This window comes from Nicotiana sylvestris, chromosome 10 (genome assembly GCF_000393655.2).
Source record: "Nicotiana sylvestris chromosome 10, ASM39365v2, whole genome shotgun sequence".
In the NCBI taxonomy this organism is placed as follows: domain Eukaryota; kingdom Viridiplantae; phylum Streptophyta; class Magnoliopsida; order Solanales; family Solanaceae; genus Nicotiana; species Nicotiana sylvestris.
In genome coordinates, this window is record NC_091066.1 from 7,861,170 (window position 1) to 7,933,258 (window position 72,089).

The window sequence follows — 72,089 nt, forward strand, 5'->3', positions numbered from 1 at the left end:
AACAATAACGCAGAAAATGAAGGCAAATATTATTTTTTAATATCAAAGTTTAGTGATAGTCTTATTTTAACTGAAGCAAGTGGAAATGTATAAAAATTAGACTATTTATGAAAAAACTACTTTTTTATAATATTATATTAGGAAGTATAAGAAGAAAAAAAATCATTTTTCTTTGAGGAGGAACGTTCTAGACTTGGAACAAAGCAAAGCTGAGATCACCTCTTCACCGACATGACAGCTCACCATTTCATATTTGGTGCCACAACAATTTTTATGGCACAGTTGGCATTTCCAATTTTATTTTTTACGCTGCTGACCTGTCCATACTTGTGTTATCGAGAAAGAATTTTTACATTCATATACCATATAGGAAACTATATTACCCTCAATATTTAAGGTTTGATATAATTACATTTAGTATACCTAATTACTAATTCTATACTATAAAGTTTTTTAACTGTACATTAATTGTACCTTATATCACTCCTACATTTATGGTACTGTATATTCTTCCAAATCCCCCCTCCCTCCCCCACGTTTCTCTCTCCCAACCCCACACTCTCACCTAAGTATCACCACACACCCAGAAAAACAATTGAAACCCTATGCTAAATCCAGAAAAACAATTGAAACCCTCTACCATTAACGTCCAAAATCAATGTTTTTTCTTCTACAACCAGTCAAAATTGAAGTCAAATCTTCAAAGTTTCATACACAACAATAACTTTTGATGGTTATGATTTCAGGTTCCTTCAGTAATATAAGAAGAAAGGAAAAGAGAGCAGCAATTCCACTATTGACAGTCATTAAAAAGCTTGAAGCTTTGAATTCAAATTTGGGTTTTCAAAAATCATTATTTGTTTGGATTGGGTGTTGTTTTAAATAACTGAGAATATGGTTTGGAGTTTATATCTCAATTTTGAAGGATTTTGATGAAGATTAGATTTGATTTTGGCTGAATTTCAGATTGAAATTCGAAGAAGAAGAAGAAGACGTATATTGCAAAAATTGTAGAAAAATTGTAGATAAATTGAAGAAAAATTGTAGACTGTTGTTTATTTATTTTTCTTGAAGAAAAATTGCAGAAATATTTTTTTGGATTCCATATTTAGCATAGCAATTTCGTAAGGAGTTGCAAGAGCATATAGGAGAATTACAGAATTGTAGCATAAACAGTATTTTCGACATAATTGCATTTTTTGCAGAAGATTTGTAGAAGTTTTAGTCGTTTTTTATTTATGAAAATAGAAAACAAAGCATCTACAATCAGAATACAAATAATATACAATTTATCGATAAAATATCTACAAACTGGGTACGCTGAATTTTAATATCCTAATTCCCATTCAATTGTAGCATAATTGAGATTTTCGACATAATTGCGTTTTTTGCAGAAGATTTGTAGAAGTTTTAGTTGTTTTTGATTTGTGAAAACAGAAAACAAATCATCTACAATCAGAATACAATAATCTACTATTTATCTACAAAATATCTATAAACTGGGTACATTGAATTTTAATATCTCAATTCCTATTCAATTGTAGCATAATTGGGATTTTTGACATAATTGCGTTTTTCAGAAAATTTGTAGAAGTTTTAGTCATTTTTTTTATTTGTGAAAACAGAAAATAAAGCATCTACAATCAGAATACAAATAATCTAAAATTTATCTACAAAATATCTACAAACTGGGTACATATTTGGACTCGACATACTTCTCCTGAAATGTATGTTTCACATTTTTTATATATATTTTTGTCCAAAACAATACTAAATCATCCACTTCAATATATTTTTTATACAATGTTATTCAACTTTCATACAATAGGTAAATGAATAAAAGAAAAATAAATAAAGAACAGTCTACAATTTTTATTCAATTTATCTACAATTTCTGCAATATACGTCTTCTTCTTCTTCGGCGAGTTTCAATCTGAAATTCAGTCAAAACCAAGTCTAATCTTCACCAAAACCCCTCAAAATTGAGATATAAACTCCAAACCATATTCCCAATTATTTTCAACAATACTCAATCCAAACAAATAATGATTTTTGAAAACCCAAATTTGAATTCAAAGCTTTCAAGCTTTTTAATGGCTGTCAATGGTGGAATTGCTGCTCTCTTTTTCTTTGCTTTGTATTACTGAAATTTGGACATAATTGCGTTTGTTGTAGAAGAATTGTAGAGGATTTAGTCGTTTTTTATTTGTGAATTGTAGAAGAATAATCAATTCGTTTTTTGAATTGTAGAAGAATAATTGTGTTTGATGTAGAGATACTAAATTTGAAACGAAACTGATGAAGAAGATTAATATGCATGATTTGCGTTTGGAAGATCTGGAAGAATATTTAATCCCCCAATTTTAGCGCGCCTAAATAAGGAAGCCTACAGCTACAATGATTTCTTATTTAATGCATGGTCTATATTTTGTAGAAATACTATTAGCATGAAGGGTAATATGCAAACTATGAACATAGTTGGTAATATAGTTTCCTATATGGTATAGAAACGAAAATTTCCCTATTTCTAAATATGGTGCAATAATGAATTTTAAAAATAGCCAGATTTATATGCTAGAAATTCATACACAGGTGCTCCAATCTCCACTATATTATGCTAGAACTTATCGTGTGCTGCAATTCCAGTATAATATGCTGGAAGTTCATACACAGGTGCACCAATCTTCAGTATATTATGCGAGAACTTTTTGTGGTGCAGTAAAATAGTTGTTAGTTATGATTTTACAAACGCTGACTATTTTTTAATTATCAACCCAAAAATTGACTAGGCCGTGCTATTTTCACAAAATATTTCGATCCTTAATTAAAATCTAAGGTTCATGCCATTAAAATAAAGAAAAAGCTTCCTTCGGTAAGATTCTTTTGGTTTCGATTTGACTTGATAAATATCAACCTAAGTCAAATATAGTACTCCCTCCGTTTCAATTTATGTGAACTCATTTGACTGGGTACGAAGTTTAAGAAAAGAGAGAAGACTTTTGAATTTGTGGTGTAAAATGAAGCACATATATTTTGTGTGACTATAAATCATTGCATAAAGGTAAATTGTTTTCAAATAGGGAAAAGGGTCACTCTTTTTGGCACGGACTAAAAAGGAAATAGGTTCACATAAATTGAAACGGAAGGAGTATTTTTTTCCCTCTCAACATCAAATCAAACCAATTACAAATCAATGTTTCTTGTCACTTTTTTAGTCGGTTCGGCTTTTTCTTTTTTCATATTGTTTAAATGCTGTGTAGAAGCATCTAGATTTCGCCAGAGATTACTTGCTAGACCCAAAATATAAGATGCAGAAATGACGTATTAACTTCCTGTCATTTTCTCCAAATTTAACACTAACCAAACTTTTTGTCGTTTCTTTGTAACAAGCCAAAATGCGCTAAGCAATATTTGGATTATCCTAAAAACAAACTGAAAAAGCCAATCCAAGTAAAATGTACTACCAAAAGAGACAACAACAACATACCTGGTGTATAAGCAGATATTATCCTTACCTTTAAGAAGGCGGAGGCTATAACCGGCAGAGGCGGATCCAGAATTTTTAAATTTATGGGTTCCTATATCGACTTTAAATTAATATATTATAATAACCGAACTAAAGAACTGCGTTCCCATCTAAATATTCTTATATATTGAATAATTTTTTAATACAAATACGGGATCTAGCCAAAAGCTACTGGTTCCTGGGAACCCACACTCATACCTTTAGATCTGCCCATGATTTCCGGTAGACCCTCGGCTCCAGAAAAATAAAGGGAAGGGCAATAACAAGCAAATACCTATCTAAAGAATTAATCCAAATAGCCGCTCATCCAACCACTTGAACTAAAAATAGTCGGCGGAGGTATAATATACGCAGAACTTATGTATTATATGCTTATACTTATGTATAATTCATGTATATGATTAAAAAAAAGTAAACAATGAATGTGGCTAGCTATTTGCGTAAAGATCCCAAGAAAATAGTACCTAATTCAAATTGTCAATTTCTGGTTAAGAAGTGTATAAACATCAGCAGATATGTTGTTAAAATAAAAATAGCTTCATTTGTGAAGAAGTGGTTGTTTTTCATCAGGTATTGCTCCATTACTAGCCTGGAAAAAAAAAAGCAGTCCATTATCATTTGAAAATACAACCAAAAAGGTAGCTTCTTGACATATTGATAAATGGACTGTTACCTCCCCATAATTTGTTCCTAATTCTGCAATAATTAAAGAGGATGAATCTCTAGAGCTGAAAACAGCACAATAGGAAAAGAGTTACTGAAACGACTTTTTATTTGGATTTTTAAGCATACAGTAACAATGTGAAGATTTTATCAGCCCGGTGCCCTAAGCTCCCGCTATGCATGGAGTCTGTGCAAAGGGGCGGACTGTAAGGGTCTATTGTATGCAGCCTTACCCTGCATTTCTGCAAGAGATTGTTTCCAGGGGTCGAACTCGTGACCTCCTGGTCACATGGCAGTAACTTTACCAATTACGCCAACGCTGTCCTTCCGGTGACAATGTGAAGATTTTTATATACTGAAATATGTCAAAGATAATACCTATGGCTATCTTGGACATCCGCTAGCTTCGATGTCCCCTGTTGTTCGTCGTCTTTAACTTGTGAAAGAGGTGAAATGTACTAAAGAATAAAACAAAGTTTAAAGTCAACCTGAAGAATACATAAAAAGGCAATAACTGAAGGATTAAATTTCTCTGAATTTCAGTACCAGGTGCATTGAGATGAACACAACAGAAATTCCCAGAATGAAGTTTATCGTCAGCGTTTGACCAAACAACAAAGCAGATGCAATGCCTGTGAATAACGTTGCAATAATCGCGGAATACTTCTACAAAATTGTATCTGATACATATAGAGAAATAATGTAAGTAAATTATACAGTAGAATGTGATGAAGGAAAACAGATCTTGACTTGAACCCGTGACCTCGTGGTCACATGGCAGCAACTTTACCAGTTACGCCAAGGCTCCCTTTCAATTACATAAAGAACTGTGACAAAAAAACCTCACCAGCATATTTGTAGAAAAAAGAGGACAGATTTCCATGAGCTGCGCTAATAAATATCAGAAGCATGGTTTCTTTTGACTGCCCGCAATATATCAAAGCTGCTCGGACCTGAAAATTTCAGAACAAATATTCAAGAAGCTGCTTAAATCTTGTCAAAAAAAGCAACTTAATAATAAATATAGAAAATTGTATAAAACACCTGAGGCATGATCCTATACTAGTAAATTGTCCATCTGAAAAAATATAAGACGTATTTGAACCTTAAATCTCGTATACTGCCACTAATTATTCACCTGTTTACTATTTATCCTTTTTTATTTGCAAAAATGGTTAACTAGAAAGATAAAACTATGATTCAAGAGTCATTGACCTTTGAATATAGCCATCCCTAGAATGGCAAGAAAGTTGAATATAGCACCATATCCATATAAGCATAAGTTCTGCAAATTAAAAACAAACCTGTCAAATGGTCAGGAACAGAATTGAAATCTGTCGAAAAACTTGCATAATCTTTATTGCTATAGAAACAAGATCGATCAAGCATAGTTCAACTTAAATCCAGTTGACATTTTAGTTCAACTGAGGTAAAGTATATAATTTGATAATTGGTGCTGCTATAGTAAAAAAGACCGGTTCAAACCAACTATAGAATAAGGCAAAGGATATAAAAATAGAAAGAGTTAAACTGTCCCATGGAAAAACCAAGACAGCCAACAAATATTCTGATTATAAAGCACACAGAGATATTACAATCAAGCACGATGAAGTTACCTGAAGATAAATGCTTGTGTCGTATTGGCTCTTCAAAGCATATTCATGGTACACTGAGGCCAAAGAAGGCACAATAACCTGCATATATAAGATCCTGGTTTAACCAATAAAAAACAATGGCACATCCAACAACACATTCGCGGGTTGTATAACCAAATACTTTAGGGTCGAACCATATATATATATATATATACACGCACACACACACACACACACACAACAACAACAACAACAACAACAACAACAACAACAAATCTAGCATAATCCCACAAGTGGGATCTGGGGAGGATAGAGAGGTTAGCCCTAGAGGGTAGGAGGAGAGGGAGAAGTAGACCGAAGAGGTATTGGGGCGAGATGATTAGGAAGGACATGGCGCAACTCTAGCTTACCGAGGACATGACCCTTGATAGGAGGGTGTGGAGGTCGAGGATTAGGATAGAAAGATAGTTGGTAGTGGAGCTTATTTCTTTCCCATATTTGTAGTATTAATATTGCTCTTGTATTTTCTTGTGCTTCGTTCTCTTTTGTTACCTGGTGTTTCGGTTTCTCAGTCTTATTCCTACTCTTGTTCCTTTCGCTTCGGATGGTCTACTATCGTGTTATTGTTTACGGCTTGCTGTTATTGCTTTTGCTTTGAATTATTGTGTGTGTGCGCGCAAGCACGTGTGTGATATATATCCAAGAACTCACTCACTCACTCTATTAGTTCACAACTCACTCTGAAACTGCAACTGCTTAAGCACTATCTAGGTGTTTACTAAAGTATCTCAAATTGAAAACATCACAATTGTTGGTAAGAAAGAGGGGCATTGAATTACTCACAGAAATCAGTGTGTAGATATATGCAATTGCTGTAACTGGAAGACCAAAACTAGTGGTACCTTCAGGATGAGATTGAAGTTGATTTATGCTAACTCCAATAAGCAACAAAGCAAGAGCTTCCAACTGTAACATTATCAATACAGTTATAATGATATCAAACTTATATAAACTGTACAGAATCTTTTGCTCCGTCCTGCTCACTATCATTACTTTAACCATCGACTTGAAACTAACCTGAATTATGGAAAATCGACGTCTCATGATAAATTTCAGCAGTACAGCAATAACCAGAACCTGCACTTGGAAAACAGCAAAAAAATATATGCTCAATTAAAGGTCCACTCAGGATAGCATAATATCCACCAGAGGAATACAGCATTTTTTCAAGTCAATAACTTGAAGTGTCAATCACATGACAGGAAAGATCATTGAAGCCAATAAATATGATGATAGCAACATTCAAATTTAGTAGTATACCTTTAGATTGCTCAGCATCTTCACTGTTGCTGGATTGAAATATAACTGCAGAAAAATGTTAAGATCATAATGCATGAGAGGAGAAAATTCTGCGTATCAAGAAGATTTGACGAATAAGAAAATCCCAAGCATGTTGTCAATTAGCTAAGAAACTGTCTTAAATGCTATAAGCTCACTGATATATATGTTAATAGTAATAGAACAGTCAATTAAATAGTAGATGTTATATAGTCACTGTCTTCTAAAATGAAAATCTAGTCAAATTTTGTTTAGTGTTGAGAGGAGAGAGAGAAATCTGCATCACATAGAGGTCCTCCAGCACTAATAGCAAGCACATTGTAAGAATAGGGTAAAAAAAATCTCTTATAAATTGTCGAATCCCCTTAATTGCTGCTAAGAGTATTCATGTGCTGTGTAAGTATTCTTTTAAGGCTCATTGTCAGACTTCCTGGCTCCGCCACGGGCCATAACCAGTGTTATCGAAGGCGCGCTTAAGCGCTGCAGCGAGGCAATATGTTAAGCACTTCGTTTCACTTAACCGGCGCTTCAATATTGTGATCAAGGTTCTAAAGCATACTTTTCCTTGCCAATGAGCATAATCCTGAAGAGGCGACACTATACAATTGACATTTTATTTAATCATAAATTTTCTTCAATTTCTTTGTCCATATATTTGGTATTCATGCTTGTAGATACTAGTTTTGGACTATACATACATATTTGTCATTTTTCTCCATTTGTGCCTTTCTTCGTTAAAGCACACGCTTTATTTGCACTTTGTGCGTAAAGCGCCAACAAACCTTAGAGCTTTTTTGCGCTTTTCGCCTTTGATAACACTGGCCATAACTTTGCTTATGCAAGATTTGTTGTTCTTTATGATGGAATTAGATGAAACTAAGTGCAATTCGAGTTATTAACATAGCAAGTTGCAAGGTATAAAATGCATGAAAAGAATGGAACTATCACTTCGGGCGCTCATAAGTAAAGAAGAATTCAAGAAATATTATTACCTGCATGACAAATTTCATGTAGGTATTGATAGCATAGAGTAATGCAGGTACAGCTAGAAGGACATTGTGTCGCGCACCCTGAAAAAAAATTTAAAATGCTGAAAGTTACCAGTCATTACTTTCCTAATTTGCTTAGCCAGGATATCGATAAAAACATATAGAATATGCTATTTCCCTCTCTATAGGGCCAAGATTTTGGACACTAATAACATTGTCCACAAGAACATTTACCTGTACAAAAGTGGATGCTGAAAGAAGTGGCTTTTCTCCAACTTTTTGATACCTGGACTGCAGAAAGAATGCAACATGAACATATGATTCCGCCAATACCAAATCAATCAATCAATCAACCGTGTCGTCTCAATCCCAAACTAGTTGGAGTCAACTATGTAAATCCTTTATCCATTCCAATTCATTTGGACCATTTCATTCCGCCTCAAGCCACGAGCATCAACAACGAAAATATATCAACTAATCAATCAACTACACCTCAATCACAAATAGTTCAGTTCGCAATATGAATCTTCTATTCTAGTCCTGTCCTTTTTTTTCATTTTGCTATAAAATGAAAAATGTAATGGGCAAACACTAAAAGCAAAGATAAATGTACCTGGAATAAAATAATTACTATTGCAAAGAGAAATCTCGTTGCCTCTGTCAAAAAGTTGACACTTAGGGGATTAAACTTGAATTTTCCATCCACTTTTGACATATAAATCAAAACAGGCTGGAAAACGAAAGAGCATCACTGAGTAAGCCTTTCCCATTGGAAAATCAATCGCAGCAACATAACAGAAAAGACGTAATGACATATAAAAGAAGGAATATAGGTATTAATAACAGTCAGCAATTTGTATAGATATATACTTAAAAGAAACAGTGTGAATTGCTCAGATTGCTGACTCTTCATGTTGCTCTATGGACAAAAGAAGAAGGTTATTGGAATCTAAATTAATAATTTATACATATTAAATAGATTTCTTAAGACGAATACAAAGTCTGAATCAAAGTTGTCGGGTTCGGCTGAACTCGTACTTATATATTGGCTATGCCCCTGTCAATTTTTGACATATTAAAGTAACTAAACTATGTGTGAATTGCTCAGAAAATACAAATGACGGAACAGTCAAATTTCTGGCTCAGAATATACAAATGGCAGAATTTTAAAAAAAAATCTACCGTTAAACATTTTGACTACTGATGATATTTAAAGAACAAAGGATGCTTAAAAAATATTTAAATAAAAAACACAGAAAATTTGACCTTCCAATAATTTGTATCCTTCGAGCATTTATACATTGTTCAGTTACTTTAACACGCATGACACGAAAATAATTTCGTGATTTTACTGTTACAATGGATAAAGTGTTACTTTAATGTGAGAAGATATAGATTTATGATTTTACTATTATAATGGGTAAAATTTAGTAATTATACCTGAAATTAATTCAAATAAGTCAAGCAAACAATATACGTACAGGAAATGACTGCTACTACCTGTAAACCAACGAGGATACAATCACCTACAACCAAAAGGACACTAAGAGCCAGTGGCTTTGACGATTTGTTGCTTCTGTGTTGATCATTTGCACTTGAAATAGTTTCTGTTGTAGAAACAAAATTGGAACAACACGAGCTGCACATTATCATCCCGTTCGTCGTCAAGTTCGTCTTAACAATACAATACTTCAGGAAAAAAATTGCAGAATTTTCCGGCGAGATCCAGAGAACTCCGGCAAGTTGAGCTGAGTCAACGGGCCGGGACTGAAACTTGGACGTAATGAGAGAATTTATAGGATCTTTCTGAAACTTGCGCGCGAGAAATGAATTTATTTACGATGCATGGAACATGCAGAGAAAAAGGAGTTTAATTGAGGAATTTAATCGGGGTTGCTCTGATGGTAAGCAATCTCCACTTCTAACCAAGAGGTTGTGAGTTTGAGTCTTCTCAATAGTAAGGCGGAAATTTTTTGGAGGGAAGGATACCGAGGGTCTATTTGGAAACAACCTATCTACCCCAGTAGGGGTAAGGTCTGCATACATACTACCCTCTCGAGACCCCACTAAGTGGGATTATACTGGGTTGTTGTTGTTGTAATGTTTAATAAGCTAACTTGTGGTACTCTCTCCGAGCAGGGGCACGCAGAGCCAAAATTTGAAGTTTATTTGGTTCATAGTTTTAGCCTTTTTATGTTACTGGATTTTAAAGTACGAATTTGTTTTCACCTTTGTTTAAATCATGGGAGTTTTTGGCAAAAATCATCCTTGAACTACCAAACTTAAAGTACATCCTTGTGATTCCTTAATGAACAAAAAACATCCCTGTACTATTTATACGGTTGCAAAAATCATCCTTCAATTATTTTTTGTCAAAAAAATTAACGGCAGAAATAAACGTGCATACCAAGCACCCCTAAAGTTTCCAAAACTGCCCCTCCTACCAATCATTTTCCACCTTCACCTAAAAAGACAAAGGCTTCAAAAATAAAAGTTATATTAGCGAGTAGATCCAGCTTGGTGCAGATCCAAAGTTATATTACGGGAAGAAGGTCGGCCACGCCAGCTTGGTGCTTGTTGATGAAATCAAGTGTGGAGTGTAATATATTTGTGATGTAGAAGAAACAATCCCAATTAGTTATATGTTCATTGTCAACAATTTCTTTAAATCTTGTGATGAATGATCGTTTTGTGTGATATTTTTAGCTTCAAAATTAATTCTATTTACATTTACTTGAACTATTCCAACAAGTTTCAGACAGGGCAATAATCAATTAATGCTTTTATTAAGATAATACTCACATTCAAAAAAAACTATGTAACAGAATCAAGAGTCAGATAAGAGCATACTCCATAGTTAATTGCTCAAAGCTCACATGTCTAAGGGATGCGGCCAAATGAGCATCTGAAGCACGAATTTGCATCAGTCTTTCTTGCATATTCTGGAATGAAGGACTATTTAACACAACTGGTATTCTATCACCCAGTGATGGGTCCTCTAGAAATTGACAAGAGCTTTTGCAGCATTATCTCTTATTTCCTCTGACTCGTCCTGCAACATATCTACTAATTGCGGAATAGCCCCAGAATTTGCAAGAGCAGCTCTATCTGCTTCATTGTAACTCAACTGGGCGATAGCTCCAGAAACATTCTCCGTCACATCACTGTTTTGGTCTTCCAATAGCTGAACCAGAATCAGAATTTGGAGTAGATCCAAAGTTATAAATTATATATAAGTTTTGTGGAGCTTGGTTGTATTTTAGAGTTTAATCTCCATTTCTGTAGTTTGGTTTTGTGAACTTCTATTTTTGAAGCCTTTGTCTTTTTGGTTGAAGGTGGAAGATGATTGGCAAGAAGGGCAGTTTTGGAAACTTTAGGGGTGTTTGGTATGCACTTTTGTTTCCGCCGTTAATTTTTTTGACAAAAATTAACGGAAGGATGATTTTTGTAACAATTTAAATAGTACAGGGATGTTTTTTGTTCATTAAGGCATCACAGGGATGTACTTTAAGTTTGAGCTATAGTTCAAGGATATTTTTTGCCAAAAACTCAAATCATGGATCCGCCTTTATTTCCGAGCACGTGGGGAAATGCTATTTTTTTTCGCCAATTTGCTTCGATATTCAATGAGTTTAAGTGTGGAAGTTTCTTTGTATATACTCATAATTAAGGAGTGTGAAAAGTTCAAATGGATGAGCGCTAATCCAATCCGTTAATTAGGAGATTGCATTGGATATTTAATGAGAGAGTTGAGAGTTAGAGTTTAATAAATGTTTTGACCAAATTTTACACGTAGTGCAGCAATAAGTAGATATGTCTACGCAAGTGCTAATTTTTTTGTCCCTTATCAGTTCCGACTTTCTCCGATCAGTTTTAATTATTCACATTTGACTTTGTACTCCTTTTAAGAAAAAATAAATGAACAGAGTAAATAGTTAATAATAACGGTAAGATAGGAAAAAATAATTATCTTTTTCTTGATTTGCTAAAATAGATAAGTAAAAATAAAAATATATTTTTTTATAATAGATATGTAAAAGTGACGGAGGGAGTAGTAGTTTTATTATGTACCGTAAAAACTAGCCATTACGTCTAATTTAATATAAACTATTTTATTTGCTTAATAATTTTATGTCGTCAATTTGCTAAAAGGTGTCACATTGTTGGACACGGACAAACAAATTAAAGTGATTTTACTCATTTAACCTCATATGCTAAAAGCAAATTACTCATTTAACTGGGCCAAAATCTTCCTTGGCCATATGAGTTAATTGTTTAACCAAAGAATGAAATTTTAGTTAAAGCTAGAATTTAGAAAAACACGGGTTACTGATAATCAAAAGAGTGTATAAAAGGAAGTGATTTAGATAGCAAGAGAGTAATTAAGAGAAAAACAAGTAACCAAAATTTTATATCAATATTATTTCGTATCCCCACAATTGATCAGATGTCTCCCTTTTATAGATATTTTGGAGATATACGTTTTGCCCAAATCATAATAAGGCTATTATGAGTAATTAAAGACATTTAATGCTACGTTACCTAATCATTATATTCAATACAAATTCTCTAACGTATTCCACATTTAATGCCTATTAAATGCCGTATCTGCACTCTTTTCTATTGTCAGATTCATTCCTTTTGATTCTCAGACATAAATGACGTGGATAGGTACGGGTGCTGAGTTATTTGTATTCCTGCCCGTGCCTCTTCCTCTGCCATTTGTTCGTATCTGTCGCAACTTGTGCCTCTTGGCTAGTTGTAATTCTTTGACCATTTGATCAGTTTACGTGTTTCGACACGAATTCGACACGTCACCTTTATATTTAAATACAATTTTTCTCAATACAGATAGTCCCCCCACTTTCCATTTATTCATCAGTTGAATATTTGGGAAGTGGATTTCATTAAAAGAGAATTTTTGTCACCATTAATGCTATGACAAAATTAACGCTTCAATTGTTGCTTCCATTTAATGCTCCATATACGTGTCTTTTTTCCATTGGCTCTGCAGTTTTGCAGCCCCTTTTCAAGGCTTTTTACGGCTCCACTATTCACGAAGTGCCAGTTATCATTATTATGGTCCTTCCATCACTACACTTTTACCTTTGGCGGTGACGTATTAATATAAATATAACTTCTTTCCTTGTCTTTTACTACATAAAACTTATTGAACACTTAATTCCTCGCATTATTCTTCTTTGCCATGTCTTCACCAAATCCTAACCCTAGGAGAGTTCCCATTGTTGATACTTTCCCTAATGCCCCCATTAGACATAAAAGGGGAGGTAGACTTCGTAGCTTAGGGTCTACTCGAGGTGGCGGTTCGTCTATACCTTCTCCTAGTTCTTGTCCTTCTTCCAGAACCAGAGGTTCCCTTCCTCACAGATCTTCTTCTAGGGATAAAGAACCTTCTGAACCATTACGTGAACCTTTAGTAGAGGAGATAGTCCCTACAGAATTATCTTTTTACCATGATAAGGAATCTCTTAGAAACGAGGTTTCCGCCTTAGATCGTGCTTACGCTTACCCCACTCAAATTACAGAAATTTTGACTCCTGTAGTTCGCAAAGACTGTCATTGGAGTAATGATTTTCCCTATTATTATCTCTAATCCAAATCAGAGAATCACTTCTTACTTGACTGGGTTCTCTTTTGTTTATACATACCCTTTCACTTTAGGATTCAAACCAGCTATTGACCCAATTATTCTTGAATTTTGCTGTTTTTTAATGTCTGTTTGGGTCAAATTGGCCCAATCATATGGAGGGATGTTGCCTGTTTGAGGCATTTAACCAATTTGGCTGACATTTCCTTTACTTTCTCTCACCTGATTCATCTTTATTCCCCTAAACTTTTTCGTAATGGTGTTTTTACCCTAGTAGCCAGGAGTAAGAGGGTTTTAGTGAGCCCTGAAGATGACAAAGACCGTGGTTGGTACGCCCGATTTATTGCTACCCCCACTGTTGGTTTAGTGGGTGAGAATAACATTCCCTCCTTGAGAAGTGGAATTTTGCACGTAAGTCTTTTATCCATCTCGTACCTTTTTCCTTCAAGTTTATCAACTTCTCTAATTTTTGCTTTTTTTTAGCAACCATGGGAGTGGTGGAAAATATTCCCAATTTTCGTGGTTGGGTAGATAAATTGCTGAAGGCCGCACTAATAGATGGTAGGTTTTGGAAAACACTTTCTAACCGTTACGGTTGGAAAGTAAAGACTCATGGTAAGAGTTTTTATTTCATCTTTCACACATGTATATATTTTTCTTTATGGTTCTAACTTCCATCCTTCTTTTTATCAGGATTTGCTATTCGAGGAGTTACTGCTGAAGTAGTTGCGGCCTCTCGTGTCTCTTCGGGAACCCGTATCTCTTTAGAAAGAGCCCGAGAAATAGTCTTGGGTTCTTCTTCTGCAAAAAGGAAAACTGATGAAGAAGAAGACTCTGAAGAAGAGGAAGATGAGGGTTCCCTAGTGACGAGGCCACGAGCTAGGAGACGCATCATCTCTGATGACGAAGCTGAAGTTTCCCCTCGTCTTTCTGTTCCTCTTACCGAACCTGTTGAAACCCCAATAATAATTCCTAACGATTACGTCACTCCCCATGATACCCATGAATCTATTGATCAACTTTTCTTCAGTGGTTTTGGCAGTGGAAGTTTAGGGCCTGTTTTAGATGAAATACTCTTATCTTCTTTCTCAACTCCCGTACCTGTGATTCTTTCCTTACCAGCCCTAGCTGTTTCTGTTCCTTCTTCTACTGTTTTCACTTCCTCTACTGCTCCTCCCTAGACAACTCCCCCTCCTATCGTTCACCATACGGAAGTGGGCTCTTCAAGTAGAAGTGCTGCTATGAGGAGGGTAACCATTGAAGTTCTTGCTGATAGTAGCCTTTTGAGTAAGTCAGGTCAGGCAGATGTATGGCTGGAACCTTTAATCGGTCCAATTGAAAAATCAAAGCTGGAGAGCCATAGTTCCCTGACTCTAATGAATGATATCATGCATGCCACTTTGAAGGTACTTTCCTTCTCTTCCTTTTTTACCTTATAATTTTTTTTTATCTTTGGGATTCTTATATTCTTATTTCCCTTCCCCTTTTTTTAGGCCAATCTTATCGGTACAAAAATGATGAACAAAATCCCTCTCTTGGAGAAGGTAGCACATGATTCTCAGTTGGAGGCGATCAATTGGAAGGAACAATTTGAGAGTGCACAAATTGATATGGAAGATTTACAAGAAGGCAAGAGTACCCTAGAGCAACAGGTGCGTGCTTTAACTTCAGAGTTAGCGATTGCAAAAGCTTCTTCAAGCCAAGCAGAAAAATACAAAGAACGTCTCGAATCTTACTTCTCAGAGCAACTATCTAAGGCCAGTGAAGAAAACAGAGAGTTGAAGGCTTTTTTGAGTCAAAACGAAGTTTACGCTTGGGAGCTCGTGCAAAACTTAACTCAAGCACAAGAAGACCTTCGAGTCTTGGCTGATAAGGTTCGTGCTTTAGAGAGCTCCCATGCCTCTCTTCAAGCTTCTTACAACTCCGCCTTGGCTGAAAACAAAGAGCTAAAGAATGAGATTGTTGATTGGGAAAAGGATTATGAGACCCTTGAAGAAAAATCTGTTGTTGAGGTAAGTTGGGCATTTTTGAATTCACGCCGAGATACCCTAATTGAAGCTGGCCAAGAAAACTTCAACCTGGAGTCAGAGTTAGCTAAGATCAATGAAACCATTGAAAAAGCTCAGCAAACTCTAGACTTCCCTTCTCCCGTGGTTGAAGCTCCCGTGAATGTTGAAGTTGATACGGGTATCCCAACTCTTTCAAGCCCAATCGACCCTGTTGTTACAAGCCAAGTTGAAACCGTATCTGTTGATGCACCTGCCCAAATTGAGCCCGCTGCTATTGATGTTCCTGCTTCAGTTCCACAAGCTTCTCAGTAACCAGTTTTAATCATTTGAATGATTTTGTTCTTGTTTTTATTTTGAAAAATTGTAACCAAACCCTTAGCTTCATTTGAGGGTTGATTTTGGAAATGCAAGTCCCCAAGTATTTTATGGGGCAATCTGTATAAACAATTTCATAGTTCTATGACTAAGTTCGAGCTTAGTTTTAGATTTTTAAAGAAGTTTTTCATGTTATTATCTTAAACTTCTGTTTGCTTTATTCTTGCCTTTATTTTTAAGGACTTACAGAATAATTTGTATTTTTGTTTTTCGAAAATGCTTCTGTTAACCTCATGACTAATTAATTTAAACATGAGTTTTATAAAAGAGGACCCTTTTATACTTTGACACTTAATGAAAAAGATGTCTCAACTTCATAATGGTACTGTCATACGATAAAAGAAATAGGAACACACATGTTTCTTTGAAATAACTTCGACTAGTTTTGAATAGTATTTTACATGTATTTGAATTACATCTATAACTTTCTCGTAACTGTTTTTCTTGTAACAGATTTTTTCAAAAGAAGAATAATAGACACGAGGTTTTTTCTTATAACCCGTTTTAGTACATAGCCTTTACCCTAACTATAGTGAGGTTTTTCTTTGACCTTAGCTCGTGGCTTCATCTCGTGACCTTGTGACTTTTACTCTGCGCTTGACTCTTTTAGGCTTGATTTTTCTTAATCTTTGCCTTCTTTATACACATATCTATATATATTATGTAGTCCCCCAAGTGTTTGAGTGTTGGAGTATGAAGCCTCGAGCACTTGATAGATTCTCTCATTTGGTCCTTTTCCTGAAAAGGAAAAACATACGGGACTCGTAGATGTGATTTTAGATAAAGACTGCTTAACCCGTATGAATTTCTATCAGAATAATTGTAACCCTAGGCCAGGAATTTTAAGTTATTCCATGTGCCTTACAGGTCGTGACTCATCATTTAGTACGGGTTAGCTTTTTGCCTATTATCTAAAATCGTTAGTAAAATTTTAACAATTCAAAAATTAAATTTGAAATAGTGATACCTGACCGTGGGTATTTCTTAGAAATAGTATCTCTTCAAATGAACAACATTCCAATGTGAAGGTAGTATGTTGCCATCCATTGTCTCTAGCTCATATGCTCCCTTGCCTGCAATATCACGAACTCTATAGGGTCCTTCCCATGTTGGACTTAATTTACCCGCGTTAGCTGCTTTTGTGGATTGAAAAACCTTTTTAAGCACGAAGTCCCCCACTTTGAAGAATCTGATGTGCGTTTTTCGGTTGCAATATCGTTCTATGACTTGCTTTTGTGCTGCCATTCTTATTAATGCAGCTTCTCTTCTCCCCTCGAGTAAATCTAGATTGACCCGCATCTCCTCGTCATTAGATTCTTTTATCGCCTGTGTGAACCGCGTACTTGGTTCCCCTATCTCAACTGGAATTAAAGTCTCAGCTCCATAAATCAATGAAAATGGTGTTTCTCCTGTACTTGTTTTTGCAGTTGTGCGATATGCCCATAAAACTCCAGGTAACACTTCAGTCCAGTTACCTTTTGATTCCTCTAATTGTTTCTTTAAATTATTGATAATAACCTTGTTCATTGATTCTGCTTGCCCATTACCTCCGGATGATAAGGTGTTGACGTAATCCTTTTAATTTGCCAACTTTGAAAGAATTCCGTGATTTGAGCTCCGATAAATTGAGGGCCATTATAACACACAATCTCCTTTGGTACACCGAATCGGCATATGATATTCCGCCAAAGAAAATATTTGACTTCCTTTTCTCGCACTTGTTTAAATGCTCCTGCCTCCACCCATTTAGTAAAATAATCAGTGAGTACGAGCAGAAACTTTACCTGTCCTTTTGCTTGTGGTAATGGACCCACAATATCCATTCCCCATTTCATAAATGCCTATGGGGCAATGACCGGGTGTAATAATTCCGTAGGTCTATGCATATTGTTACTGTACCTTTGACATTTATCACATTTGGCCACGAAACTTTCTGTTTCTTTTTCTATTTTAGGCCAGTAATAACCTGCCCTAATTAAGGTTCTTACCAATGACCTTTCTCCTGCGTGATTCCCGCAATGTCCCTCGTGTATTTCTTTCATTACATACTCCATTTGCGAAGGTCCGAGGCATCTTGCTAAGGGACCACCGAACATTTTACGATATAAATTGTCTTGCTTTAAGTAGTACCGAGCAGCCTTCTTTCAAAGCGCATGAGCTTTCTTCTTATCATCAGGGATGGTACCATACTGCAAAAAGCAACAATCTCGTTCCTCCAATCCCAAGTTAAATTATTAAAATTTACCTCATTCTTATCAGGATCGAGAACTGAATGAAACAAATGTATAACTGAGGCGTTTGCATCGCTTGCCACATCAGCTGCATATGCGAGATTAGCTAGGGTGTCCGCTTCAACATTTTCATCCCTTGGTATTTGTATAACTTTTTAGGTTTGAAATTGCTTTATCAATTCCCGTACCTTTTCTAAGTATTGTTGCATCCTTGCTTCCCTAGCTGTATAAGTCCCCAGCATTTGATTAACCTCGAGTTGCGAATCACTCTTAATTATAATCTGATTTATGCCAAGCTCTCGTGCCAATTCTAAACCTGCAATCATAGCCTCATACTCCGCTTCATTGTTAGTTATGGAGTGACATTTAATAGCTTGTCGAATGGTCTCACCCGTAGGTGGAACCAAGACAATCCCTAAACCTGCACCTTTTACATTAGATGAGCCATCAGTGAATAAAGTCCAAATTCTCGGGTTAGCCTCATTGAATACATGTAATTCTTTTTCTGCTTCTAATTACATCTCTTGGCTAAAATCGGCCACGAAATCAGCTAACACTTGTGATTTTATAGCAGTTCTAGGTTGGTATGTGATTTCGTATTCACTTAGCTCTATTGCCCACTTAGCTAACCTACCTGATAGCTCATGCTTATGTAATATATTACATAAAGGGTAGGCAGTTACTACGACGATAGGATGACACTGAAAGTAAGGTCTTAACTTTCTAGATGCCATGATTAATGCAAGTGCAAGTTTTTCTAACTAAGAATATCGCGTCTCTGCATCTAACAAAGATTTACTAACATAGTAGATAGGGGATTGTTTACCTTGTTCTTCTCGGACCAAAACAGCGCTTACCGCAACTTCCGAAACATCAAGGTAAATGATTAGTCTTTCCCCAGCCTTTGGTTTTGCCAGCAAAGGTGGATTTGATAAGTACGTTTTCAAATTCCTGAGTGCCTGTTGACATTCCTCATTCAATTCGAAATGATCATGCTTCTTAAGGGCTGAGAAGAATTTAAAACACTTCTCTAATGATTTAGAAATAAATCTTCCCAAGGCTGCAATTCTCCCTGTTAATCTTTGAACTTCTTTCTTGTTTGAAAGTATATCAAGAATTTCCTCAATGGCCTTGATCTTTGCAGAATTTACTTCAATACCACGATTAGAAACAAGAAAACCCAAAAACTTGCCTGATGCAACGCCAAACGCACATTTTTCGGGATTTAACTTCATATTAAATTTGCGCAAAATTGAAAATGTGTCAGATAAGTGTGATATGTGATCTTTTGAATACTGAGTTTTAACAAGCATATCATCTATATATACCTCCATAGTCTTTCCTAAATGCTCTTGAAACATTTTGGTAACTAACCTCTGATACGTTGCACCTGCATTCTTTAGACCAAAGGGCATTACTTTATAACAGTAAGTCCCCCTATTTGTTATGAATGAAGTTTTTTCTTCATCTCCCGGATCCATTTTAATCTGATTATAACCTGAATATGCATCTAAAAACTTAATAGTTTGTGACATGCAGTTGCATCAATCAATTGATTTATGTGTGGTAGTGAAAAAGAATCTTTAGGGAAGGCTTTATTAAGATCTGTGTAATCTACACAAACCCGCCACTTACCGTTCTTCTTTGGAACTACAACAGTGTTAGCTAACCAGTTAGGATATTTCACCTCACGAATGGAACCATTTTTTTAGCAATTTTTGGACTTCTTCCTGAATCACCTGATTCTTGAAAGTTCCTTGCTTTATTTTCTTTTGCTTGACAGGAGGATATGATAGATCTTCATTTAATTTATGGGTCATCACCTCCGGGGGTATTCCTGTCATGTCAGAATGGGACCAAGCAAAGCAATCTACGTTAGTTTTCAAAAATTCAATTAACTTACCTTTCATACCTTGGCTAAGATTGGCTCCAACATAGACTTTTTTATCAGGCCATTGAGCAAATAACACGACAGGCTCTAATTCTTCTATTGTTGTTTTGATATTTTCACTCTCTTCTGGTTCTTTAATGGTATCAAGCCTTGAATCTACATCTGTTTGCTCTTGTTCAGTTGAGGTTTGTGTTGTGGTGACCTCAACTGCCTTCTGTGATTGCTATTTACCTTTATTTATCGTGCTTGTATCTGCAACAGAGTTGATAGCCCTGGCCGTATGTTAATCTCCACGAATTTGACAGATTCCCCATGGCAATGGAAATTTAATAACTTGATGCAAGGTTGAAGGAACAACATCCATTTCGTGGATCCATGGTCTCCCAAGAATCATGTTGTAAGTCATCTCCATATCTACCACCTGGAACTTTGTATCTTTAACGACTCCTTTAGCGAATGTGGTGAGTGTTACCTCTCCTTTCATGAGGACAATAGAATTATCAAATCCAGATAGAGTATGCGCCTTTGGTATCACTTTATCTTCAGCTTGCATCTCACGTAATACTCTTAGTAAAATAATGTTCACGGAACTACCTGGATCGATCAAAACTCGTTTCACATTAGTATCATATATAATTAAAGATATTACCAATGCGTCGTTATGAGGGGTTAATACGCCATCTGCATCTGCATCATTGAATGTAATGTTGTCTTCCTCTAAAACATGCCGCACCCGTTTCCCTTGGGTAATTGTTACTTTAGAAATTTTGTTAGTTGTAGTATGATATACCCTTGACGTCTTCTCCCCCACTTATAACGTTGACAATTCTTTTGGGAGAAGGTGATTTTGGAGGCTCCTACCTGTTCTTCATGTAAGCTTGCTTGCCTTTCTCACTGAACAACTCAGTAAGGTACCCTTGTTTTAATAAATGATCAGCTTCACTTTGTAAAAATTTGCAATCTGCTGTTTTATGTCCATGGTCATTATGAAACTCACACCAATGGTCAGGGTTGCGCCTGTTTGGGTTCGATCTCATTTCCTTTGGCCATCGAACCTTATCTCCCATGCTTCTCAAAATGGCTACGAGCTTGGAGGTGCTGACGTTGAAGTTGTAACCACCGAATTTCGCTTTTAAATTTTTATCATCATCTCGTGACTCATAGTTATTTCGCTCGTTCCTGAATCTTGATGAAGAACCTGATTCTCTGTTTCTTGATCTGTGATCGTACCTTTGATTATCCTGCTTTGACGGTGAATCTTTTCCCGCAGGTCCCATGTAAGGCTCGTACCTGTTTTTACCGGATCTTCTTTCGGTCTCCGCACGTTTCGAACTTTCCTTTTCTTCTTTTTGAAATTGTGGAACAATATCTTCCTCAATCCTCAGCTTCGTGATGTACCTGTTATAAACATCATTCCACGTTGTGGCTGGGACTTCTCGAAGGCTTTCCTTGAGCCTCCTCGTAGCTTCCGAGCTTTTTTCATTCAAATTACTTGTGAAAGCTATAGCTGCCCAGTTATCAGGTACACGTGGCAATGTCATTCTTTCTTGTTGAAATCTGTCCACGAATTCTCTAAGTAGTTCTGAATCCTCTTTCTTGATTTTGAAATATCCTCCATTCTTTTCTCTAATTTTTGAGCTCCCGAGTGTGCTTTGATGAAAGAATCTGCAAGCTCAGCAAAAGAGTCTATAGAATTTTCGGGTAAAAGAGAATACCATGTTAGCGCTCCTTTGGTGAGCGTTTCACCAATTTTTTTGACTAATACTGATTCAATCTCCTGCTTAGTCAAATCGTTGCCTTTTACACCTGTCATGAATGCAGTCACGTGATCTCGTGGGTCTGTTGTTCCATCATATTTTGGAATATCAGACATTTTGACCTTTTTTGGAATTGGGAGTGGAGCAGCACTAGGCTTCCAGGGTTGTTGTGAATATCTATCTATATCTACCCCTTTGATTATGGGCGGCACCCCGGGTATCTGCTCTATGCGCTCACTTTGCTCCTTGAGCTGTTTCTGCAAGGTTAATACTAAGTTTTGTAAATTTGAATTAACTAAATTACCCGGTTCTCTATCCTACGATTCACTTGGGGGTTCCACCACTGCCTGAATTAACAAGCCTGGAACGAGGGTTCTCCGGGGTGTTGTTATTTGGAGTAGGTGTGGGGGATGCAGCAGGTAACCAGCTAACCAAGGCCTGAGCGACTTTATTGACCTGTGCGGTAATAAGTTTTTGCAAAGCCTCATCCATAGCTTCAACATTTTCGAATTGAGCCCGTCCATTAGTATGAGATCCCTCAGGAGTGCCTTCACGAGATCGTCGAGGAGAGCCTTGTGGAGAAATAATCAGTGCATTATTATCCTGAGGGTCTCTCTAATGTTGTTGGTTTATTTGGTTTTCTTGGTTTCCTTGAATGTTGTCATTGTTGTTCGACATAGTTGATGCAATAAGGAAAGTTAAGCAAAAAGAAAATAGATTATCAGATTCCCGGTAACAGAACCAATTTGTTTAACCAAAAAATAAAATTTTAGTCAAAGCTAGAATTTAGAAGAACACGAGTTACTAATAATCAAAAGAATGTATAAAAGGAAGTGATTTAGATAGCAAGAGAGTAATCAAGAGAAAAACAAGTAAACCAAAGTTTTATATCAATAGTATTTCATGTCCCCACAATTGATCAGATGTCTCCCTTTTATAGATATCTTGGAGATATACGTTTTGCCCAAATCATAATGAGGCTATTATGAGTAATTAAAGACATTTAATGCTACGTTACTTAATTATTATATTCAATACAAATTCTCTAACATATTTCACATTTAATGCCTATTAAATGCCATATCTGCACTATTTTCTATTGTCAGAGTCATTCCTTTTGATTCTCGGACATAAATGACTTAGATAGGTACAGGTGCTGGGTTATTTGTATTCCTGCCTGTGCCTCTTCCTCTGCCATTTGCTCGTATTTGTCGCAACTCGTGCCTCTTGACTAGTTGTAATTCTTTGACCATTTGACCAGTCTACGTGTTTCGACACGTATTCGACACGTTACCTTTATATTTAAATACAATTTTTCCCAATACATTAATCAAAACGTATTTTCTGTCATTTTCGACTAATAACACAAAAGATTAGGAGAAGTTTATGTTTTATAACTTGGTGTGCATACTACCAATAATAATTCAGAAGGTACAAATCCGTGTTCAGGTTTTCCACATTTTCTAAATTTACATATTTGCAGATCATTGGTGCGTATAAGAAACTTTCTTCAAAATATTATTGTAGCCATTTTTGGAGTGAATTTAAGTTATATATACTGACAGTGTAAATATTTTTTAAATCAGTATAATTTAATCAGTTAGAATATGAAACTTAAATTCTTTGTATAATGACAACGAAAATAGGTTGTCAGTAGGCTTGTTCATGAATCGGATTCGGATTTAGCACATTTCGGATTATAATTTCGGATTTTGTAAATTGCAATCCGAATCCGAACTAAATTAAACTCGGATCGAATCGGATTTTAATGTTTGAATCGGATAAATATTTCGAATTTCAGTTCGAATTGTACGCCTAATTAAGATACTAAAATAAATAATTTTAATATGCTATCTCCTACCATTTTCAGTAGCAAAACTCATTCATTTCCATATCCTTTACTTGTAATACTGAAAGGAAAGAAATGGCAAAAACAGTGATAGAAACAACAAAGAAATCTTAGAATTTTTAAAAGAGCACCCCTCACTTTTATATGTAAAATATAAATTTCGGGTTTCGGATTAGTTTTTATGTAAATTGAGCCAAACTGTATAAAAGGGCAGCCCGATGCACTAAGCTCTTGCTATGCGCGGGTCCGGGAAGGGCCGAACCACAAGGGTCTATCGTACGCAGCCTTACCCTGCATTTCTGCAGGACGCTGTTTCCACGGCTCGAACGCGTGACCTTTTGGTCACATGACAACAATTTTATCAGTATCTGATCCGATATTCAAATAATTAAATTAAATATCCGAAATCCACTCCAAAGAGCTAAAATCCAAAGTATTACAAGCGGACGTAAGTTCATTTTCTTCAGTTGACTTTGCTTCTATACTGTCCCATCACTTTTAAAGAAATTTTTAATGTTGTAATAATGCTGTATAATATTGAAACCAAAACAGTAAGAGAGAGATAATATTGAAAATTAGCACATGTATCTGTTGGAAACATGTATATACACATACATAGTGAACAACAAAGAAACAACGAATAGAACAAAAAAGATAATCTTTTTATTAATTTGGTGCCATAGCACAAAAAGGTACAATGAAATAACTCATAATAGCTAATAGGAAAAATGGATTAAAAAAAGAGGACATTTTCTATACAACAATAACTTACGACCCAAAAGATCAATTTTTCCGTAAGCAAAATTGAAGAACTCATTTGATATATTACTTAGTGCTATGTACCGTTGATATTCGAATCTACCAAAACTTAGCAATGAATTGGTGGAGGTGACTTATATATAATACTACTATATAAGTGCAGGTTTTGGTGAAGGCGGATGTGGAGACTTGTAATAACGAGTTTGGTAATAAGGTGGTGATGGAATTTGTAACGTATATCGCGCTTGGAGGAGAAGATGACTTATAATACTAAATAGGTGCAGGTGCTGGTGGAGACTAATAATTAGAAGGAGATGATCGAGACTTAATTACTTGGTGGTGTCCGAGTTTTGTACTAAGGTGGCGATGGAATTTGTAAACATATGTTGGTGATGAAGGCGGAGGTGACTTGTAAACATAAGTCGGTGATTCATTTGGAGGAGATTTGAAGTGGTATCGCGCGCAAGTATAGGCTTGGGCTTTTTGCATACCCTAAAAGATGTCTTAGAAGCATAAGCAAATGGTTTTGCATAGAGTACAACTTCATAATTAGTCTTTGATTTCACTTTGAGATTAGCACCCTTAATTCCCAAATGAAAATTTGTTGGAATGTTACATTTTGAATCTTTTGGTGCCTTTTGAAGTTTAATTTTGCAAGCCTTTGCTCCATATTTGTGATAATCAAATCCTTTGAGAGTAATACTAAATTTGCCATTGATCTTAGTGTTACCATAACTCACAATTTTCTTGTCACCAACATTGCAAGTCACTTGAACAACAGCACCTAATCCATGTGAACAAGAAATAATACTTTAATCAACATTAAAATAATTGAATGGTTAACAAATATTATATACATGTATTTTCCTGATTTATTTTCCTATTCAACATACTATAGAACTAGTTGCACGTAACTAGGGGCGGATCTAGTGCAATAGATATGGGTTTACGTAAATTCAGTAACTTTTGCCTAGATTCTATTTTTGTATTAAAAATTTATTAATTTTATATGAATATTTAGCTTGGAACCCAGTTCCTTGGTCCAATTATTATTGTATATTAGTTTGAGATCGTGTAAGAACCCATAAGCTTAAAATCCTAGATCCTCTAACGTAACCAAGGGCGGATTTAAGGGGGCAGAAGGGGGTTCACCCCCTTCCCCAAAAAATTATTCTGTACATATAAGGAAAAATATTTTTATTTTTTAATAATAAGAGTAGAACAGGGATTTTTTTTGTCTTTATCTTGATTTTTGCTAAAATGAATAAGTAAAGTATAGTGTACAAGTAAAAGTAAACGGACGGAGTACTAGTTTATCATTTTCTTTCTTAATCATTTCTTCTTCACTTTATATAGAAGAACTTTATACAAAAGCTTTGCCAATGTTCATACAAAATGACAAATGTTACTCCAAAACACAGAAAATGATGGATCCTAAGATCCAAATATCAAGAAGACACATCTAACAAATAATACTCCAAGAATTAACGTCAAAAATAGACGATGAATTACATATCCCATCAAAAAGAAAATTTAGTTAAGTGAATAAATGATGAAATATAAACAGAAAATAGAAGAAATAGAGGGTGTGGAATCAGGATTATTGTACCTCTGAGATGTTTCTTGCCATGAGACATTTTTGGGTATTTCCAATTGTAGCATCTTATACAGTAGACTTTTCCAACAACCTTAACCACCAAGTGATGACGTGGACCATAGGGTGCTGGAGGTGAAGAAGGCGGCGGGGGAGGCAGAGGCAGAGGCCGAGGCCGAGGCAGAGATGCATACACATATGGTAGAGGTAGAGATAGCGATGGAAGAGGTGGTGATTTATAGGCATATGATAGTGGAAGTGAAGGCGATGACAGAGAAGAATATACATAAGGATCCGCTGAAGTAACATTAGCAACAACTAATGTAGCCAATATTGCCACGAAAATGCGTGGCAAATGACGACCCTTGGCGGGGCTGTCTTTGCCTCGAAATCTCATCTTCGTCCAAAAATTTCACTGCCAGCCCTGTAATATGGCTAAACAAATCTTATAGAACAAAGGTCATGACTTTGGGATTCAGTTGTCAAATTATTTATAGATGCAATCCTGAGAAGTAATATGAGTTGTCAATTAGATAGGGACAAATTTTATTAGTCTGACTGATGCTCAAGACTTAAAAAAAAAAAAAAAAACAGAATTTAACAGTTTCAAATATTTTTTGATCCATTTGAGTTGTCCATTGCACTTCTTTAACAAGTAGTATTTACCATCTAGCCAGACAATGAGAACACAACATGTGAATTTGTACAGAAACACATGTCATCTATTTGTTTTAGGGAAAGACAGTGCTAATTTTTAAATACTTCCTCTCTCTTCCCATTTTGATTTCTTTGTGTTGCATTTTGGAAGCCTAAACAGAAATGGCGGAGCCAGAATTTTCATTAAGGGATGTCAAAATATAAAAAAATAAATACACAAAAAAATTTAAGGAAGTCAACGTATAGTAAATATACACAAAAATATCTAGCAATACAATATAATTTTCTGGCGAAGGAGTTCCTGGGTTGAATGTGGCTCCACCACTGCTAAACATCATAGTCGAAACTAGAAATTGGAGCTTATAAGTTCAAAATTTTAGTACTTTTAAGTTGTCGAGTTAATAATTTATACATAATTAATGTATTTCTTAAAGCAAATACAAAATTTATTTTAAAGCTACTAAATTCAGCCCAACTCGTACCGATATTCTAGCTCCGCCCTTACTAAACAGGATAGTGGGCTCACTGTTAAATTTGTAACAAGATACTTAAATTTGTAACAAATCTCTGTGACTTCACTGCATTATCAGCGTTAGGTCCTAAATAGCCGTAGGAATGACTGTTCAAATACTACACATTTTACTTTTGCATATGAACTTGGTCTATAATTGTAGATTACATTTAACTTTTCAAATTACTTATCTATCTTCTGAGATTAACTAAGAAAATAAATGCATTGAGTTCAGAAATTAAAAATTATACTTCTATATGAATCTGCTCTATAACTTTTCAAATTTTTAACCTTTTGAGGGTATATATATATATGTGTGTGTGTGTTGAAAATAGTAATCCAAAAAGAAGACAAAAAGGTAAAGTTACCGAGTAGGAATCGATTGGAATGGAGCTCAACCCTCATAGTCGAAGCCAGATTGTAGATGGTGTATTGGAAAAATGATAAATAAGTAAATGGAGGAGTGGAAAAGCTGATATTTATAAATTTGTAATTATTATTATTATTATTGTTATAAGGTGAAAGAGTTAACTATTCAATTCACATTTTAAAGATTGATATTAATTGTATAGATAGTGGAAGATGAAAGTTAATCTAAATATAATAGATTACAATAAATGACATTAACTTTAGAAACATATTTGTCAATTTTTCAGATTCAAAACAATCCGTTCACATTTTACATTTAATATATGTACTATACAATTTATTATATATCGAAATGTAAATTTTCATTTTAGTAAATTTGATGGATATTTTCATATTTCAACTTTAGACTTAGTAGTCCTATTTAATTAATTAGATATTTAATTTACTGTTGGGGTAAAATGGTAATCCAACTTTGGGAGTAGGAGCTTCCCACTTTTAGTATAATATGATGATATGATATGATATGTTGATATGTTTTTAATATTTCATCATTAATTTATTTAACTATATATTTTCCTTTTTTGATACTTTATTCGTTACGTTGTTACCAGAATTCGTAAATGTGTCTATTTTATTTGGATCTTAGGATCCATAAAAAGTCCAAATTGGTTTCGTACTATCCAAAATTCTCAATATAATTTTACTTTCCCTTACATATTTGGTCGTCCATCATAGGATTGTCGTTAAAAATCGTCTCAAACTTGCCCATTAAAGGATATATATGTATATGTAGATAAATTTTGAATGATTGGATAGTGTAAAAATTTATGTATCTCGTCTGTGTATATAGTTAAACTCAATTACCAAAAAAAAGAAAAGCCATTTCCATTTTGTTTTATGCTTTTAGTGTCCCTTTAATGTACTCCTCGTTACACTTTGTGTTCAAATATACTCGTATCATTATACTATTGATTCAAATATACCTCTTTTCTATTAAGTTTGTCCAAAGTGGACATTCAATCCTATGTGGCACTGACATTTGATGAGATAGATGTCACGTGGCTTGCCACCTCAGCACCCCTAACCCACTTTACCCCTCTTTTAATTTTTTTCCACCACTAGAATTTCCTTCCCCTCCACCACTATTGCCACCATTACCGCTGCCATGATAAATATTGTATTTTAAGTTTAGTTTTTCATAAATGAATTAGGGGCAGTGAGATGACATGTCATGTGGCACCCACCTCATCAAATATCAGTACCACATAGGATTAAATATCCATCTTGAACAAACTTAACAGAAAAAAGGTATATTTGAACCAATAGTATTACATCACGGTATTTAAATCTAAAGTATAACGAATAATATATTTACATATTTTTTTATAATACAGAAGTGTATTTAGCCCTTTGCCGTTTTCTGATTAGTCAAACCATTTGGGAGGAAAGAACGAAAGAAAAAGATAAAGAAAGAGGTGAGTGACACTTCGACCCATGTAATTGAGTAAGAAAAACAACTTTAATTTTCTAAAGGCTAGTGCTTGGAGTCAATCTACTTCCATAATAGTCCCTTTATTCAAATACTTTTGATTTGTATTACTTGCAGGTAAAGTTGACATATGGGTTTAACGTAAACTAATTAGAGAAAATTTCACTTTATACCCATTAATTCTAAATTATTTACTTTAATATTATGCCCAAACTATTTATTATTCCTACCCATAAAGCCCAAACTATTTACCCGGTATTCTTGACAACAGGGCCTCTTTGTTATTATTGTTCTTGATTTCTTTTTTCTAGGAAAAAGAATTCAATCATGGCTGTATATTTCAAGTATAAAAGTGCTAAAGATTATGATTCAATTCCAACTCTTGATCAATTTATTTCTGTTGGCAATTTGAAATTAAAAATATTTGAATCCAAGCGTTTTGGTAGGGGTAAAGATTTTGACCTTCTTACTACCACTGCTCAAACTAACGAAGATTATGTGGATCAATTCTGCTCCACTAACGAAAATGGCTAATTTCAATTTTGCTCCACTTTTTCTTGATTGTTCTTTCCCTAGCTCTTGCTCTTGCCTTGGCCCTTGAATTTAAAATTTTTATTTTGAAGATTTCTTGTTTGATTCAAAGTGGGTGTTGTTAAATAGTGCTTATAGTATCTTCTGGAAGTTCATACTGAAATTTGATAGCATTTGGAGCTGATTTGAGATCGAAATTTTCAGTTGAAAATCGAAGAAGAACACAACTGCAGTATACTGCTACGGTATACAATATGTTGTAGGAGTATATAGCTATCCTGCAGTAGTATACTATTATAGTTTATAATATACAGCAATATATTGTAATAATAGAAGAAGAATACAGTTACCTAACAATATATTGCTACAGTATACAATATACTATAGGAGTATATAGTTATATTGCAACAATATACTATTATAGTATACTATAATAATATGCAATATACTGTAATAGTATGTTGTAATAATATACAAGATACTATAATAGTATACTTATTACACGTAAATTTACTTGCCTTTTCCCTTTTTATTTGCTTTAAGCTTTTACCCAGCGTGAGGGGCAAATTGAAAGTGCAAAAACAAAAAAATATTATAGTATGATATATAATGTAACGGTATACTCTTACAATTAGATCCTTTTAGAATTTTTTGAAATTTTTATTGACAACTGATATTATTTCAGTTTAATAATTGAATTAAATTTTTTTAACTCTTTGCGTAAAATTGTATACCTTATTGGTATAGCTATATACTATACTGGTATCATATGTTAGTTAATATTTTTTGGTTGTATTAGCTACATTTAATTACTACACAATTTGATTTTTCTTTAGTAATAGTATAAAAAAAAGAATAATAAAAAATAGTGAAAACAGTAAATGAAATTAGATTATCAATAGAAAAAGAATATAAAAAAAAAGAAGTTAAATGAAATTAGAAAAGGAAAAAAGAAAAAAAGAAGAAACCGAGAAAAAAGAAAAAAAGAAGAAAAGAAGCATAGAAATAAAAAAAGAATTGGATAATAAAGAGAAAATTCCCCACAAAAACTATTATGGGTAGGAAATGTAATTAGTTTATGGGTAGAAAAATAAATAGGTAGACAAGGGTAAATAATTTTGTTTTTGTAGATAACTGTGTCAAAACCCAACTAATTACTCATTAAATTTAAGTATTAATTAAGTCGACCCTCACTCAGCGACCCAACTCTTACTAGTTTTCAAATTATAAAGGGAAGAAAAATGACACTGTATAATCGTTCTCAAAATAATAACCGAAAAATATATACTTTTTTATATATATACATTTTGTATGTTACATACAAAAATTATACAAATTTTATACATTTTTTCGGCTACCGAGTATAAATAATTTCTGACGCAGGCTAAAAGTAATAATACTCCTAAAACAATCCTATCTAGTTATCGAATTTTAGATCATACTCATATACTTCGATGATACTTTGGTGATGTTTGCGCAAAATATGTATATGTTTAAAAGTTAAACTATACTTCCGCTCTAAATTGAGCTTTATCATTATCCGTGAGCTTTTGATTTCAAGTTTCCTTTTATATTATTGGCATTATTTGTTTAAGCAACTTAATGTGAAAGTAAGAGTCTACAACAGTTTCCAAAAATTGAAACTGAATCCACAAGACCTTTCAAGATATTGTTCATTTCAAACAGAAAAACAAGATAAAAGTTGAAAAGTAACCAAAAGAACTTTGCATTGCTTACGACTACGTAAAGAGAACCAGCACCAGCAACAACAACAACAACAAATCTAGTGTATTCCCGCACGTGGGGTCTGGGGCTAAAGAGAACCAGCGAATAGGAGATATAAGAAGAATGATCAAATTCATGAGTTCAGCAAGTCTGGTTTCAATAATCACGAGTCCAAAAAAGTCTACACGTGTATATATGGATCGAGTGGCAAAAAGAGGAACACCGGAGACGGGTGATCCTCGGGTGTATACAAAGCACAACAGCAGAACAATATGAGGGGTCTATGCAAGCAATCTTTGACCCCAAATGACTGATAAATGGTAATGCAATTGCAAAACCCTCAAAAAGAAGGAATCAACATATACTCCCTATATAACTGTTTTCCTTGAAAACTACATGCACCCAAAAAGTAATAACTCTACAACAGAGGGTGAGTTTAATAGGCTTACAGACCAGAAGACATTCTGGATACTATGACACAAATGAGGCACATCTTTAAACATTACTTACGTTCAGAATTGGGCGAAGTTCATTGGTATCCTCCACCATATGGGTGTTGGCCATAGGGACCCATGCCCATCCGGGGATTGTAACCTCCCGGCATAGAAGCTCCAGGAGGAAATCCGGTAGGCTGTTGCATCTGAACTCCTTGACCCATGTTCATTCCCATGCCCATGTTCATAGGTCTATTCATCCCCATGCCATAAGGCTGGTTTACTCCTCCATATGCTCCCATGCCAGGTCCCCCTGCAGGGCCACCAGCACCCATACCCATGCCCATGCCCATGCCCATACCAGAACCTACCATTGGGTGCGATGGAGGAGGCCTTAGTGCACCAGCACCAGCGCGACCAACTCCGGAACCTGAACCCATTGCTTTGCCCATGTTAACAGTTGATATCACGGGGGCTGTACTGGGTTTCTCCATCCTTTTCTCCTTGCGATTAATAGCATCAAAATCAACCCCAATATCAGCTAATGGATTTGTTTTAGCTGCATAACAAAAATTGCAATGTCATAACAAGGGAAAAGAAAGGAAATTTGCATAATCCCAAAAGAAAACACCTACATCCAGAAATGTTCAAATTGACCAGTCCACGACTCAATGTATCTGCCCAAACAGTAGACTTTGTCTCGAATTTGTCTTTGGCTGGTTGGGTGCTGCTGATGGGAGCTGTTGAAGCTGGAGTAGTTTGTGTTAGCACTAGCGCATTACTTGTTTGAGTTTGTGAATATTGAAGAGGCATTTGGGAAGGCATGTGGGATGCAGCAGTTGGCTGTGAAAGGTACGGTTGTCCAGCAGATGTTTGACCCATTTGGGGACCAAATGGACCTGTAGCTCCTAATCCTGTGTTGTAACCTCCAGCATTTGCATTGTTCTGCATAGAGGAGCCGCCAGGACCCCCGAAACCAGACTGTGGATAGAAACCTGTTGCAGAGTGGAAACCAGCAAGAGATGCAGGTTGACCACCTTGGGGTCCAAATCCAGTCTGTGATGCTTGACCAGGTTGAGCTGGAAAACCTCCAAAAGGTGGAGAATTGTTCGCTTGACCAGAAAAGCCCGCTGGAGATATAGTTTGTCCTTGACTTGGAAAACTGGTATGTGGTGACTGTTGGCCAGGTTGAGCTGCAAAACCTGTGGGAGGCGCCGCTGGGCCCGGAAGTGCCAGATAACCTGTATGTTGTATAGTTGCCCCGCCATGAGATTCAAAACCTGCCTGTGTAGCAGGTTGGACACTTGGAGGTGGAGGACCAGATGGTGGGAGAATATCAGCCAATATATCAATCTCCTGGTTGGAGGTGGACAGCTCCTGCTGAGCGTATTGCATATTAGTTGGAGTAACCTGACTATATGTTGCACTTGAGATCTCAGCACCCTGAGGGACCGATTGAGGAAGCTCAGGGCTTTGATTTATATTAGGATGGAAAGATGTAGAGTTCTGCAGATGAGTTTGCATGCTATTCGAGGTCATAGCCCTGAAAGGACCATCACCAAAAGGATCCTCAAACATCTGCAAGAAAAGCAAATATTTCTTCAGTAAGTAAATTGTAGAATGACAGAATCGTAAATGTGTGCAATACAACACATATGGTTAACTCATTAAATGCCCTTGCACTGGTTTTGGTTTATCCACCTGGTTAGAGATGGTAGATCCTGATGATGCTTCCCCAAACATGGTCTCAGTGCCAGTGCCAGTGGTCCCAGAAGGATTAACCTCAGAGGCACCCGAAGCTGCAGGTACAAGGGCTAATGAGTTGGAGGAAAACGGCTCAGACAAGGCGCCAAGTAAATCCATTTCGCCACCAGAAGTAGTTGACACAGGAACATTTGATGGAGCTGGGGCCGCTGCTCATACAGGTGAAAAATTACTTGCATTAGAATGGTAAAGTAACAAATCATTTACAAAACCATTTGAGAAGCACTTGGGAATCAACGCGCAATAAATAAAGATTAATCTGGTGTATAAGGAGCCTGTAATCAATATGATACCAGCATTAGCAGAGCAGACAAAAAATAATGAGGTTCCAATGTGACATTAAGGGACTCCTCAGCTCTACTAATACATCACATTGTGTATTAAACCCTCATTTCTGTGCTTGGAATTCTCAATTACCCTTAATTTAATTCAGAATTTCACTCGCTTCATAGTACAGGCAGTATCATCAGCAAATAGCACCCTAGATATCATAATTTACTGCTGAAAATTACTGCCAACTATTAACCACTTTATGCAGCCTCTATCCTCTGATTTTGCATCTCTTAAGCTTCCATATTAATGGTGTATGAGATGGGCTAGAGGGAGTCATTTTCGTTATTTTGGAACTTCGGACTGAAAATTTAGCTGTGGATATGCACCATTTTATCCATGCAATTCATTTCCTTTAATATTGTGAACAAAAAGTTGCTGTTAACATGATTGAAGGCCTTTTCCATATAGAATTTGCAGGCCACCCATGGAGTTCCTTCTTTTATTGCTCAAAACCCATATAATATAAGCAAAGCTTCAGCAATTTGTTTGTGCGATATTAAGGAAATCTGAGAATCTTTTATCAAATTGCTCGTAACACCTTACACTCTTGTTCTCAGTACTTATGAAATTAGGTTATATACACAACCCAGCGCAAATTTGTTTTTGGTATTAGCGCAATAAATGACACATTGAGGCTCTTCGCAGTGACCATCCTCAAATAAGATGCTTTTACTGCTGCCAGAACTGAAGTAAAGACTGACTGGGCACTTTATTAAGATGAGAAGATAAAAGGTGCAAGTAAATGGAGAGGGCACACGTTGATTTTGATTTCTTAGGAACATAAGTTAGTGAAAAGGTGGGTCTTAAAAGATGTATGTTGTAATAATTCTCTTTATGCGATGCCAAATAAGGATTATTTTAATTTTTAACAGAAAAAAGAAAGGGACGGTTCACATTCACGTTATATAGTATACACAAGTTACACCTTTACCAACACAGCATGGGTCATAAAATGTCCTGTGCATTTTGATTGTCCTCTCTATAACAAACATGTACTTCCCAACTTCACCCACCTTTACCAAAATAAATTTTTAACACATCTGAATTTGCTAATACTTGTAACAAAATCGTAACTTTTGGAGTTTGGTTGGTCCCAATTGTTTATTTAATTGAGCAATTTCCAGCAGCATGCTACACGATTAAACATCTTTGACTGACAGACACACTGCAAGTTACTTTCTCAAAGCACCACATTGAAGGAAGTCTAGTTACTAAAGACAAAATAGGAAACTAGTAGCTCCTTATTATCACCAAATATTTTGGAAATGTTTACTGCCAGTAATATACTTAAAACATTAAGCACTAATTTGGCCATTTCTTTAGTGGGGGTCGTTTTACCTGAAAAAGATGCACGGGGATCAAATTCATCAAAACTCTCAACAACCTTGTTGTCTGGTGGTGGAGCAGTAGCTGCTGCTGGAGCTGGTGGTGAAGCAGTAGCTGCTGCTGGAGCTGGTGGTGGAGCAGTAGCTGGTGCCGGAGAAGGCATATTAGCTGGGCTAGGACTGGCACTTGCATGAGGAGAAGAAGATTTGGGAGCAGATGCTGAAGAAGTGTCTACATCCCTTTTGACAAATAATAAAATAGATCAATATAAAATTTTCAAGGAAATAAACGGGAAAAAGGATCCTTTTTACAACTATTACCTTTCACTATGTGCTGGGCTACGTGAAGCACCAACAGCTTCCTCATAACTAGGAGGTGCACTAAGGTTTTGTTCAGAAAACCTCCTTTCAAGCGGCCTACATGAACAGTGTATCGAAAATTTAAATCTTATCAAATAAATAACACCATTTCTTAATTAAACCAATACTTAATGACAAAAATATATTAGGATAACTAAAAGGCACACTAATAACACCATCCATCCTGAGAGTGATCCTCAGCTCTAGCACCATTTCCTCTGTTAGTCATGAAGATTAAATTAATGCATTATGGGCAAAACAACAACAACAACATACCCAGTGTGATCCCACAAGTGGGGTTTGAGGAAGGTAGAGCGTACGCAGACCTTACCCCTACCTTGTGTGAGGTACACAGGCTATTTCTGATAGACCCTCGGCTAAGGAAATGCATTATGGGCAAGAATAAAAGATTTAAGAATGTGCATAGATAAAACATCAATTTCAGAGTAATGGCAACAGAACCTGCTCGCTAAATTTTATTCCTTTACCTATTAGAATCATCTAACCAATATCAAATTACAAAAGTCCTGACCTTATTTAAACAAAAAGATGAAAAGACAAACCTAGAAGAATATTGACCGTCGTCATCATTGCCACGATCCTTGTACCTGTCAGAACTTCTACTTCTTGATCCATAATTAAAATCATCAGTGCTCCGACTTCTTCCACGATAATCATCATCCTTGTATCCATCTCGGCTGCGCTCATCGTAATCTCTACCATAGCGATCCCCATCACGGCTGTTTGAGTCTCCATATCTGCCATATTTGTCCTCATCTTTGTAGTATTCCCTTTCCCTCCCATAACCATTTCTTTCTTCATCTCTGCCTCCATAACGATCTTCATCAAATCTGTCACCATACCCTCCTGAACCTGAATATGAACCAGGGCGATACATACCACCCGTTGACGTGTTGCGGAATCTATCAAGATGATAAAATTTGTCAGAGAACATTACCTTTGTAGACAGTACCAATGAAATTAGAAATTATATGGCTATAGTCGTCATCAGAGCATAGTCATACATATACCTTTCAATGGGTACGTCAGAACACAAAAAAAAAAAGGATACCACAGATAGACATATATAGGGTACATACAGCTGGATGTGCAAGTAGCATGTGAAAAAATCTTAATGTTTGGATAATGGCTGACTTGAATTAATAATTCACAAATACTCACATGCTTGAGCATAAATAACATGCAGACACTAGACAGATGTTTCCCCTCAAATATAGCAGATTGACAAAACCTTATCTTAGTAATATATGTAAGTTTGAATTAAGACACCATGGGAAATTCAGATATTCTCATACACTCTTTTATGCCGTGACAATTCTCACTTGAACTACGGAACTCATTGGTACCGTAGCCAGTAAATTGAAGTACAGAAACAATAATTAATCAACAAGGTTAATGAGGTTTGTCAAAGGCAAATAGCAAAAAACTCATTGGTAAAGATATAATGCTATGCAAAAAAAAAGAGTAAAAAATAGTCTAAAAAAACTTTAAAACAATGCTTATAAAGGGGCTGAAGAACAACTCCCGTTTTTGCTTTAATTTATTACTGGGGAGAGGGGTATGGCTTGTCAAAGGCGAAAAGGCAAAAGGCACATATAGTTGCTGGGGCTTTATGCAGAAAATGCAATGAAAGCACACACCTTAGCGGAAAAAAAAAAAAGATTTTATACAGGAGGCAAAGTACAAACACAAACAACAATGATATGCATACGTGAATTGGAAATACTTAATATGTAGTAAAGCATGTAAATCAAGTTTAAAACCACTTGTAAAATGTCAAATTCACATGCAAAGATACACTTCTAAATTTTCAGTTCGATTTAGAGATTAGAGTTCAGATACAAATATTCTAATTTCTGATCCATACATCCATAACATCCCCGTTCTCATTGGTCTGATGGGTCTTTTTAGAATCAGTTATTCCACATTCTTTTTGTGTAATCTGATTCCTTAACAATTAACACATCATTTTGATGGGCGATATCTATTATTGCTTCCCTTCAAGAGGGAGATCATGAGCCTATCTTGAAGGTTTTTGTCGAGGCAGGCTCCCAGCCTTAGCTGCACCTCAAGTACAGGGCTTAAGAACATCTCAAGCAGCCATTTGACAACACCGCATGGGAGGGGGGGGGAGATGAGCAGTGGGAAGTTTAGAGTTCATAGTTGTGACTTGTGGCAGAACTATATACATGACCGGAAGCAGAAGAGATGGATACGACTGGAGCAGAACCAACTGGATTGAGTTATACTTACTTGTCCCTATTAGCAGCTGCCTTTTGGCGAACTTCCTGAATTCTCTCCTTATCATTAACAAGAACCACAAGGCTCTGAGATTTCTTTCTGACGTTGCTTCCCTGGTCTCTCCCACTGGAGTCGATATATTGAAAATCGGACAATGTCTGGGCAAAGAGAAGATGAAGACAATACTTAGTTGTTTTCCCCAGATTCCACAAGTTGGCAATCTCATAAGAGTAACAAATTTAACAAGAAGGAAGAAACTTACAGATATTTGGTAAGCATGTTCCCGTATGTCATCAATGACACGTTCAGACCCATGGGCTACCAAATATTCCAAAACAGTTAAACCCTGAAATTCATCGTCAAACATTAGATATAGTTTTTTAGTGAAGCACTTTTATATATAGTAATAGTATTCATTAAAAGCAAGCAAGCATGTCGTATGTATCTTCATCTTAAAAAGAAGGCAGTTGGTAACCTTGAATAATGCAAGATTCAGGAAATATGATCTGACATTATAAGTGCAACTTGGCTAGACAGAGTAAACAAATTCAAGCAGGACAAACCTTGTAAACATGCCGCCAATTTTTTCCAGTATCATTGATACGCTTCCAGATCACAGACATAATCATTTGGTACTCATGACTGCAAAATTTTGAAAATGAATCTCACATATAGAAAAGGATATAAATGACACAACCAAAATACTCAAATCAGTGACTTAAGCTTACTAGTTCCGTGTAGCCTGAGCGATATCTGCAAGAAGTGATCCATGAGGACCCCAGGGCTCATTGCTAGTCGCATCTAGAACCTTGAGAGAAACCAAACAAAAAGATAATCAAATCACTGAAAACAGTATCAAGATCTTCTAGGTACTTATTTTAAAACTCCCCCTCTCTACCAGCTAACAGATTAGACAACAAAAGAATTGACTAGGTCCGCCAATGAGAGCAGGTAAGTGAGATTTTCATGTACCCACTTTGAGCACTTATTCAGCATCAAGCAAAGGAAAATTGTGCAAACAATTAGGCTTGTCGGGGGCCTTGGAGCAGGAGTAGAATAACAGGTCATACCACAAAAGTAAGAAAAGCGAGTAAAAACTAACCAGCTATAACGGCTTCCAATGCCGGAGCAAGAAGGAAGAATCATTATTGCAGAAAACACAAACTACAAAAAAGATCTTTTCCTTCTGCTTATATCTTATCATTATATCAATATGTATTCCATGAACCCAAAACAGATTTGATAATGCCGTATCTTTTCTACTTTTGGCAAGAATAGAGCAAGCACTAATGGTTTTAGTACTGTTAAAGCTATTTACATTTCTAAAGCAACCTAAAAGAGAATAATCTCATGAGAAACCAAGAAAAGAGGGGGGGGGGGGGGCTAAATAAGGTGACTAGGTATGTTTGGTATGTAACTTGAACAAGCACTTTGAAAGCAATATGATCTACTTGAATCAAGGTATGACCCTCAGCTCCAGGCAACATGCCTCCTCAGCAAACATAAGGGTGTCTCTCATGTGGCCATTAAAACTCATGGATGATTGGAGTATCCAAGGAGAAGGCAGTTTTTCCTCTAAATTACTTATGTTCTCTTTCATAGCAAAAAATCGGAGAACCTCTATTCCATGAATCAATAAAGCAAACTCAAAGTCTGTATGTACGAGCGGCCAACAGGACTATCCATATTAGTTCTTCACCTTGGAACATCTCTTTGATATCATATTTCTGTATAACAGAAATAATGGATTTGACCATCTCTTAATTGCAGTTATTTACCATGAATTCTTTTATATTTCGAGAAGCTTATGATGTTGCTTAAAGGATCAGAATTAAAATGCACCTCTTCGACATGTCGGTTTTGCACTCTCGCCTTCAAAGAAGTTAATTGCAACCCCACGCCTCAAACAAAGATTTGAAGTATTTTAATCAATGACCACCAACGATATTACATTAATGTATATGCACGTACCAAAGTGTTTCAAAAGTGGGGATATGTTGGCGACTTGCGTAGGTCTATCCTTAGCCTATATTGATCTAAGTAAAATAAAGTCTCTAACATTTTTCTTAAAAAACGTTTTAGTGGTACTACAGGAATATAAATGCATTGCACTGAGAAAAAGGACACAAGAATAAGAAAGAAACGAGCAAAAAGGACTTACTTTTTGTTCTATTGAAGGGACCTTAAGAACCTTTTTATTCACCTCTCTCTTGCTGCAAGCAAAGAGTGAAAGCAACAAATGACATATCAAAAAAAGATCCAAATTAACAAATCAAAGACTAAACATCTACAAGATCATATCACATGCTATTTTCTCCATCCATAATGAAAGTTCGGCAATAGAGATGAAATATGCCAAGTATAACTGGCCTGACAGAGATATTGCTATGTCTGTTACGTTGAGAAGTGTAGGATTTGAATTAGCAGACTTACATGTCCCGCACAGTTTGATCAAATGCTTTCTTCATTCTGATATTGTATGCTTAGCAGCCCGATACTCTGTAAATTCTGCACCCCTCAAATGTTGTCTGCAGAAACAGAACAAAACCAATTACATCCACACGGGCCCTTTATCCTCCCACCGAACAACTTCAATGATTTCATTTTCCAGCCTAACCAAGGCCAAACGAACTCTTATATTGACATGTTTTGTATTACTCCCTCTCTCCCAATTATGTGGCACACTTTCCTTTTTAGTTTGTCCACAATTTACCAGTAAAATTTTCATTTTATCCTTAATGAGATGATATATAGCCTACATAAATGTCTATGGCTTCTTTTTACCACAAATTTCAAAAGTCTTTTTTTTTTATGACAATGGCTTGCGAACCAGCTTGCGCACACCTCGACTAATTCCATCAAGTACCTGCTGCCTCCTACCAGCACAGCTACCGTGTAACTCTGCCTACCAAGGTTGGGCAAATGAGACGAATTAATCACCTAGTACCGGATACCTCTACCCACCAAAAAGTCTGTCTTTTGATGAAGCCCACCAAAAGCCTTTCTTTCTTAAACTCTGTATCGAGACAAATACAGCCACATAAAATGGGATAGGGAGAGTAATTAGTTTAGTATTAATCAATCAACTAGCCAACTACTCCTCAATCTCAAATTAGACAGGAAAGTAATACGAATGCTCGTTTAGTCTACATTTAATTCCAGAAATTAACAATTGCAGCGATTTTCAACAGTTCCATTTCGCGTAAAATCATAAACTCAGCAATAAAATAAATACGTTAAAAAAAATCAATAACTCATGGGATAACAGAATCACGCTATTCACTTCATTTCCATAACGAATCAAATCGCGAAATTGTAAAACCTATCGAGATCATGGGAGCTGAACAAAACTCAATAATACAAATTAACAGCTAAAATTATAGATCTAAATTCACATTAAAAAAAACATAAAATTGATTGTCGAAATTCACAAAATTGATCCAAAATAACAAATAAAAGAGATCTAATTGATTGAACATGAGATTGAACCTGATTCAGATCTGAGATGTGAAGAGAGAGAAATGTAGAATGGTTTTTAGAGAGAGAAATGTTTGAATAGTATTTAGAGAGAGAGAGAAGGGAATAATGGTAAGAGATATACAGAGAGGAAAATTGTGAAACAGAGAGCTGGCTATTGTTGAAGACAGAGGAAAGGGAGAAATAAGACAGCGCACCTCACACGCAGGAAGGAATAATATATTTGGGACAAATTATTTGATTTTTTTATATTTCTTTTCTTTTCTTTTTCGGTTTCTCTACTTTATTTTTGTTCTTTGTATTTGTGTTTTGTGAATAGATTTCAACTAACTGTCCAATTTAAGTTATATTTATTTGTTTTTATATTTTTTATAGAAGAATTAAAGACAAGGATTGAGATTGGACTAATTCTTTTTTGCCAAATTCAATGTATATATATTGAATAAAGTGTATTATAACTTGAGATAAAAAATATTAGAAGGAAATTAGTGAATTGTTTTCATAAGCTAAAGCAGTGGCACCAGGAGTTAGATTTATAGATAGTGGAGAGATTGATCTACCAAAAAAAAAATGAAAAAGCGATTTTTCTGCCACTTAAAGGCTAAAAAAGAATAATTTTGTGCGACCTTATTTATCAAGCCTGAGAATTATATATAGAAAAAGAAAATAGAAAAGCAATTTCGCTACCACTTAAAGGCTAAAAAAGAATAACGTGTACTATCGTATTTACCAAGCTCAATATTATTAAATTGAGCTAGATCATACAATCTAAGTAGGTTTAGACGTCGAGCCCAATAATACCGACTAAGCTCGTTACAATATTGAGTAAAGCCAAGCTTGAGATCATATCGAGCTTTATTAGTACTAAGTTGGGTTGAATCGAACCAAGTGAAGCTCGATCGAATTTTATTATGGTACATCAAACTTGAATACAATCGAGCCAAACCGAGTCATCTCTTTAATATTTGTTTTCACTTGGGTAAAATATCATCTCATTTGGATTGGCGTAAATAGATTTTTTTTTCCTCGTGTTTTATTCTTTGTTTTTCTCATTTTCTGATATCTTATTTGATGTTTTTACTATTTTACTTTAGTTTGTTAGTAAGAAATTAATGTACATAAAGGGATATTGGGTGTAAAGCAGCTAGTAACTAAGATATACTTTAAATTAAAACTAAATAACTCTATACTTATTATTCATTCCAAACAAATACTAGTTAAATAATCAGTGTTACTTTTCTGTAACATAAAAAGGTACAACCTATATGAAGAAGAAGAAAAAAAACTATTGTACATTAATTGCGCTTTTATAAGCTAGGAAAATACTCCATTTTTTCTTTCTACCCATGTTTTGACAATTTGCAAATATCAACGCACAGTTACTAATATTAAATACTCCAAATATTACTATGGTTTAATTCTATGCTTCTTTAACTACTGGCTATTACATAGCACTAAGCCGTAAGTTACAACATTAATTTGGTTTAATGACTATATATGCAAGATTTCAATGCTATAAGCTGCAATAGCTTTTGGGGAGAAATTCAAAAATAGCCAGGTTTACAAATGGTCATTCAAAAATAGTCACAATTTCAAAAGTAATCTAAATTTAGTCACTTTTCATGTAAAGATAAATCTGAACAAAATTAATGTTCAAAATCCGGAAAAATACTCCAGTATATTATACTGAAGTTCTAGTATATTATACTGGAACTTTTCGCGTGTTGGAGTTCCAGCATAATATGCTAGAAGTTCATACACAGGTGCACCGATCTCCAATTATGCTGGAACTTTCCGTGTTGCAGCAAAATAGTGGCTATTTTTCAATGACTTTGCAAACGTTAGCTATTTTTAAATAATCAGTCCAAAAATTGGCTAGCCCGTGCTATTTTTACATAGTTTTCTACTCCACTTTAAAGAGAAAGTCTGGGCCCATTTGGCCATAGAAAATATTTCACTTTTTTGGGAAATTTTTTTTTATTTTTTTCGGAATCAATGTTTGACCATGAAATTTTCAATTTTCATTTAAAGTTGAATTTTGAAAAACTCCAAAAAGATGTTTTTCAAAATTTTCACTTCAAATCACTCACATAAACTAAAAAATAGCTTCAAATAATATTCGTGTCCAAACACAACTCTAATCTTCAAATACCATTCTCACTTGAAAAAAAAATCACTTTTGTTCTGAAATTTCACAATTCTTATGTCCAAACGCCCACTTAGGTAGTTAGGTAGAAAAGAAAGTAAATGATGGTGGTCACGCACAGAACTAAGGGTTCATCCGAATTCCCTATTCTATATGCTAGATTAAAATTATTCTGGATTAAAATTATCTTATCCTTTTATGTATATATATAGTAAATATTGAATTTCCTCACCTCTTCATGTATTTATTTTCTTATACTCTAAATCGCCGTGAAAAATTATAAGCCTACCATAAGTTAAAAAAAAATGAAGACAAAGAAACTTAATATGGAAGGAAAGTGATGTAAAAGATGTTTATGTTGACATCATTCTCCTTAATGCCTTTTCTATATTGTCTTTACTCAAAGAGTAAAGCTGAAAGCTTTTAAGGAAAAACTATTTATTTGTTCTTGTTTAAAAAAAATAAGTTTATAAATGAAAAATTGTGGAAAAGAAAGATTCCAACCACTTGAGAATCAAGAGGTCATAACTTGCTAACTTTATTGTATATGATTGAGAAAAAAGCCCTTTATTATGTATGCTTTTGAAATTGCAGTTTGCTCATTTTGACAGTGATGATTCTATAATGAGATTTTATAGCATTGTATTCCTGAACATGCTCTTATGGTAAGCAACTCCCACTTCCAATCGAGAGGTTGTGAGTTCGAGTCTCCCCAAGAGCAAGGTGGGAAGTTTTTGAAGGGAAGGATGCCGGGGGTCTATTTGGAAACAGTTTCTGTACCCTAGGGTAGGGGTAAGGTCTGCGTACACACTACCCTCCCCAGACCCCACTAAGTGGGATTATACTGGATTGTTGTTGTTGTATTCCTTGACATCTGTCCTTTGCCATTCTCTCCCTTCCAATTTCTTTTTATTTGTTTGCGGGGCGGAGATAGTGTAGTAGCTCCGTATTTACACGAATCTAATAGTTTTTGTTTAAACTTTATATTTGTATTTAAAATTTAATAAATATATTAAAAAATTCAGTTGTGAATTCAGTAACTAAAACGTGCTTATGTTCAATGTTAAGATCAGAACCCATAACCTTGATCATATCTTCGCCTCTGTTCTTTTTTTAAAATTTTAAATTATATACAGTAAAGGACAGTAGATGATAATGAGCAAAAGATCACATCTGGACGAGCGGAATGGATTTATCTTGCTCATAAAGTAAATATTACTATATAGTTTTGCAATTAGAAAGACAAAAGGAATAGATTGGGTGGCATATTGTAAAAATTAGTAAAGATAGGGTGCAAAATGCTCCAAAAAAAGAAGGAAAAACTCTCTCACACCTATGTTTACATCAAATCATATTCATTTATCATTGTTAAGCAAAAAATAGATGAGTAGCATATTGATTAACTACTCATAACTTTAAGAGCTAATACTAAACAATAAAAAAGAAGTTACTTTTATGGATAATGTTAAATAGTAACTAAAACATTATTCTTATAAAAGTTCATGTAGCAGTTATAAATTTTATTAGACTTGTTTTTACCCCAATAAGATTACATGATAAATATTTCTAAGAAAAATTAGTAAATATTTTTACGATGATAGTAATCAACTGAGATTTTTCGGGACTACAAAGGGAATGTTGGATTATTAAAATAAAAATAAAATTGAAAAAAGAGCGTCCGACGTGGCTCTATTCCTCTCTAGCTCACTCAATCAACAGAAACTAAAAATCCACCGACAAGACACAAATGCTTACTATAACATCGTCCGATATGGTCGGTCAAAGGGGGAATTTTAAAATTTTAATTTCATAAATTTTGAATCACACTTATTTTTTGTTTACTAAGTTTGGTAAAGATTATTTATACATATTTAGTGAATTTTTAATACGATTATAAAATTACTGTATTCTGCCATAACTTATGTCTTAGTTCCGCCCCGATTTATCCCTTTCCTTTGATGTAAGAGATAGGAGTATTAATGGATATTTAAAAACCGACTAAACCGGTCGAACCGTATCGTACCTAACAGAATTTTAGGTTTCTTTTAATAAAACCGTAGGTTTTTATATAAATCTATAATTGTACCGAAAATTAGGATTAGGTTTTTTGTTTTATGAAAATAAACCGAAAATATACCAAATCGTACCAAATAAATTTACAATGTAAAAAATATATTTATATGTTGAGTTTAAAAATAATAAAGTATTAAACTTGTTCTTGGGCCTTGGAATTATGGAACAGTTACAAGCCAACAAGTAATTCAAAATCCTAATTCCCAACCCTATTATGCTATTTCTATTGAAACTAAATTATTTGCAGCATATTCACTAGCAAGACATAAGGTATTGTAGCGATTATGTATAGCAAAGTATAATGTATTGAATATGTTTCCTTTCGTATGATTTAGATTTATCTTTTTGAATGTTTAATCTTCTATAGACTTTATTCTTGAATCCCAACTTGGTTAATATTTTTCTACTCGTGCGATTTATATTTTCTTTATATTTGCTTAGTTTCTTTTACGCTGTGGTAGAATAGTTGACGGATCTATACTCTAGCCATCTTTCATATTTTATTAATTCATCACCGTTTAAACTGTAAAAATGTCTAGAGAGTTTTGCTAAGTCCTATAAAAGTACGTATGTTATTGCATTCTACTTTTACTAGTGACTTTTACATGACATTTAAAAAAATTATCGAAAATTAACCGAACTGTACCGTTACCGAAGAGAAACCGACATGATTGAGACGATTTTGGAAAGTTTAATTTTAGTTATGCATAATAGAATAATCGAAAAATTGGTATGGTACGTATTTTATAAAATAACCAACCGAACCGAACCATTGACACCGTCAGCAAGAGGCCGAGGGTGACCATTTTTTTTTTCTCCTAAAATTTCTCAAATTCCATCGTTTTCTGTAAGGAGTATGTAGCAACCAACCCAATTCTTCTATTTCAAGACATAACAACTCATAGAAAAAAACTACCAACCTTTAATTAATAGCCTATAAAGTTTGTAATAATAATTCTGCTACAATAACGACCATAATTATGCCTTCATTCCCAGCAAATTGGTGTCAATTGCTTATTCGTCGGTCCAAAATAAGTGATTTTTTGATTATTTTCACACATTAAGAAATTCATCTTTTAATATTAATTAGTAATAAAATTGACCATATTAACCTTTATTATCTCTTCACATACACATTTCTAATACATACTCCAACATTAGTTACTCCAAGAGCAATGTAGGAAAAAAATAATTAATTCATTCTCGAATTCTGGAAAAGTCACTTATTTTGGACCACAAGAAAAAAGCAAAAAAATCACTTGTTTTGGACGGAGGGAGTACTTTTTTTATTCTTTTTGTGTTGCTAAATTACGTACTTCTTTATTCTCCCTGACTGTGCATTGATTTTTATATACAGATCACTACTCATCTCGTATATATACTCCTTTTTATATATGAGTTTTCTTGGCAATAAAATATTTAGAAAATCTCAAGTCAAAATATGTCGTTTTATGTTACCACATATTTCTTATTTTAATATGATGTTAATATTTTTCAATTGAAAATGTGCATATGTAGATTGTAAAAGAATACTTAATATATCATTTCAATTAAAAATCGTATTTGGTAATATCTAGTTCTAATTCTTACTATGTTGTAAGCTACCTTTCAATCGGGCATATTGACGTCGAGTAATTAGTACTAATTCATGCATTAATCCAATGGGTCATGTACACTAATCATTGTCCCTTGAACATCGCATGCAGACTAGTTAATTAGTTTTTGAAACGAAATCTGATTATGTTCGGATTTAATTAAATACACAATGCAAAACTGCATCGACATATGATTGTAATTTGAGGAATATTTCTTGCTTTCACCTACCATTGCATATGACAATTGCTTTGAGGTGGATTAGCGCTGGTTTATAAGATTTGATTGAACTCATTGCTTTTGACTTAAACTGACCAAAGGATTCTAATTAGGTAATAGGAAAATAGCTAACTTCTCTATATTGGCAGTATAAAAGAATTTTTATACTATCATGTCACAAAAAATTATTACAGGGAACCATCTATTAAAAATTTAAGATTAGTAACTTAGAAAATAAATGTAGGTTACCTGCTACAATAAGTTAAATTTTGACAAAAGAACATGATAATTTACTAGTACTAGACAAAGAAAAATTTGAAATGGAAAATAAGGTAGATTACCAAGTATAACATATTAAAATATATTGATAGAAAAAAATAGTTAATTTAGTAGTAAGTTACTTCAAGATCAAGGCATTGTTCCTAGTCCAGAGGAAGAGGGTCTTTAATCTGAAGATCAACATTTCTTTGATCATTGTATACAGACGTCGAGCTCGGGGTCGAAGTTCCTTTCCAAGATCGAGGTCAGAAGTGGGCATACTTCGAGATGATGCCGGTATAATTCAGTAAAGGAAAGAGCGAGATACCCGCAACGGACCGAAGATCATGGCGTGAATTTCAGAATGGATTGGTCCTTGACGGTTAATCAGTTGTCAAATATAATTTCCTACTATAATTATAAGTGTACCTTATTTAGGAGTCCCCTATTATATAAAGGGGGATACCATCCATTTGTAATGATTATTATTCACTGAGAAGAATATATACATTCATTACTTTCTTGCTATTTCATTTTACTGTTCATCAGAGCTGCTTTATCATTTTTCATTCCTATTATCACACCTCGAGACTACCATACGTCGAGGTTGAGATTTGGCTTGCAGACTAGTCTGATTTATTTTATTCTCTAATTTATCTATTTAATTTCTTGTTTATCAATTGGTATTGGATTAAATCACATATCCTTAAAACCACAATATAAGTTTAATAGTTAATTTTAGGGTAAACAGTTTGACGCCCACAGTGGGGATAAGGATAATAGTGATTGTTTCAGTGTTGATTCTGATAACACATGTTATTTCATACTTGTTCTTGTCAAGTATTTTTGTTCTCAGGTTAAAACATGTCAAAATCACAAAACGCACCCGTACATGATGATGATGGTCTAGGATTTTGCGGGGAAAACGACAATGTAATTGCTCCAGGAGTCGGGGTGCCACCGTTTAATCTCGGGGGAGCACCGGTTGCCGATCCAGTCGATATCAGTTCACACGTTGCTCTAAATGCGTACCTAGGGGCAGACCCTGAAGGGAGTGTACGCAGGGAAGGCCGATCTAGTGGTGAAGGTACACAGGGCAGAGGAGATAGAGGAGTTAGCCTTCAGGTGATATTCGAGATACTACAGGCTCAGCAGGTCGCTATTGCTCAGTTGCAAAATCAACATAGGACTGCAAGTGGGGTTGAGCTAGAAATCACTCACTGTATCGAGCCAGTGCCAGAAAGGTCGAATGGTAATCAGGGACTGATTCTGCATTAATAAAAATGCTCGAGGCGCTCACCAAAAGAATTGAGTCAGGAGAGAAGAAAATCGAAGATAATGATAAAAAAGTGAAAACATACAACTCCCAAGTTGATCAGATATTGGGGGCACCCCCAATCCTAAAGGGTTTGGATTCGAAAAAGTTCGTGCAGAAGCCTTTTCCTCAAAGTGTGGCTCCGAAGCCCATTCCTAAGAAGTTTCGTATGCCGGACATACCTAAGTATAACGAGACTACTGATCCTAATGAACACATCACTTCGTACGCGTGCGGGATAAAGGGAAATGAATTAGAAAATGATGAAATCGAATATGTGCTGTTGAAAAAGTTCGGAGAAGCCCTTTCGAAGGGAGCAATGATTTGGTATCACAACCTGCCACCAGATTCTATCGACTCATTTGTCATGTTAGCAGATGCTTTCGTAAAGGCACACGCGGGGGCCATAAAGGTCACAACAAGAAAATCAGATGTTTTCAAGATAAGACAAAGGGGTAACGAAATGCTGAGGCAGTTCGTATCACAATTTCAAATGAAACGCATGGAGTTGCCCCCGGTCACAGATGATTGGGCCGTTCAAGCATTCTCTCAAGGGTTGAACGAACATAGTTCGATAGCATCATGTCAGTTGAAGCAAAATTCGATTGAGTATCCAGTTGTGACTTGGTAGATGTGCACAATTGATATTAATTGAAGATCAGGGTCGAGGAAGACCAGTTAGGAGCCCCTTCCGGTTCAGTACATCCAAACAAGTCGGCAGTTAAAACCCCGAGGGACATTGACAGGGAACCAAGTCCGAATAGAGAACGATATTAACCATATACCGCAGATCGAAAGAACAACGGTTCGGGATGCAATTCTGCCCGGAATGATCGAAGAAGTGATCGAAGACAGAATTCTCGGGGACTTATGAGAAAAAGTGGTTTTGATAAGCATGCCGATCCCATAGAGGCACCCGGTTATCGGAATACAACTTTAGCATCGATGCGTCGGGCAATGTATTGGCAATTGGGAGGATCAAATATACTAGATGGCCCAGACCCATACAGACCGATCCTTCCCAAAGAAACCCAAATTTGATGTGCAAGTATCATGGCACGCATGGTCACAAGACCGAGGATTGCAGGCAATTGAGGGAGAAAGTACCCGTATATTCAATGAGGGCCACCTTCGAGAGTTCCTCAGCGATCGAGCCAAGAATCATTTCAGAGAAAGGGACGCCAACAGGAAAAATGAATAGGAGGAACCCCAACATGTCATTCATATGATCATCGGTGGGGTCGACATTCCACACGGACCCATATTCAAATGCACTAAGGTATCAATCACTAGGGAAAAACGAACCTAAGATTATGTGCCTGAAGGTCCTTAGCATTCAATGACGAAAAAGCAAAAAGCATTTCCCAGCCACACAATGACGTTTTGGTAATTTCTATCTTATTAAATAAAGTTCAAGTTAAGCGTGTTTTAGTGGATCCAGGTAGCTCGGCGAATATCATCCGATCGAGGGTCGTGGAGCAACTCGGCCTACAAGATCAAATCGTGCCCGCAACTTGGGTCTTAAACGGCTTCAACATGGCCAGTAAAACAACTAAAGGGGAGATTATTTTACCAGTGAACATGGCTAGAACCATTCAAGATATCAAATTCCATGTGATAGAGGGCGACATGAGGTATAATTCCCTACTCGGGAGGCCTTGGATCCACAACATGAGGGTAGTCCCCTCGACTCTCCACCAAATGATAAAATTCCCAATGACGGGCGGTGTAAAAATAGTATATGGAGAGCAGCTGTCACGCCCCTTTTTTCTCGTGAAATCGTTTTTCGACATTGACAACTCTTTTAAGGAAAGGAAGGAATGGTTATTAAAAGAGACTCGCCACCTAACGGATTAAGGTGCGTTAGGGCACCTATTGCAAATGACTCAGGTTTACTAGTTGCATTACCAAAGATCGGATAAGGGCTTGAAATTACCTCGAAGAGAAAGTGTTAGGCACTCTTCGAGGTCCACAACTATGGGTCCCGACCGAACTAAAATCATGTGAATTAGTCTAATAGGGAAAATAGGGAATTATTTTAATATGAATGGGGAGGTCCTAAATTTTTTAGCCTAAAGGATCACCCCGTGCAACATAAATAATACTTCGTAACTCCCTCAGGACGGGGGTGTTACTCATATTATCAGCGGACACAGACTATCATCTCCTGCTACCCGATTACTATCTTTAAGTTATTTACCTAGAAACGCTTTAATCAATTCTAAATCGTACCCTATATGTGCACTACCCATCCCTTTCTTGTGGTCCCGGAGGCATTACCTCTATTTCTGATGGTTCTAGACTCAACTTAGGTTACTTAAAAATGGTAACACTAAGCGACATACAAAATAGGTTGGACTTCCATATAAAAGCAAATAGGGGCTCAGATTAGCCTCCACACATTAGGCAGCAAATGAACGCAAATGGAATAGGCGTATTGACAGGTTCAATAGTTAAATCCTATAGACATGATTTCTATGTGATTCTGAATTCTAATCATACTGACAGTTTATGTAGAGCAATTCCTAGTGACTGCGTAGTTGCCTAATGAATATAAGCGATTTAAACTTATAAATATGTTGTCTAAGTGATCTATTCAGCAGTTGACAGTGATAAGACATTCAGAATTATTCAGTCGTTCCTATAGGCATACTTTCTAGTGACATTTAACAAGACACTGTATGAAGTTCTAGTTTTAGTACTTAATGGATATGGTAATTACCATATAGACATGAGTTTTATCTCTAATGATTGAAACTACTATTAGTTCTTATTAGACACGCATACTGACTGAGCAAGTGTGACAACCAATTAAACCTACAAGCATGATTTCTAAAGAGACAGATTTGAATATATGCTGTAACGAAAGTTGAACCTTAGTTATTTTATTCCCTATAGGCATTACGTTTAATCATGTAAAGCAAAGTAGGCAGAACTTATTTGAACCAAAGCAAACCCTATAGGCAGGTTATCTAGCACGTAATAGCGAATGGAGTAAACAGCTAAGCAAGTTTTCAAACATGCAACAGCAGAGTGCTTTTGAATAAACTAAAGCCATATGCAGGTTATCTATCATACAATAGTATAAAGTGAACACCTATAAGCATGTTATCTACCCATTTTCATGCAAAATATCAAAAATAAGCCCATTTCCCAATTTATTATTACCCCAATTGTTATTATAAATAATTATTAAAGCCCAGAATCGAATGAATGAATAACAAAGTATATAGACTATGGAAGCCTGCAGCAGACCCAAATACACCCGGACAGGCCATGCCTTCAATTCACAATAACTCCCAAAGCAAATGTTCATAGTGACCAACAGTGAATGATTCGCCTCTGTTTCAAGGATAAGCATACCAAGCCCAATTCTCTAGTGTGTCAGAGTTCCCAAGGGCTTTACGAACCCAGGGCAGTGCTCACACTAGTGGAAAATGGTTAAAACAGTTCAAAGAGGACTAAAAACCAAATCCTAGTGTGTCAGAATTCACGAGGTATCATAGGAACCCTGAGCAGTGCTCACACCAAGAAGGTCAGGGGACAATGCCTAAATTGCTTTTGGCTTTCCGCCAACAAAAAGTTAGAATTCAAAAGAGAGATGCAGGATTGGGAAGTACACTTATGGACAGAATTACACATAGAACGGAAGCAGACCCCCTGAAACTAAGCAGGCTTGAAACTAACAAGTTCGAAGTTTTCCGCGCCCCCTTTTTCCTCGTGGAGCCCGGGTTTAGACATTTTTTGGGAAAACTCATTTCCTTTTGGGAATTGAGTATGGAATTTGAAGAGTCGCCATCTAACGAATTTAAGGTGCATTAGGCCACCTAAAGCAAATAACTCATTAACCGGTTTACATTACCAGAGATTGGGTAAGGGCTTAAAATAACCTTGAAGGGAAGGTGTTAGGTACTCCTCGAGGTCCACAACGGTGGGTTCCGGCCAAACTCAAATTAGGTGAATTAGTTTTATAAGCAAACAAAGCAATTTAAACAAATAGAGATTATTCAAACGAGGATAAAAGGGGTCCTAGGTTTATTAGCCTATAGGATCACTTCTGTGCAATACTTGGTAATCGTCCCCAAGTTGGGGTGCTACATATAGGATTAGCGCACAGGTCATCATATCCTTTACTACCCGATTACCCTCCCCTTAATTATTGTTAACTAAGCGTTCTAATAGTATCCAATACGTGCCTTATGCGTGCATTACCCGTCCCTTGCCTGTGGCCCTGGAGGTATTTAGGACCTCTATTTAAAGAAGTTCTAGACTCACCTATGTTGTTTTAAAAAGGATAAAACTAAGCGACAAACAAAAAGTCAAGTAGGACTATCATATAAAGATGCAATTAAGGGATCATATTTACCCCACAAATAGACAAACAATTACACGCCTCAAACTAACGGTTTTAAAATTTTAAGAGTCCTATATGTAGGATACATAAATGAGCATAAATAGAATAAATAGTAGTTATTAAAGTGAGGTAGCAAATACCTAATCAATTTGCCTACTGATTTTAGTACTTCATGAATCTGAGCAAGTTTCAAATAAACCATCACAATTTTAGACCCAGAATTCGATTGACCTATAGGCTTGCCTAAGTGATGATCAAGGAGAAACCTATGGACATGATATCTAATATGTAAACCAGATGCTAGTCTTAACATGCTGATTTTATCTTTAACTCCTATAGGTATGGTTTCTAAGTGCTGAAACATGTTGAAATCCTATAGGCATGAGTTCTGTCATGGGCTACTTTTCAGACACGCCCCATGACCCCTTGGCCGCGCCCCATGGCGTCCTAGCAAGCCTCACAATGCCTAACGCCATGGTCGGCCCCGTGGTCTTGGCTGCGCCAAGTGACAAGCGCGCATGCGCCTCTGTCGCCCCACTGATGCCTCTCGCCAGCGCCCAAGGGCTGGTCATTCCAGCAGCGCCTCGCGCACAGACCCTGATGCCAAGCACCAGTGCCCAGCCTCAGGCCAGCACATCAAGTGTCGCGCGTGCCCACAGCAACGCGCGCGCAGACCCTGACCCGTAAGACAAACATGCTGCCATCGGACTTAGTTTTACCTTGTAATAATCTAAGTCCTTTTCATTGTAATCATAGGCTAGTTTACATCATTTTCATTTCAGTGTGCTTCTACAGCTTTATTAGGACTAGTCTTGTAATGTTGGTTTATTTTTTTTAAGCATTATTAAGGGGGACCAAACAATCAAACATTTTCAAGCAAGCATTTTCTGGTGTCTCTCCCCCTCGACACCGCATCATTGTAATCAGCATTTTCATTCATCAATAAAATCATCATCATCATTCAAAACCCAATTCTCTCTCAGCTTCCGCAATTTGCTCACGACATTGGTTTTCCCGCACGGCACTGACAATCTAGTCTAGCGTGCGGCGAGGACCTCATTGGCGGACAGCAACCGCACTGACATCGGTTGCTTAGCCTTACGTTGCCCTTCCAAAGATCATCAGGAAGGCGTTGCGTAACAGTTGGTATCAGAGCCTAGGCTCGACATCGGACGAGGGAACATTTGCCATCATCACCATTTCTGACCATGGTGAATCATGGGGAGCGTCTAGCATCCCTAGAAGAGACGGTTGACCGATTACGACCCATCGTGGATACGGTGCCTGATCAAAACAACAACCTAGTGCAAAGGTTGGACGACCTGGACCGCCGAATGCGGCAGGCGGAAAATGACATTGCAAACATCAGTCGTGACTCCGACGAGGACCGACAAACGGCAGCCATCGAAACTGCCAATATTCATGGCAAATTTGAGGACCTCCAACAGGAGCGTGCCGACGATTTAGCCCATCAGCAACATGAGGCAGACAGACTAACTGCCATGCAGCAAACCATAAACGACTTGACAGACAAGCTCAACGTTGTCAATGCTGCCTTACAGAGCCTACTTCGAGAAGGCAACCATCACATCAGGGGTGCAGCAGACCTCACCCCCATTCCACAAAAGCTTAAGATACCGGAGCCAAAGCCATACGACGGATCCCGGGATGCTAAAGAAGTGGAAAACTTCATCTTCGACATCGAACAATACTTCGATGCCGTGGGCCATTTGGAGGAATCCAAAAAGGTAGCGACTGCTGCCATGTATCTTCAGGGCGATGCCAAACTTTGGTGGCGGGTCAAACACGAAGCCATCAAGGCCGGTGAAGATACTCTTCAGACATGGGACGAATTGAAGGTAGCCATACGCCTGCAGTTCTTTCCCGAAAATGTGGAATACAATGCAAGGAGAAAGCTACGGGACCTCCGCCACACCAGATCAGTGAGGGAGTACGTGCGCGAATTCTCCGCACTCATGCTAAACATACGCGACATGGGGGACAAAGACAAACTCTTCGCATTCATAGAAGGTTTGAAACCTCATGCCCGTATGGAACTACAACGACAACGGGTAGACACCCTGCCCAAGGCCATTCAAGCTGCAGAATGCCTTGGCGATTATCATTTGGGAACTCAGAACGACAGGCCCCAGCCGTCTGTCCGAGGGGGATCCAACGGGCACCATCCCAGCAATGGTGGCCCAAGCAAAAGTGGGGGAGATCGGAGTGCATCCAAAACTAAGACTCCTCCCTCCAACAGCAACAGTGCTGCATCCATCAACAACAATCAGGGGAGAAAGCCTCCCTCAGAATGCCGTCATTGCGGTGGGGCACATTGGAACAATGAATGCCCAAACATCAAGGTCAATGCTCATCAGACGGTCGAGGATGAGTTAGACACATCAGACTCATCAGACGACGACCAGGTAGGCGCCTTCAATGCAATTGTTGGCTCTATCCCTCATGCCTTAGCGGGGACCAGTGCATGTCCTCCTAAGAAAACATCAGTCCCAATCACCAAGAAAGGGAAAGAAAAGATGGATGAGAGACCTCCTAAACAAGCGAGGACCCTAATGTTCGTCGAATTGAAAGTGAACGGCAAGCCCCTTCACGCCTTGATAGACACGGGTGCCACCCACAACTACTTGTCATCAACGCAAGTAGAGCGCCTAGGTCTTGTGGTACAAAAGAGCAAAGGCCGCGTCAAGGCTATCAACTCACCACCTCAGACATTGGGTGGAACAACTACAAATGTCCCAGTGAAACTTGGCCCATACAAAGGAAGCATCGACCTGCGCATCGCAATCATAGATGACTTCGACATCATAGTGGGTTTGGATTTCATGAGGCAAACCAACACCATACCGGTCCCATATGCCAACATGCTCCTGATGATGGGAGAAAAAAGGGCCAAGCCCTGCACCATACCATGTTTTCCCATAAAGATGGCCACGGAAAACATCTCGGCCATGCAGTTGGAGAAGGTAGTCAACAGACATGAACCTCAGGTTCAGGCTACCCTTCGCAGCAACAATCAGTCATCATGTCATCGGCCTCAAAAGACTGGTGACGCTCATCATCGTGTGGAGACTTGTCAGCCATGCCACAAGGACAAGTCGGATCACTCATCACAGCCGGGACCCTCGCAGCCATTACATGTCCCTCAGAGACCATGGGAAAGTGTTTCCCTCAGATTCATCACGGGATTGCCCCAAGTCGGCAATCTTGCATCCATCATGGTTGTCATAGATCAGTTCTCAGACTATGCAACTTTCATAGCAGCCCCGCAAAACATCTCAGCAGAAGATACAGCTCGACTCTTCTTCTCGCACATTGTCAAACATTGGGGCCTGCCCAAAAACATTGTTAGTAGGCGCGACTCACGCTTCACTAGCAACTTTTGGACCCATCTCTTCAGGTGCTTTGGGTCAACATTGAGTCACAACACAGACATCCATCCACCATCGGATGGCCAGACAGACCGGTTCGATGACATGCTGGAGGAATATCTCCGCAACTTCGCAACCGGATCACAGAAGCATTGGGTGAAGCTCCTGGATGCTGCTCAACTGTGTTTCAATTCTCAAAAGAGCCATCATACAAACAAGAGCCCTTTTGAAATTGTTACCGGACAGCAACCGCTTCTCCCGCAAACGGTGAATGCATCAACCATGCCGAAATCTCCTCGAGCTGCCAACTTCTCGAGCGAATGGGAGCGCAACATGGAGATAGTGCGGAGCTATCTCATCAGGGCCCAAGAGCGGGCAAAAAGGTTCACCGAACAAAATCTTTGCTTTGCCCAACATCAACCAGGGGACAAAGTAATGCTATGCATCCCAAAGCGGTACTTGTTTGCAGAAAGGACCCATGACCCTCGGCTGCAACAAAAATACATCGGGCCCCTGCCCATTGAAAAACGCATTGGGAAGTCCACATACCAGGTGAAAATTCCATCCTGGTGGAAGATCCATCCAGTCTTCCATGTCAGCCGCATGAAATCATTACGTCGCCACGACATCAAGCTCACAGAATAGAGGGGCGCAGACCTCCCATCCAACAACCATCAGAAACATCATTATCATCATCATCATCATCACAAGGCTCCGAGGACGGCGCCAACTCAGGTGGGGGAGAATGTCATGGGCTGCTTTCCAGACACACCCCATGACCCCTTGGCCGCGCCCCATGGCGGCCTAGCAAGCCTCACAATGCCTAGCGCCATGGTCGACCCCGTGGTCTTGGCTGCGCCAAGTGACAAGCGCGCATGCGCCTCTGTCGCCCCACTGATGCCTCTCGCCAGCGCCCAAGGGCTGGCCATTCCAGCAGTGCCTCGCACACAGACCCTGATGCCAAGCACCAGTGCCCAGCCTCAGGCCAGCACATCAAGTGTCGCGCGCGCCCACAGCAACGCGCGCGCAGACCCTGACCCGCAAGACAAACATGCTGCCATCGGACTTAGTTTTACCTTGTAATAATCTAAGTCCTTTTCATTGTAATCATAGGCTAGTTTACATCATTTTCATTTCAGTGTGCTTCTACAGCTTTATTAGGACTAGTCTTGTAATGTTGGTTTATTTTTTTTAAGCATTATTAAGGGGGACCAAACAATCAAACATTTTTCAAGCAAGCATTTTCTGGTGTCTCTCCCCCTCGACACCGCATCATTGTAATCATCATTTTCAGTCATCAATAAAATCATCATCATCATTCAAAACCCAATTCTCTCTCAGCTTCCGCAATTGCTCACGACATTGGTTTTCCCGCACGGCACTGACAATCTAGTCTAGCGTGCGGAGGGGACCTCATTGGCGGACAGCAACCGCACTGACATCGGTTGCTTAGCCTTACGTTGCCCTTCCAAAGAACATCAGGAAGGCGTCGCGTAACAGTTCTAAGTGCAGAAACTGATTTTAAAACCTTATAGGCATGGTATCTAAATGCAGGAACTGATTTAAACCTTATAGTCACGATATCTAAATGCAGGAACTGATTTAAAACCTTATAGGCATGATTTTTAGGCGAGTAAAGCATCAATCAATTGCCAAACAGACTCAACAAGGAAATTCCTAGAAACATGGTTTCTAATGCACACATGAAGGTTTTGAAGACATGATTATCAATGCAAAATTGAGAAACGACTCAAAAGCAGGTTTTCTAATGATGCGAAGGATGAAAATTCGAGATTTAAAGAATTAGATAAGTCTTATAGGCATGGTTTCTAATGCACATAAGTAAACAAGCATCGTAGTAACCTATAGGCATGATTTCTACCCGTTCCTAACAGAGACATATATATAAGAATCCCTCCCAGTTTTACTAATAACCCCAATATCTATTTACAAAGAAATATTATTACAAACCAAATATACAGAATGAAATCACTATACTATAGGGAGCCTGGATATGCTCAAAAGTAAACCTGGGAGCCAGACCTTCAACCAAGTCTGAAACATGCTAATACTCATAGTACACCCAATGGTCTTCTGGTGCGTAAAAGTTCCCAAGGGCCTCAGGGACCTCGGGCAATGCTCACACCAGAAAACCGTTTAAAGAAACATTTTTGTGAGCAAGGTTTGGAAAAGCCAGCCCCAGTGTGTCAGAGCTCAGAGGAGTCTCATAGACTCCTAGGCAGTGCTCACAGTAGAGGGGCAGGACCCTAGATATTCTAAGAGTAGAAGTTGAAAATAGGAGGTAGTTTTAAGAAACAATTTGGATTTTCTGGGGTAAATAGGAACAATCAGAGTCATTTCAACACTTGTAATTCAAACAAAGATTCCAGCAATCAAACAGTAAATAGAAACAGGATCACAACCACTTCAAACAAAGTTTCACATTGCCTAGATTCGACTTAGTTCATTAATTACTATTAGATGGGCATATGGACATGTATTAAACAAAGGACAACGGGCTGGGATCAAATTACCATTCAGACAGTCATGCAGAAAGGTAACAGAAGTTGAAGGCATAGAAATCATGAACTAATCAGGAACCTATTAGGGGGTGAACAGTTCAAACTGGACAGAAAGCATGCTAGTTGAGAAATAAGTAGACATAGGTCTAATTTACATAGAAGCAAACATGTAGACATATTTAAAGCAGGAAACACATAGGTCAGATTAAACAGAAGTAGATATGCTGATTAGGATAAATAAACATGAATCACATGGATTTAATTAGATAGAAATAGACATGCTGACATACTGAAAACAAAAATCATCTAGGTTTAATCACATGGAAGTAGGCATGCTGATTAAGAGTAATAACATGAAACACATAGGTCTAATTAGATAGAAATAGACATGCTGATGACAGGGATCACACAGATTTGATCACATAGAAGTTTGAATGATCGCAAAAGTGAAAACATACCAGTTAAGAGATAGCAACATGAATGTGAAGCAAACAGGATCCAAGGGTCTAGCCTTAGCTTTCAGCCGGCTAGACAGTAAAACAAACAAAGAATAGGAAGATTGTGATGGAGGATATTGTGTGAAAAAGAATAAGAACTTTTTTGTGTTTTCTCTGTATGTGTGCGTGTGTGTTTAAAAACAATGTGAGGCTTATATAGAATTGATTAGAGTAAAGCAAATAAGGTAAAGGAGGTTAAGAGTTCACAAATAAGGCAAAGAAAACAATCAGTCAGTCAATTAGGCTTAATCAGGACCACTCAATAGGCAGAATCATGGAGTTATCCAAAAATAATACGGGATTGAGGTCCAAATAAGGTAGGTAATAGGTATAATAGTCAATTAGAGTCAGAACACCAAAATTCTGGCCAGTAGCAAGGGCAATTAGTCACACAAATAAGGTAGGTAAATTATAGACCATCTGGGTTGGTAAAACAATCAACTCCCTAAATTAAGCTTAGTAAGAGTAATTAAGGCAAGTAGTGTCAATTAGGAGTCTCAAAATAAGGAAAATAGACAAAAATTACAGGAAGTAACCATCTCAGTAAAACAAAGTAAATTTCGAACCCTAGACAGTCAGATAATCAATCAACTACTCAAGGAATAACTGGCAAATATTGAAGTGAATAATGAAATAATTAAATAAACTAAAGACTGGAATATAGTCATGAAAGAATCAGTTGAAAGAGATAATCAAGCACATAGGAACTTTTTATGAAAGTTTTTGCAGAAACAAAACGAAGTGAAACCCTAGTTCTTAGAAAATCGATTACTAATAAGGAAAGCAGAAGATCTCTAAGGAAAATACCATAGAAACTCGAAATTGTTTCAGATCTACAAGGATCTGAACATATCCAAATTGCAAGAGATGAGGGTTTTGAAAAAAAAGGATGAGGTGAAGGAAAAATCTAACCACAACCACAAAGATAACCAACACTCACAAACATTGATGAACACAAGGCATGTTCATAAGAAAACAAAGAGTCTAGGTCGACTCTGAGTCGAATCTCTTCGAGATTCCCTCAGATAACAACAAAAATTGAACAACCAGTAGAGGTAGTAGGCGAGATAGGGTAGCAAATCACTAGATAATCCCATATCTGGTCAGGGATTGAAGGGGTTTAAGGGATTTCCAAGTGATAGCGCTCTAGAGTTTGGGGGTGTCTGAGAGAAGAGAGACGAGAGCATTTGGGGGCGACGGTTCTTAAGAAATGACTTAGGGTTGGGGGGGGGGGGTTAGGTTAGATAAAAAAGGAAGGTTTGTTCTGGACCATTGATCTTTTGAGATCAACGACCAAGAATGGTTCTGGGCTGGGGCAGGTTATAAAATTGGGTCAGGATTTTGGGTTAGTTGAATTGGGCTAGGGGTCTAAATTTAAATATCGTTAAAGGGGCTATTTGTTAAATACCTAATTTATTAATAAAATAATTTGTAAAAATAGTTAATTAAATGATAAAAATAATTTTTATACATGAAGATGATTTAAAATAATTACTTAATATTATAAAAATATAAAAAGTTATTATCTATATAGATAATGTATTTATGCATATGTATGAGCTATTATTGTAAAATATGCAATTATAGTCTTAAAAATGCAAATATATTTGTAAAAATGCAATTAAAATATTTGAACACTTATATGAGCATAAATGATGAATTTAGATGATTAAATCATTGTAAATTAATATGAGGAATAATTATTGAATATATATAATTAAAAATACAGAAATAAATTGATTTAAGGCCTTAAAAAATTCTAGAAAAATTGTAGAAATACTTGTGCATGTTTGTAAATGCATGTACAATATTTTAAAATTATGTATGAATATTTAAAAAATATATGGGGGAAAAATTGGGTATCAACAGCTGCCTCTCTTTATCCGGGAAAGATGAAAGCATTTTTGGATAAAGAAATGATGACCGATTTTGACCTAATGAGATGTTTTGAAAAATAGAAGCCGAACCCTGGTCTCTGAGTTGCCTACATATCCCTAGTTTACAGCAATCAGGCCATGTGTATTTCTAGACTTATCGGTGAATGAAGTCGATAGAGTTGTTATAGGAATTATAGCTAGTTTCAGCAAAGGTTCTTTTGTGAAGGGTAATATCGGATGGAGTTATGATTATGAGTCTGAAGTATGACGGATGTATCATAGGGCAGAAATTTGAACAGTCACAAAGTAAAGGTGTGTAATTAATGGGGGTCGATCACGTTTAAAATAATGGTAAGGCACGAATGGTAACCGGAAGGGTATGAATGGAGATCAGAGCGAGCGTTGCTCTTGTTTGAAGAACGATTACTTCCTGGATCACCTACAAAACTTAAAACACAATGCATGCGAGTATATAGAGTATTGCGAGAATTTAAACATGATGCAAATTCCCTTTGGACCATGAAAGATTGTCTTTGGATAGTGAAGATGACGTCCTTAGACTATGATGTCGGGAGTCATGAATTATAAGATAGGAGATTCGCAAGCTATGAAATGGTGTTCTCAGGCAATGAGAATGGTGCCTCTGAACCATGATGTCTTTAAATACTGATGCACAGTGTTGAGGGATCCTCAGGCCATGACACGGTATCTTCAGGCAATGAGGATGATGCCTTTGGACTATGACGCCTTTGGTCAAATTGTCTATACATCAGCCCATGAAATGCAGAGACATGATACCAAAGGTGACAACAAGACAGAGCTTAGTCTTATGTAGAGTTTTGGGACAGAGCTTAGCCTTGATGAAAGAAGATAATGTAAATTCTAGAATAGAGCAACAATTATGCAGAGAGTGACCAAGCTTAATCTCACGAGAAGGTAGTGCTTAGCCTTGTACAAATACGGAGGCAAGGCTTAGCCTTATGTGAGCTTTGAGACAAGGCTTAGTCTTATGCAAAGGGAAGGCAATGCTTAGCCTTATGCAGATGTGGAGGCAGGGCTTAGTCTCACGCAAGATTTGAGATAGGGCTTAGCCACATGCAAGATGCGAGACAGGGCTTAGTCTCATGCAAATAGAAGGCAATGCTTAGTCTTACGCAAGTAAGGAGGCAGGGCTTAGCCTCATGCAAGATTTGAGATAGGGCTTAGTCTCATGTAGATAGGGAGGCAGGGTTTAGCCTCATGCAAGATATAAGACAGGGCTTAGTCTCATGCAAAATTTGAGACATGGCTTAGTCTTATGCAAAGAGAAGGCAATGCTTAGCCTTATACAAATGCGGAGGCAGGGCTTAGCCTCATGCAAGGGGAAGGCAATGCTTAGCCTCATGCAAGATTTGAGACAGGGCTTAGTCTCATGCAAAGAGAAGGCAATGCTTAGCCTTATGCAAATACAGGAGGCAGGGCTTAGCCTCATGCAAGATTTGAGACATGGCTTAGTCTCATGCAAAGATAATGCAATGCTTAGCCTTATGCAAATGTGGAGGCAGAGCTTAGCCTCATGCAAGATTTGAGACAAGGCTTAGTCTCATGCAAAGAGATGGCAATGCTTAGCCTTATGCAAATAAGGGAGGCATCTTAGCCTCATGCAAGATTTGAAACAGGGCTTAGTTTCATGCAAAGAGAAGATAATTCTTAGCTTTATGCAGTGAACAAGTAACAAGTAGGAGTAGAATATTTCTTAGCTGGAGGTATATTTGCATCTCGTGGCCTGATTGTTATGAGGATAGTGACTTTGATATGTATATTTGCGAATACTCCTGTTATGATCACTGCGCCTGCATCCAAAGAAAAATCGTGAGTTTTGTAAGGGGAGATTGGTTCGTGCTCTTGTCTTCTTGCTCCGCTTTGCTCCATTCTGGAGGCCCTATTCGAGTTACCCTGAGTAACACCTGGCGGCCATATAAATAAAGTTTTCGAAAAATATGCATTTATTGATTAAATAGAGTTACTTTAGAAACATAGTGGTACATAATATCAAGTACTTTAGATGAACTAATGACTGCAACACTTTTTTGAGACATTGCAGCCTCCTTGTGATAGAATTTTGAGGGTCCTCCTCAAAATTCTACCCCAGTTTGATCTTTTGGTCATTCCGTGTCAGCAAAGTTTGTTGGATCTGCTCCAGAATTTTGAGAATCCTTCTCAAAATTCTGCCCTAGTTACTTAATCAATTTTTGACTGTCTGGCATATGATGGCGTCGGCTGGACTTGTTCAGGAATTTTGAGGGTCCTTCTCAAAATTCTGCCCCAGTTTCTGATTCTGAGGGTAAATGAAGATTTTATTAAGATATGACCAAACCCAAAGGCTACCTACGTATCCCCTCTTAAATGGGAATCAGTTCAAGCGTAGTTCAGTTACATCATATGAAAGAATGTAAACAATCTAAACATAGTATCTCTTGACTGTGCCTGAATTGATTTGTTTTGGCCAAACGTCTCCATCCATTTCTGTGAGTATGAGTGCTTCTCCTGTTAGCACTCGGTGAATCATGTAAGGACCTTGCCAGTTGGGAGAAAATTTCCCTTTGGCTTCATCTTGATACGGGAAGATCTTCTTCAACACCAACTGTCTCGGTGAGAATTGTCTTGGTTTGACCCTTTTGTTGAAAGCTCTAGACATTCTGCTATGATAAAGCTTACTGTGACATACTGTGTTCATTCTTTTACCGTCTATAAGGGCCAGTTGCTTATAGCGGCTCCTTGTTCATTCTGCATCACTAAGTTCGGCTTCCTGTATGATCCTTAAAGAGGGAATTTCTACCTTAACTGGAATGACAGCTTCGGTACTATAAACCAGTAAATAGGGGGTTGCCCTAGTTGATGTGCGGACCATAGTGCGGTAACCCAATAGGGCAAAGGGTAACTTCTCGTGCCCTTATTTGTGGTTTTCTACCATCTTCCTTAGTATCTTCTTGATGTTTTTGTTGGCAGCTTCCACATCTCCATTCATTTGAGGCTTGTATGCTGTAGAGTTTGTGCTTGATTTTGAAGGTTTCACACATGGCTTTTATCAGATCACTGTTAAGGTTGGCGGCATTATTGGTTACAGCCTTGTAAGATGCAGCTTCTACCCATTTCGTAAAGTAGTTAATGACCACTAGAATGAACCGGTGCCCATTTGAGGCGGTGGGCTTGATCAGACCGATGACATCCATTCCCCGGGCAGCAAAAGGCCAAGGTGCGCTTGTTGTATTAAGCTCATTTGATAGTACCTTTATCATGTCTGCATGTACCTAGCATTGGTGGCATTTCTGAATGTGTCAGATACAATCTGTTTCCATGGTCATCTAAAAATATCCATCTTTGAGTATTTTCTTGGCTAGAACAAAACCATTCATATGTGGTTCACAAGTTCCGGCATGTATCTCCTCGAGCAATCTGGAAGCTTCCTTTGCGTCTACACACCTTAACATCCCCAGATCAAGAGTTCTTCTATACAAGGTCCCTCCGCTTTGGAAGAAGTGATTGTACAGCCTCCGCAGCATGCGTTTCTGACTATGGTTTTCATGCTCCGGATATTCTCCTCTCGCCAAATATTCTTTGATGTCGTGGAACCAAGGTTTTCCATCCGTTTCTTCTTCAACATGAGCATAGTAAGCTAGTTGATTGTGGATCCTCACCGGGATGGGATTGATGAAATTCTTATCTGGATGTTGTATCATTGACGACAAAGTGGCCAATGCGTCTGCGAACTCATTTTGAATTTTGGGCACATGTTTGAATTCTATCTTTGTGAATCTCTTCATTAGTTCTTGCACATGATACAAGTACGATAGTATCTTGGTATTTTTAGTAGACCATTCTCCTTGAACCTGATGTACCAGAAGATCCGAGTCACCAATTACTAACAGCTCTTGTATATTCATATCTATGGCCAGATTGAGCCCCATGATGCAAGCCTCATATTCTACCATGTTGTTGCTACATGAAAACATAAGCTTCGCGAATACAGGGTAATGTTGTCCTGTTTCTGATAACCAAACTGCTCCGATGCCCACTCTTTTAAAGTTTGCAGCTCCATCAAAGAACATTCTCCAACCGTTGTAAGCTTCAGCAATGTCCTCTTCTACGAATGATACTTCTTCATTAGGAAAATACGTTTTCAATGGTTCGTATTCTCCTCCCACATGATTTTCAGCAAGATGGTTTGTCAATGCTTGTCCGTTGATCGCCTTCTGAGTTATATAGACGATATCAAACACACTTAACAATTTCTGCCAATTGGACAACTTCCCGGTTGGCATGGGCTTCTGAAAGATATACTTTAGAGGGTCCATCCTGGATATGAGGTATGTGGTATAGGTACAGAAGTAATGCCTCAATTTCTAAGCTGTCCAGGTCAAAGCACAACGAGTGCGTTCCAGCAGGGAGTATCGTGCTTCGTAAGGTGTGAGCTTCTTACTCAAGTAGTATATGGATTGCTCCTTTCTTCCTATCTCGTCATGTTATCCCAAAACACATCCAAAAGCTCCATGTGATACAGATAGATAGAGTAGCAAAGGTCTTCCAGGTTCTGGCGGGACTAGGACTGGTGGTGTGGACAAGTATTCCTTGATTTTGTCAAAAGCCTTCTAACAATCTTCGGTCCAACTCGTTTCAACATCTTTCCTCAACATTTTGAAGATGGGTTCACATATAATTGTGGATTGTGCTATGAAGCGGCTGATATAGTTGAGGCATCCTAGGAAGCTCATCACGTCCTTCTTGCTCTTTGGTGGTGGTAACTCTTGAATAACCTTAACTTTGGACAGGTCCAACTCGATTCCTCGGTGGCTGACAATGAATATCAGCAACTTTCCTGTGGGAACCCCGAATGCACATTTTGCGGGGTTTAGTTTTAGATTGTACCTCCTTAACCTATCAAATAACTTTCTCAAGTCTGCTATGTGATCCGCGTCCCTCTTGGATTTGATGATGACGTCTTCAACATACACCTCTATTTCCTTGTGTATCATATCATGAAAGATGGTTGTCATGACTCTCATTTAAGTAGCCCCAGCGTTCTTTAGACCGAATGACATCATCTTATAGCAATATACTCCCTAAGGTGTAATGAAAGCTGTTTTCTCTACGTCTTCTTCATCCATCTAGATTTGGTGATAACTCGAGAAGAAATCTACAAAGGATTGGAGTTCACGCTTGTCGCAATTGTTGATTAGGATGTGTAAATTTGGTAGTGGGAAATTGTCTTGGGGAGTTGCTATGTTTAAAGCCCGATAGTCAACACACACCCTGACTTTTCCATCTTTCCTCAGAACTGGTACAATGTTGGCTAGCCAGGTTGGATACTCAACTACCCTAAGGACTTTGGCTTTGATCTGCTTAGTGACTTCCTCCTTGATTTTTAGGCTCATGTCTGGTTTGAATTTTCTAAGTTTTTGCTTCACTGGCGGACACATTGGATTAGTAGGCATCTTGTGAGCCACTATGGATATGCTCAGATCGGTCATGTCATCATATGACCATGCAAAGATATCCTCATATTCCTTCAAGAAACGAATGTACTCTTCCTTCTCTGACGGTGATAAGCGAATGCTTACGCGAGTCTCCTTGATGGTTTCGGCGTCTCCCAAATTTATTGATTCAGTTTCATCCAGGTTGGACTTAGGTTTATTCTCAACGTTTTCAATCTCCCTGACAATTTCCTCAGGTATTTCATCCTCTTCTTCTGAGTCACTATCCTTATGTTGCGTTGTCTCATTAGATGTCACAACCATCGTTTCATCAGGAAAAGTAATAATAACGCTATAGAAAGAAAAGTGTGAAAGATAGTAATGAATAATATATAGCAATTCATTGATTAAATTTTTAAGATATCCAAAACAAGTACGGCTCGATGACTCGAGCAATTATTTTGCAACAAAATGCGTCTTTAAAAACAAAATTACTGAAAATATCTGAAAGGCCTAGCATGGCTATAAGAAAAATAAATCAGGCTAAATGCGAAGCTATCTAGGGACTCGGTGGGTCCGGGATGGTGTGGCGGTCCAATTCCTGAGAACAACTCCCTTTTCCACAGTCTGAATGGTGAGGCCTTCTTCCTCATCCTCCTCAATTATCGTACTGCAATCCATATCCTCGTCTTCTAGGAACAGGTTCCTTAGCCGAGCCAAAGCTTCTTCCTCTGTAGATCCCCATATTGTATCGGCTTGATGAAAAGTCTGACCCAGATGTGGCACTGGTTGCTCGAGAGAGTAATAAGGACCACGCCATGGTGGTGACCAGTCATTATACTCCTGCCAGGTGTATGGGTATCCTAGTCCGAAAGTTGTGCCATGACGTTTCAACTATACCGGCTTGGTAATGCCCTAGAGATTCTTCCCAAGCTCTTTGCCGAATTCATACCCAGACCATGTCAATATGCTTTCTATTTTGTTACTCCACCACTTGTCCTTCTCAATTGCGTTGAGATGTTCAATGTGGTGATAAGTTTCTCCACCAATCTTCTCCTATTCTCGATAACCGGGATAGTCTGACTAGTGTAAATAGGGTTACTTATATCTCCGTGAATGATCACCTCCTGATGGTTCCATTCGAACTTTACGGCCTAGTATAGCGTGGAAGCCACAGCCCCAGCAGCATGTATCCAAGGTCGACCTAACAGAAGATTGTATGTAGCTGATATGTCAAGTACTTGGAATTCAACATCAAACTAAGTTGGCCCCATCTGCAGGCAAAGGTTAATCTCCCCAATTGTGGCCCTTTGAGACCCATCAAAGGCTTTCACATTCATACTTCCTGCCCATATCTCGTGGAAATCTTTGCCCAATCTTTTCAGAGTAGTCAACGGACAGATGTTGAGGCTTGAACCCCCGTCTATTAAAACCCTGGAAATGAATTTGTCTTTAAACTGTACCGTGATATGCAGTGCCTTGTTGTGACTTAACCCTTCAGGCAGTAGTTCATCCTCGTGGAAGGTGATCTTGTGACTCTCCAGTACTAGCCCTACCATGTTGGCCATTTCTCCACTGATGATATTGTTGGGCACGTAAGCTTCATTTAACACCTTTACCAGAGCATTCTTATGCACCTCTTAATATTGCAATAGTGACAAGATGGATATCTGGGCGGGGGTTTTGTTTAAATGGTCGAGACAGAGAATTCCCTCACCTGTACTTTCCTCCAAAGATCGTCCGGTCCAGTTTCAATGACAGGTTGTTTAGTAGCAGCCTCTTTGCTCGATCCTCCCAAATGTTCGGGTATGTAGATCCTTTCAGTTCTGGTCATTCCTTGTACGACATTAGATTCTTCCATCTTTTCTTTTCTCTTTCGCCTAGCTTCAACAACGTAATCCCAAGGTATGGTGTTGGAATTGAAAGGAGGTGTGGTTGCTACTGTCACTATGAAAGGTGTGGCCACTTTTACCTCAAATGGAACATGTGTGGCTGCAGGTTGAGCTACCTCTACCTCAAATGGAACCGATACGGTTACCTCAACTTTGAGTGACGACTGTGTCTGTACCACAATAGGAGTGAGTGTGACTTCGGGTTTAAAGTCATCACCTTTTCGAATAAGCTTAATTGACCCTTAGGATCCCATTCTTCATCTATCTCTATCACATGTACTCTATCACCCCTATGATTTAGGAGAGGATTGTTACGGACGTTGGGTGCAGCTTCCTTTGCCTGTATGACCTTGTTATTAATCAATGTCTGGATCTTATCTTTCAATATCCGGCACTCATCAATGGTGTGCCCCTTCATACCGGAATGATATGCACACGTTTTATTTGGGTTGACCCATTGAGATGAATTCTCCATTGCCATAGCAGGAACATGGGTGACATAACCAGCAGCCTTCAATCTTACGTACAACTGGTCGATGGGTTCAATAATGGTAGTGTATTGTCTAGGTGGTTTGCGATCAAAGTTAGGTCAGGGTTTCTGGTAATTTGGATGAGTTGGAGGTGAATGATAGTAAGCTGGTTGGGTGTTATAAGTGTGATAGGCGGTGGCGGGTTGGGAATATTTGGGAGGTGAGGGTTGGTATGTAGGTGGAGGTGTTTGGTATAGGAGTGGATATTTTGGACCTTGGGCCACCATTACTGCCCCTACTTCTTTCGTCTTTGACATGCCCCCTGATTGTAATGCTTTGTTCGTGGCCTGCAGTACCTCAAAATTTGTCACCATCCCACTTTTGATACCCTCTTCAATCCTTTCTCCGAGTTTGATAATGTCGGAGAACTTGTGATTCTCAATGACCATTAGCCTTTCATAATATTGTGGGTCCTATGCCCTGACAAAAAACTTGTTCATCTGTTACTCTTATAGGAGATTGGTTGAGTGGAGTGAGGTACGGTTTCCATGTATATGGGGTTGTTTTGGTGAGTGCCAGGGATTTGGGTGTAGTGGTGGTCGATGGTTGAGTTTTGAGGATCGGGAATGGGTTGTGGTGTGTTTTGAAGAGTATGATAGGTAGTGGTTTATGGGTACTGGGTTGGTTGATGATGGTGCTGAGGTGGAGTGGGTATCGGTAAAGGATTGGGATTTTGAGGTGGTGTGGTGTACTGATAGGGTGCGAGAGGATTTTGTGAACGTTGGTTTGGCGCATTTTGAGGAAGTGCCGGGTTTTGAGCATTTTATTGGTTAACGTCTAGGACGTTCAGAGTGAGGGAGAGGTTTGCCAAGTTACAGATTTGCTCAAGTTCTCCTTGTAACTCTAGTATCTTTTGCTTTAATCGCAAAACAAAGTCATTTCGTGCCGGAGTACTCCGACCGTCTGAAGAAGCATTCTCAGCATTTTCTTTTCGTATACCACTCAAGTCATCCATATTAGCTTTTCCTCTGCTTTTCGTATTACTTGGAGGAGGAGGGGGGTGGAGGGCCTCTAATTCTGGTGTGATAGGTTGATGATGCCAGTATGTGCGAACCAACCTTAGGAGATGGGAATAATAAAAATAAACAAAAACAAAAGGTAAACAAGTTAGTAAGGATTCTGAAATGCTTGCAGTATTTAAACACATATTGTGGGAATGTAAATTCACATCCTAATTTGGGAGCCTCGTTATGCCCGAGGTAGGCCTAGCGACATGTTGATTTGGAGAATTTTAGTTCCAATAATTGCCTCCTTTCATTAATGTAAAAATAGATGAACCCAAAACGACAGTAAATAAGATAAGTCACTAATGACACTTGGCCTTATTACATTTGAAAAAGCAAATAAGCCTAATCTACTTGGTCCCAAAAGGACCTTCTCCAGGCTGGATGCTCTTTTCGATCAAATCCCCCAGTTCGCGCAGGTTCAACAGTAAGTATGCCTTTGCTAAATGTCCTCATTCGCTTCCTTCAACATTCTAGAAATCGGTGACTCTCTTCCTCATCTTTCCCTCTAATTCCATCAGACTATACTCCAGATACTCCAACATTTTGCTTGATTTAACATCCCTCTCTCTCCATTTATTGATTAGTTCCATATCGGTCTTATGGTGCTCCATGTGCTCGGCCTCGGACTCATGAACTCTTTTGCTCAGTTTGTTCTACTTCACCTGTGCTTCGGAAACTTCGTCTATGACCTTGTTTCCTGGACTAACCCTTGGCTCGAATATTCCTCCTATGTTATCATCCAACCATAAGGGGTAGAAGTACACATGGCCAGTATGATATCGATCTGGCTCGATGGTATCCTTTTCCACGATAATTTTCAAGTGCCACATGTGTTGTGCTTTACTTTTGTATGGAACCCTGAAAATTAGCTATGAAATGTATCATTTTAGCAACTCGCGGTATGACTTGCTTCCTGCCTGACTGTCTCATAACCTTGAGGGGAGCATAAGGGTATATGCCCCTTAACCCAATCAGTACCAAGCATGGAACATCCCCGGATCTGATGATGAACTCGTCGGTAAGGAACCACTTGAACATCCATTGAACCTGGTCTTATGTCAAATTGTTGAAAAACTGTACCCATCCTACAATATCCTCTGTTGAGCAAACCTGTCTGGGATATAGGTCATTTTCTTGGGATGATGGAAGGCTATATGATCATTCCACGACCTTCGCAAAATTTTTTGATGGTATTGGCCTTTTTGGAGATGTTCTAACAGCCAAACTTGCAGTAGCAGATTGCAACCTTCGAAGTATTTATACCCCTTCTGACAGCGCTCCGATGCCTGGTATATGTTTGCTATGATCATAGGAACAATAGTATATGTCTGTCCTTCGATCCCCTCTATCAAGGTTTTGGCTACCATGGCCAATCTGGTATGGATTTTATCCCCTGGATCGGGAATACTAACATACCCAAGAAATAGACAATGAACACAAAAACCCTGTAGTGGATCCAACCCAAGGAAGTGATGGAGAATTCGTCATCGAAGATGTGATAAGATCTGATGTGACCGTATTGTTAATAAAGGAAGTCGAAGAGTAT

At 37.4% G+C, this 72,089-nt stretch overlaps 5 protein-coding genes and 1 pseudogene across 5 annotated transcripts; 1 reads left to right on the forward strand and 5 right to left on the reverse strand.

The window, feature by feature from the left end:
- Positions 1-3,920: 3,920 nt before the first annotated feature.
- Positions 3,921-9,922, reverse strand: LOC104219795 (CMP-sialic acid transporter 5-like; annotated as a pseudogene).
- Positions 9,923-14,960: 5,038 nt separating this feature from the next.
- Positions 14,961-16,040, forward strand: LOC138878971 (uncharacterized). Its single transcript, XM_070158540.1, has 3 exons — positions 14,961-15,125; positions 15,213-15,680; positions 15,846-16,040. The coding sequence occupies exons 1-3, from the start codon at positions 14,961-14,963 to the stop codon at positions 16,038-16,040; spliced, it is 828 nt and encodes a 275-aa protein (XP_070014641.1).
- Positions 16,041-24,503: 8,463 nt separating this feature from the next.
- Positions 24,504-27,776, reverse strand: LOC104233240 (uncharacterized). Its single transcript, XM_009786602.2, has 3 exons — positions 27,721-27,776; positions 26,200-26,689; positions 24,504-25,374 (listed from the first exon to the last, which is right to left on the reverse strand). The coding sequence occupies exons 2-3, from the start codon at positions 26,579-26,581 to the stop codon at positions 24,920-24,922; spliced, it is 837 nt and encodes a 278-aa protein (XP_009784904.1). The 5' UTR covers positions 26,582-26,689; positions 27,721-27,776; the 3' UTR covers positions 24,504-24,919.
- A 3,830-nt stretch (positions 27,777-31,606) lies between these two features.
- LOC104233239 (clathrin interactor EPSIN 2-like) lies at positions 31,607-41,608 on the reverse strand. The gene is made up of 13 exons (XM_009786601.2): positions 41,434-41,608; positions 40,378-40,472; positions 40,106-40,157; positions 38,673-38,752; positions 38,508-38,586; positions 38,207-38,290; positions 37,957-38,102; positions 36,246-36,605; positions 35,644-35,739; positions 35,336-35,562; positions 33,602-33,813; positions 32,536-33,478; positions 31,607-32,459 (listed from the first exon to the last, which is right to left on the reverse strand). Exons 2-13 carry the CDS (start codon positions 40,410-40,412, stop codon positions 31,996-31,998), a joined length of 2,778 nt encoding a protein of 925 aa, XP_009784903.1. The 5' UTR covers positions 40,413-40,472; positions 41,434-41,608; the 3' UTR covers positions 31,607-31,995.
- A 22,817-nt stretch (positions 41,609-64,425) lies between these two features.
- Positions 64,426-64,942, reverse strand: LOC138878972 (uncharacterized). The gene is made up of 2 exons (XM_070158541.1): positions 64,615-64,942; positions 64,426-64,487 (listed from the first exon to the last, which is right to left on the reverse strand). Exons 1-2 carry the CDS (start codon positions 64,940-64,942, stop codon positions 64,426-64,428), a joined length of 390 nt encoding a protein of 129 aa, XP_070014642.1.
- A 66-nt stretch (positions 64,943-65,008) lies between these two features.
- LOC138878973 (uncharacterized) lies at positions 65,009-65,998 on the reverse strand. The gene has a single exon (XM_070158542.1). It carries the CDS (start codon positions 65,996-65,998, stop codon positions 65,009-65,011), a length of 990 nt encoding a protein of 329 aa, XP_070014643.1.
- Between the last annotated feature and the right edge of the window lie 6,091 nt (positions 65,999-72,089).

Coding starts and splice junctions, on each gene's coding strand:
- LOC104233239 (XM_009786601.2), bottom strand. CDS start 40,412: ATGAAGAAAGCATTTGATCAAACTGTGCGGGACAT. Junction 38,291..38,507: donor ATTGGCGGCATGTTTACAAG/GTTTGTCCTGCT, acceptor GATGAATTTCAG/GGTTTAACTGTTTTGGAATA. Junction 35,563..35,643: donor AGCCCAGCACATAGTGAAAG/GTAATAGTTGTA, acceptor ATTTGTCAAAAG/GGATGTAGACACTTCTTCAG.
- LOC104233240 (XM_009786602.2), bottom strand. CDS start 26,581: ATGAGATTTCGAGGCAAAGACAGCCCCGCCAAGGGTCGTCATTTGCCA. Junction 25,375..26,199: donor TGGCAAGAAACATCTCAGAG/GTACAATAATCC, acceptor CACATGGATTAG/GTGCTGTTGTTCAAGTGACT.
- LOC138878972 (XM_070158541.1), bottom strand. CDS start 64,942: ATGATAAAGGTACTATCAAATGAGCTTAATACAACAAGCGCACCTTGG. Junction 64,488..64,614: donor AGAAGATACTAAGGAAGATG/GTAGAAAACCAC, acceptor CTGTCATTCCAG/TTAAGGTAGAAATTCCCTCT.
- LOC138878973 (XM_070158542.1), bottom strand. CDS start 65,998: ATGGACCCTCTAAAGTATATCTTTCAGAAGCCCATGCCAACCGGGAAG.
- LOC138878971 (XM_070158540.1), top strand. CDS start 14,961: ATGAGGAGGGTAACCATTGAAGTTCTTGCTGATAGTAGCCTTTTGAGT. Junction 15,126..15,212: donor TCATGCATGCCACTTTGAAG/GTACTTTCCTTC, acceptor CCCTTTTTTTAG/GCCAATCTTATCGGTACAAA. Junction 15,681..15,845: donor AAGAGCTAAAGAATGAGATT/GTTGATTGGGAA, acceptor GAAAAAGCTCAG/CAAACTCTAGACTTCCCTTC.